We start from the raw sequence: 72,089 nt of genomic DNA, 5'->3' as shown, positions 1-72,089 counted from the left end.
CTCATATTCCTTTATTTCAAATGTGGCAAACAAAGAAAGTTAACTAATGATAGTACAAATGTGCAAAGAAGAGATCGTATTCAATGGATACAAATGCTTTAGATATTTGACACATGAACTCTTCACGTTCCTCAATCAAGAATCTTTTAGAGTCTGGCTCCTTGCGTAGAAGATTTCGAGCTTTCAGAGATGCTTCAAATACTGCAGTCTCACTGTTTGTCGTACAGTTTAGAACGCCTTGCCTTGTAAACCGAATATTTGTTCCATTAGAACGCCCTCTTGGGTTTTCATTCTAATCTTTTATGTTTAACCAAAGCGCCCTTTTCGGGTTTTCGCTCTGATCCCTTCCTCTTTTTTTTCTTTTTTTTTTTTATTTTTTATGATGCCCTTTTCGGGTTTTCATCTCAAGCATAATATTTCTTCACTTGATCCGAGTTCACTTTGGATTCGACAACTCTTTCCCATCCATCTCGGTAAGGATCAAAGCTCCTCCCGAGAATGCCTTCTTTACGACGTCACGGTCTTTCCCAGCTTTGGTGCCCATTTCCTCGCAGATCTTTTTGTATTGGGAGAATTTTTCTCAAAGACGAGTTCTCCTTCATGGAATTCTCTTGGTCATACCTTCTTGTCATGGGTCATGATCATTCTCTTTGGTACATTTTCCGTGACAAATTGCCCTTAGACGCTTTTTCTTCGATGAGGTTCAATCGATCATATCGAGCTCGAATCCATTCTGCTTCTTCTAACTTTGATTCCATCAATACTCGCAGAGAGGGGATTTCAACCTCGATAGGTAGCACAGCTTCCATTCCATAGACTAGAGAGAAAGGAGTTGCTCCCGTAGATGTTCGCACAGAGGTGCGATATGCAAACAAAGCAAATGGAAGTTTCTCGTGCCAATCTTTATATGTCTCAGTCATTTTCCCAATGATCCTCTTGATGTTCTTGTTAGCTGCCTCAACAGCCCCGTTCATTTTTGGGCGATAAGGCGAGGAATTATGATGCTTTATTTGGAACTGCTCGCACATTTCTTTGATCATCTTATTGTTCAGATTCGTGGCATTATCTGAAATGATTCTTTCAGGCAAACCATACCGGCAAATGATTTCCTTTTTCAAGAACTTGCAAACTGCAGTCCTCGTCACATTGGCAAATGAAGCAGCTTCTATCCATTTTGTGAAGTAATCGATAACCACAAAAATGAATCGATGTCCATTTGATGCTTTTGGAGAAATTGGCCCTATAACATCCATGCCCCACATAGAAAAAGGCCACGGAGAAGTCATGACGTGAAGGGGCGAAGGGGCTACATGAATTTTATCGCCATAGATTTGACATTTGTGGCATTTTCTGGCAAAACTAATACAGTCGCTTTCCATCGTCAACCAGTAGTAACCGAGTCTCATAATCTTTCTGGCCATACTGAAACCATTGGCATGTGTCCCACAGATTCCTTCATGGACATCTTCAAGTATCTTTCTGGCTTCGACATCATCCACGCATCTCAAAAGTACTTGATCCTTTCCCCTTTTATATATGATATCCCCATCAAGAACAAATCCTACTGCCATTCTTCTGATTGTTCTTTTGTCGTTCTCATTCGCTTGTTCGGGATAGCTTTGATTCTTGATATATTCTAAGATATCATAGAACCATGGTCGTCCATCTGCCTCTTTCTCAATGCTACAACAGTGTGCAGGGACCTCGTATATGCTCATTTTGAGGGGCATTATTTCTGCTTCTTTACTTGCTTTGAACATTGAAGCCAAAGTGGCTAAGGCATCCGCCATTGGTTCTCTTCTCGTGGAAGTAATGAAAAGTTATTTCTTTGAATTCCTTGATTAATCCAACCACTAAATTGTCAGACTTAATCAATTTTGAGTCCCTCACTTCCCATTCTCCATGGATTTGGTAAATCACTAGGGCTGAGTCTCCGTATACCTCCAAGATCTCGATGTTTCGCTCGATAGCTGCATGAAGCCCCATGATACAGGCCTCATATTCTGCGATATTATTGGTACGAAGAAGTTCACTTGCGGTGAACGGATAATGATTCCGTCTGGTGATATCAGATTACTCCAATTCCATGCCCTAACGCATTCGACGCACCATCAAAGCACATCTTCCATGACCTCTCTTTGATGACCGGATTCTATTTCGAGATGCACATTAAGTCTTCGTCTGGGAAATCGAATCTTAAAGGCTCATATTCTTCTGTTGTTCGAGTTGCTAGAAAATCAGCTATTGCGCTACCTTTTATCGACTTCTGACTTACATAAGCAATGTCATATTCTGAGAGGAGAATCTGCCATCGCGCCATTCTTCCTGATAGTGCCGGCGATTCCATCATGTATTTTATCGGGTCCAACTTTGAAATCAACCATATCGTATGGTACAACATGTATTGTCTAAGTCTCCGAGCTACCCAAACCGTATGTAATAATATTTCTCAATGGATTTAATACTTTGCCTCATAATCAGTGAACTTTTTGCTGAGGTAGTAGATCGCTTTTTCTTTTTTTCTGACTCGTCGTGTTGCCCCAGTATGCAACCCATTGAAATTTTGAACACAGTCAAATACAATATCAAAGGTCTTCCAGGAGTTGGCGGTACTAGCACTGGAGGACTAGACAAATATTGTTTTATCTTATCAAAGGCCACCGGCATTCCTCGCTCCATTCTCCCGTTATGTTTTCAAGAAGCCAAAGATTGGGTCGCATTGGTTGGTAAGTTGAGCGATAAATCGGGCGATGTAGTTTAATCTCCTAAAATCCTCTAACTTCCTTTTGCGTGCGCGGAGGTGGTAATTCTTGGATGGCTTTTATTTTATCCGGATCAACCTCAATACCTCTTTTTATCGACAATGAAGCCTAGCAACTTTCCCGAGGTAGCCCCGAATGTACATTTGGTGGATTAAGCTTTAGCTGAAACTTTCTCACCTCTCGAACAACTTCTTGAGGTTCACCACATGCTCTTCTTCCCTGGATTTAGCAATCATGTCGCCGACGTAGACCTCTATTTCTTTGTGCATCATGTCATGGAATAACGTTACCATAGCCCTCGATATGTTGCCCCAAAGATTCTTTAACCGAATGGCATCACCTTGTAGCGTAACGCCCCCCACATTGTTATGAAGGTAGTTTCTCCATATCCTCGGGGCCATCTTGATCCGATTATACCCCGAGAATCCGTCCATGAAAGAAAACAATGAATGTTTTGTCGTGTTGTCCACCAACGTGTCAATATGTGGCAAGGAAAATTATCTTTTGGGCTTGCTCGATTCAGGTCGCGGTAATCCATGCACATTCGTACTTTTCCATCTTTCTTTGGTACCGAGACTATGTTAGCCACCCATTCTGGATATTTGGAGGATTGTAGGAAGCTAGCGTCAAACTGCTTTTTGACTTCCTCTTTTATCTTCAACAGCATTTCGGGTCTCATCCGTCTTAATTTTTGCTGGATGGGCTTGCATTCTGGCTTTAATGGGAGCTTATGGAACACTAAATCTTCATCTAGCCTCGCATGTCCTGGTATGACCATGCGAAAACATCTTTGTATTCATGAGTAAAGTGATCAAACTATGCCCGGTACTCTCTCAAATAGAAGTCCCAATCTTCACTTCTTGTTTCCTCTCTTCGCCCAAATTTATTTGTTTCCACAGATTCTTCATGAGGCGTAATCTGCTTATCCACTTGCTCCACCATTCTTAACAATTCAGAGGCGAGACATAATCTTCAAAGATTTTCTTCACTTCAAATTCTCCTAAGCAAACAAATTTTCTCAAAATCGATTTCAAGATTCAGAATCGGGCTTATTCATGTCGTCAATATCCGAGCACCGAAAGTTGAAATGGAAAAGGAAGCTATAGGGGGACATCCAAGTATTGGAAACAACAAACAAAATGTTATGTCATGGTAATGAGGCAAATGTAAAGATAGGCTATGAAATGAGAAAATGATCATGAAATTAGTGATAACGCGGAAAATCGTGACAAAATGCATCTTCATCGATATTCATTTAAATGATAAAGAGCGAATGCAAGCTTTACAAAAGAATTCTATTATATCTAAGGACACAATAGAAGGTTAATGTTTAGCATTACTCAAGACTTATAAACTACAAGAAGCTCCTCAAGAGTCCAATTGTTCAACATAAAACCAGGAGGGCAAAGGCGTATCCTCGAGACATCTTTTCTTGCACCAGCTTCTTTATCGATGACGCTTATACTGACATTCTAAAACCCCTTTCAATTAACCCCAAAGATGTTTCAGAGATCATCTTGTCCGGTACAACATTCCCGCAGATGTAAATGTTTTTGACAAATGAGGGTACTCTATCGGTTCCCATTCGGTTCTCGCCTAAAGTTCTTGCAATTCTTCTCTTGATCCTTCATCCACTGTCTTCTTCTTTGACGCATGTCATGGAACCCCAAACGATCGGGCCTTGTGGTACATCGGCTTTAAAGCCCTAACTATTCCTTGTAGATGTCTCTAAACCTCTTCTCGCACGAGCTCCTCTTCCTACAAATCAACTTGACACCCATTCGGTATTTTTCGACGCTTTGGCATCGAATTTTGTTTCCTTCAGCGATGAAAGTGGCATTGACGAATTCGAGGATCGAAGGAACATTCCATCGCGTCCTTGCTTACTTCCAAGTATGGCGCATCGAAGAGATAGATGCGACAATGTCTTCTTCACCCTTGACCGTGACCAAACAGACCATCCATGATAAATTTCAACTTTTGATGGAGGATGATGGAACCGCCCAGCAGAATGGATCCAAGGTCTTCCCAAAAGGCGCTTATAAGAGGGTGTAATGTCCATGACTTGGAACTCGACCTCATAGATGTAAGGGCCCACTTCCAAAGGGATTTCGATCTTTCCCATGACTTCGCTACCGTCTCGTCGAATGCCCTTACCATGGAATGACAGGCCTTAAGTAGGACAAATCCATCGATTCGGAAAGCGTGGCCAATGGCATAACATTTAATGTCTGACCCATTATCGATGAGTACGCTCGTATTATGTAGCCCTTGCAATGAGTCGTGATATGCGTGCTTTCACCGAGCCTCTACCATTTGGCGGTATCTCGTCATCACTAAAAGAGATGAAATTGTCTGCATTCAGATTGTTTACCCATCTATCAAGCTTTTCGACGGATATGTTGTTGGCCACATAAGCTTGATTTAACACCTTCAATAAAGCATTCGATGTGGCTCAATTTAACAAGAGAGATAGAACCGAGATTCGTCTTGTCGCTTGCTCAATTGTTCCACCACACTATACTCATTGTGCTTAATAAATTTCAAGAATTCTTGAGCTTCTTCCTCATTCACGTGCTTTTAGTTTCTTGCACGGTGGAATTTCTTGCTCGACCTCGACTTCGTGCATCACCGCTTTCCTTTTGTTTCAAGTCGCTACTTTTCTTTATCGGTTCAACTTCTTTAGAATAGCACCGCCCACTCGCGGGTAAAATGACCTACTTCCCCAATGTCTTCAGGCTTCAAGCTTTTCACCTTCAGGTGTAACGATGTTGACATCGTACTTCCACGGTACTGTTTTATTGTCCTTATAAGGGAAAGGAGATGGTACTTCAATTATCATTTTTGGTTTCACCGGCTCCTTCTTCGCGTCATAATAGATTATTAACGGTCGGTCGGCGCTATATGGGAAACCTGATGATTGATTGTCAGAGGCACATATTTCTCCACTGTCGGCCTCTTTGGCTTTACAAAAAATCCCAATCTCCTTATTGTCCATCATACTTTGCAGTAAACTTCTGAATTCCTTACAGGACTGAATGTTATGCTCCCCAATACCATGGAGCTTGCAAAAACTGTGACCTTTTGCATCTTCTCCTTTGGATACTCCGTTAAAACGACAGAGCAACCCTTTCTCACTTAGTATCTCCCAGATTCTCTGCAGAGGTGTTCGTACTTCAGAAACCCATCTTCTATTTTGTTGTTTATCCTCCTCTCCCATCACCACATTTCCTTCGTGTGGTTTGGGAATGGATTCCGGTCGATCGCCAAGACCATCGAATCGTAAAATGCCCGCATCGATGAGCCCTTGAACTCTCCTTTTGAAAGCAAGACAATTCTCGAGAATGCCCTCGGTTCCTCGCATGGTATGCGCAACTAACATTTGGATCGTACCATTTCTGTATGGAGGTTTAAGGGGGCCATGTAATGGGAGATATCAATTGTTTCTCCAGAGTTTTGGGTACAATTCCCCATATGATATAGGAATAGGGGTGAATTGTCTTCTCTCTGGATTGAGCTTTGTTGGTCTTGGTTCATTTCGGGTTGGCTTTGAGTGGGTAGAGTGTTTTGTGGGAATGTGGTGACGGGCCTTTGGTTATTCATGGCGTGTCTGAGGTAGGAAGGAGGTGATGCTTGGTAGTAAGGGGTTTGAGGAGGATAATAGAAATTCGGGGTGGATAATTTCGAGGTCGGGGTTGGTTAGGATACAATTGGGATTGTAATGACTCCAGCCCCACCATGTGGGCTTCGCTCTTTCTTCCTTACGGTGCTTTGCTTTTCTTGAGCCTTCTGATCCTTCCATTCTGCTGCTCTTGACGGCATTCTCTATGAGTTCACCAGATATTACGATATCCGAAAAATCCTTCGTAGCACTTCCCACCAGCTTGTCATAGAACGGTGCTTTCAGAGTATTGATGAAAAGGATCATATCTCGCCTTAGTCGATGGAGGCTCCACTTGGGCCGAGATATCTCTCCATCTTTGCGCATATTGTCTAAAGGATTCTCTGGTTTCTTCTCCATCATTTGCAAGGTCATACGGTGCGGCACCATCTCCGATACATGCTTGTATCGATCGCAAAATGTCGACGCCAAGTCCTTCCAGATCGAATCTTTTCTCTACTAAGTTGATTGTACCAACGAGAGTCGACCTCGTTAGACTATCTTGAAAGCAATGTATGAGTAGTTTATCCTTGTTCACATAACCGGTCATTTTCCGACAAAACATGACCAGATGCGCCTTTGGACATCTTGCCCCATCATACTTCTCAAAATCGGGCACTTTAAACTTTGGGGCAAAATCGGATCGGTACCAAATCGAGCTCTTTGGCACCTAGTGCGGAGAAGACTCAAAGGCCTTCTATCGCTTTGAGTCTTTCCTCTAGACTCCTATATTTTGCGTCATGGTTATCCGATTTCAACTTGGCTACCTCTGCTGGGTCATCCAGATCTGAACTAGTGGATCGCAGGACTAGCCCCTGGTTTGACGCGAATATTCCTTGCCCCAAATTAGTGGGTGGAGCAGTGGCATAGGTCGATGTTCCAAGCCAGTGGGTTCCCCTTGAGTATACCCTCTCTGTGTTGTATATGCGAGCGGTGGAGTGAATCCTAGGGGATAGAGTGGATCCTGATCGTGGTGAATTCTTGTTCGAGATTCCTCAATGTCAGGGCTCCGCATGGGTCATTTTCCTTTAACTAGAGCTGACATCATCTCCATCATCTTGGCCATTTGATCTCTTTGCTCGAGTGATTCCTCTCGAGATCTCACCATTAGGTCTCTCGCTCTTGTTGCGATTTGGCCGCTTGCTTTGTAATTCTTTTGAGCCTTTTCCATCCTTTCAATTCTCTCATTGAATTCACTTCCATCACTCTAGCTTGTCGGCTGCGTTTATATTGATGACGTGGTTCCATCTTGTGGTATTGCAACTGCTAATTATATATTTTGTCTTCAATGACCGAGTATGGGATATGCGATGTATGGATGAATGCATGAATGAATACACGAATGTCAAAATGTTAATATGTTAATTATGCAAGGAATGCAAAAAATTGGTGTTAATTTCAAGGTAGCCCCATATTTAGGCATTTCATTGATCAACATAGCCTATTACACAAAGTTTCCATTTTCAACGGTTACACAAATTTCCTAGCCACATTGCCTTGTTTCTTTACTTGCTCTAAAAACTCTGATATGTTCGATCTTTGGCTCGGAGGAATTGGTAATCGAGAACTTCGCTTCATCGATAATTGAACAATTTGCATAGTCGCTTATGAATTTCATTGATCAAGAAGTCGAGTTGCATTTCTCTTTCTTTGAGAGATCCTTCATACGCGTGGATGTCCCTATCGTCTCGCTTTCACTCTTTTCTTCTAGAGCCTTCGTGAGGCTATCTAATTGTTGTTGATGAGATTGCAGATATTTTCTAGATCTCGTGTTTTCCTTTTTAATTCTTGATGTTCGATCGACTTTTTGCCAATTTTGCGCCGCTATTTCATACTCGGCATTCTTCCTTCTTAACTCTATCAAAGCGCTGCAGCCTTTTCCTCCTCTTTCTTTGCTTTTCCCTTCCAAAACTTCATTCCTCCCTTGATATTGCTAATTTCTTCCTTCCATTCTCATTGTCGACTTGCCCAACCCACTATTCTTTATAGTGTTTCTTAATTTCTTGTTTTCCAAATGAAGGTCCCTTAAGTCGCTTTCTCACAATCTCGCTTCTCTTTGTACCTTTTCGCTTCGGATCTTTCAACCTGAATTTCAATCTTCATTGATAGTTTTCTTCTTGAAGGGCACTAAGGTCTCGAGACATCTTGGCCTTTTCTCGTCAATTCTTGTCTTGCCATTTCTAGCTCGACGGCATTTCCTTGAGAAAGGATTCGGATAGGTGGTTTGTTGTCGAGATTTGCGACTATTTACCCGTTGCTTCCTCCATACGTTGTAATCTTGGGTAAGGGTATCAGCATACAAGGCTAATTCCATGAAATGAATTTCCTTCCGAGACTTTGCAAAGTCACGGACTCTCTTCATATATCCTTCACCATGAAAGCTTAACTCGAATCGTGCTAATCCTCCAGCTATGGGAGGAATTGTCGCAAGAAAATTGCCTTTGGACCAATAGCGAGCATATTCAACTCCTCCCCATAACCCAAGTAAAGGTACCCAATCTTGGCTTCCACATTTGTATAGCGTAACGTATGACGGATCCGGGTGCTCTCCATGTTATATCCTCGGCGCAAGATTCGAAAAGACTGATACCCAATGTTGCTCGGTGGCTTCCTTCGGCCATTCTTTCTTGAGGAAAGCTTCTAGCGGGGAGAATGTTTTAGAAAACATATGGAATGGAGTGCGCTCTACCTTCCGTAAGTGACTCAAAATCCAAACATTGAGCAATCACAGATCCGATAAATCGTCCTCCCTTTTCTTCGACAACTACTCGTGGACCGAAGGTCTAGGCTAGGATGGTTGGGACAGGTTGATTCCTTGTTTTAACCTTTCAAGAAATCAACTATCGCCACTTCGAGATGTCCGAGAACCTTTGGGAAAATAACCGCACCATAAATAGCCAAAGCGAATAGATTTACCCTTTTCAAAGATGTCGGGATGGTTCGAGTCAAATCTCGTAGGAGGACCATGGAATGCAAATGGTTTCGTTCTTCTTCTTCATCTGCTTTTCAGCCCATGCATCACCATGTCTCTCGGTCTTACTAACTTTTTCTTGAAGGTCATCGGCTTAGGCTCCTTCACATATATTTTGCCGAATTGTACATTGTCGATGCGGAGTAAAGCAACATACTCTTCTATGGTTGGAGTCATATCTTCTTGATTGAAGGTGAAACACCGATAAGTGGGTCCCGTAACCGAACCATGGCTTGAATCAACTGTTCGCTCACACGGATGGTGATCAGTGAGCTATATCTCCATACCTCTCAGTGAAAATGTCTCTAGTGTCTAAACCCCACTGATTCCAAATTTGAACCAAATCTTCGAGGTTATTTTGGCGAACATTCGCAGTTATTTGTTCGGGCAAATTGGCAACACACCTTTCCACAAGACTATCCCCTTGTCCTCTCGAAGTTTTTAGAGACCATCCCGAACCACGGATTCTTCTCGGTTATTTGTGTAATTGACTCCTCCATCAGAAACCCGTTTTTTGGCAACCAACCTTTAATCAACACCTTCCTAATATGATGCCTATGATGCATGATAAAAATAAAAACAAACAAACTTGGTTAGTAAACACAACAAACATAATTTGAAAAATAAACTAAACTACCCGATCCAATTATTTTGCATAAATAGTGTAAATGAAAGGCACTTTCCCCGTGTACTTATTTTGGTGACTATAAGCGGACAGAGGTTCGGCATGGCTCTAATTGGATAGCTCGTATGGTTCATTATATGTAGTCTCGGTTCTAGACAGGTACTCGAATTGCTCGTACTATCATCTGCTAAGATTAGCACGAAGCATCGGTCATAGCCCATCACAGCTCACGAGTTCAATTCGAGGATTACATTTACTTATGCCTATGCGGAGGACAAGTTAACTCACGAAAGCATAAGTCATATGTAACCCGAAAGTATTCACTAGCTCGTGTCGGAGGGACGAGTTAACTCACGATGGCGTAGCGTTTACTTTCACTTAAACGGACGGGGCCCGTAAAGAGCTCATGTTATGCGAAAATGCAAGTGCACGGTGTGTGGGGAAAAACTCATGAACCTTTACGCTTACTTAAACCAAACCAAAATTAAAACCATAAAAATCGAAAACTAAAAAACAACCAAATAAGCAAGTTAGAAGAAACATTTACGACATGATACAAATGCATGAATTTTGAAAACGAGATTTTCGGATCACGACCAAATATTTACTTTGAACAAAGAAATTTGAAAATTTTGACAAAACGTGTTTGATTTGACTCGACTCGCAAGGCTATGTCCCCAGTGGAGTCGCCAGCTGTAGCGACGTAAAAATTTAGCTTAGCTTTCGGTTAGTCGCTAATTGTGGCGATTTATAACTTGGAATTTGAAATTTGATTTTAGATTAAACCGGGAGTCGCCACCGATCTTTTTTCTAGGTGTGACCGGGCACCTAATAAACCATCCGTTTTTAGAAAAAGAAAACTTATTATTGTACAAAAATGAGGGCCGAATTTAGGTCTACGTCAAAAGTCCAGAGAAAAATTGGGGTTCGGAGTCAGTTACGCGCGAGGAAGGTATTAGCACCCTCGCGACGCCCAAAATTGGTATCTCATAAACATGTGTTGACTAGATTTTCAAAATACGAGTTCAATGTAACGCTTAGTCGAGATCCAAAAAGATGAAAAATCTTCAATTCTTTGATTTTCGAGAAGGACATACTGTTTTAACACGAGTCGATTGATGTTCATCCAACATAGCGATGAAATCAGCGACATTGTGTTAAACCGACATGTTGCCTTATGTATTAAAATTAATTTGAAAAAGATTCCAAAAGTAAGAATTTAAAAATAAACAAATGATGCGAATAATGATATTATGAATAAAAAATATCAACATGGGATACTAGAACATTCGAATAACAATAACAATGACATTTGCAAAAGAAATAAAGACAAATCATGAATAAATACAAAATATACTTAGCAATAATAATAGCAGATAACATGTACATAAAATGACATGCAAAAAATATAATGTACGATATATATACATGACGTATGAAAATATAATGCCTAAAATATACATATGTGTAGTAATATTAAATATGTATATGTATATACATAGTATGAGATGAACGATATTTATATATATTAGGAATATAAAAACATGTATTTATACACTAATAATCATAAATAAAGATGTATGTACACCAAATAGTACATAATATTGAAATAATTTAATAAGTGGCAATAGTGAAAATAATAGGTACACTAATGAATAATATGATATACTAAAATAATATTAATATAAAAGTATATATATATGTGTAATAAAATATGTGTACTAATATATAATAAAATATAATATATACATGGTATATAAAAGAGAATATGTACGTGGAAATGTATAAGAAATATATATATAACTAGTAATATTAAAGATATATACATAACATATATATAGAACGTATACAATACGTATATACCTTAGAAATGATAATAAAACTATTTTGTACATTACACAAATACATACACACATATAAATATATATAAATAATAGTATTAGAAATATACCATATAATATTAGATATATACATATATATATATATATAATAGTATGAAAGAAAATATAACTAATAATATTAAAAATATATAATAATATATATAAAATATAATATTAAGAACTTATATACATCACGTACGTAAAAAAAAAATACATATAATATTACAACATTTACATGATATATACATATTAGAAATAAATAACAACTAATAATAATAATGTTAGAAATATAATGAGTTATGAAAACGAATATAATATAATAGTAATATTAAAATAAAGTAATTAAAACAAGATTATATATAAATGTATGAATATATACATATATAATATACATATATTAATATTAATAATAATGCTAAAACTAGAAATAGTAATCTTTAGTAGTAATAGTACTTTGAAAATAATTAATATATTAATAAAAATAATAGTAATAATATTAATAATATGTAAAAAAATGAAAATAAACGAAAAAGGACTGAAATTGAACAAGAAACAAAGTTTTGGGGTTGTTTTAGAATAAAAAGAAATAAAAAGCTAATTTGAACACGCAGAAAATAGCGGGGACCGAAGAGTAATTTTCCCAAGTTTTAAAACACTCGCTTGGCTTGTGGACTAAATTGAATATCGCGACAAAGCTTAGGGCCAATTTATAAATAAAAATGACTTAATTGCAAAAGGGTGAAAAGCGGAAGGACCGCACAGATAAATAAACCATTGATAAAAACACGCGGATCCTTGGTGGGTTTGGATCGGTCAGTCGGGTAGGCTCAAACGGCGCCGTTTGGGGCTTATGCAATTTCAAAACGACGCTGCTTTGAGGGCTATAAATAAGCCCAAATTCGAAAAAAAATCATTTGTGGGGAGAAAGGAAAAAAGAGAGAGAAAAGGAGAGGGAAAATGAGAGGGGAGAGGGAGGAGAGGGCTCGGCCCGGATCGGTCATCGGCCGTCACGGACGGTCACCGGAGCCTCACGGCGCCGGCAAGTTACCATGAATGGTGGTTTAAAAAGGTAAAAAAATTCCTTTTTTATATTTTTGTATCTGTATTTTCGTTTAGTTAGTGTTTATTTAAGGTGCTTGTGCTCAAAAAGATCAAAAACAAGAACTAAAACGAAATGAAATCACTTAGGATCTTTACCACTTTCGATTCTCGATCTTTGGTGTGCGTTTTTCGTGTTGATACCTGCTTGGATTGGTTTTCTCGCTCTATCTACGGCTTTTGAAATATATGTCTGTATTGATAAAAAGGAACCCTTTTACGTTGTTTCATTCGCTTTTTATAGCCTATTTTGTTACACTTTTATTATTATTTTTGCTACCTATTGCTTGTCTGTTGTTTTTGCAGGGTATGGCTTGTCTTGTGGAGTGCGTGGTGGCCGACATGGTGGCATGGGCTAGTGTCAGAGGGGCGTGCGGCGCAAGTGGGATTAGGGTTTCTGAGTGCTGAGTGGGATTATTGGGCTGGGGTAGTTGGGCTTCGGGTTTAGTCGTTTAGGCTTAGTGGGCTTATTGGGTTAGGGGTTTTTTAAGGGGTTTAGTGTTTTGTAAATGGGGTTTTAAATTGTAAATGGGATTGGGCTGAAATTGGCCTAGTACAAATCTAAACAATTTAAACTTGATATAAGTAATTAAAATGTAAGAATGCAACAATATTTCATAATGCCAACTTACTTATTCTTTATTCACAATCAATAGAGTTCACAAATTTAGTACATGGCAATAGTATTTCATATGGCATTTGAGAAACCAATCCATTCAATGGCATATTTCATCTCTACTTCCAATTTATGATTTCATTTCTCATAATTCAATCGATATTCACAACAATATACCATTTCATATTTCATTTCACATCTCATTTTCATTTCTCAACCATGTCATTTCAATATCAAACACATCGATTTTATAATTTATTTTCCCTATTAACATGACTCGAACTCGGATGGATACACAAATTCAACCAACACACCAGTTTGGCACTCAGTGCCTTCTCGACTCGAGGTCGAAGAAATCGCTGAACTTTTTCTATCTTATGGCATGTCATCTATATCCGACTCAACCCAAAACAGTTAATAGGGTTTCATTTTACTTTTCAATACAACAAATGTCTCAATTTCATATATATTTACATTATCATATATAGTCAATTCAATATTCACATAATTAATACATTTCATAATATACAAAATCAGTCTATTTCAAATCAACTATGAATTCGATTCAATCTCAAAGTACAAAAGTACTCACTTCAAATGCTCACTATACATAAAAATGTACTGTGTAATAGTTTATAACTTAATTTCGGATTATAGAAACACAAACAGTATATTCCGAACTACTCGACGTCGACCTTGTCTTCTCCCTTCTTATTCGAGGATTCCAGAACGACGTTTGCTAAGGAATAAAATAATTACAATTAATTAATAACATACCACTCAATTCACAAAAATTTCATTTTTTCTACTATATTTTGCTTAATCCTCAATTTAGTCCCTAAACCGAGATGAAATTTAATATTCATATTTAACCTCAATTTTTTATATTAATTTCACTCTAAGTTAAATTTAGTTCCCTATTTTCAATTCTACCCCTTAATTTTGAATTTTTCTCAATTTTGTCCCTATTACTCAAAATTTACAATAATTCCACAATTTAGTCCTTTTCCACATCTAACTTAAAAATTTATCAATTTAACCCCTAATACTTAAACTATTCAACAATGACAACATCTAAAAGATTAAACAATACTAAAAATTATAATATGAGTTGAGTAACTCTAAGTGCCGAGATTCTAAAAACGTAAAATTTATAAGAAAAGAGATTAAATTGAATAACCAATTTAAGTTTGAAAGTTAAAGACCCCTTAATGCCGTAAGCTTCTCCTTCTTTTCTTTCTTTCTCTTTTTTTTGCATGCATTCATCTCTTTCCACTTTCTTATCATTTCTTTTATTATATTTTCTATTATTATTATTATATAATATACATACATTTCATGTTATTTATTTATTATAACATATATATATATATATATATATATATAACACATATCATTAATGCCGTCCACTACCACTAAGTAAATGTATATTTACTATTTTAGTCCCTTTAATTTATTTCATTCTATAATTTAACTTTTAAATCCTTATACCATAATAGTTCCTAATTCATGCAATTACTTATCCAAAAAATAATTCACTACTAAACTAATTTCGTAAATATTTAATAAAAATATTTACGAGTTCGATTTACGGGAATAGAGTTCTGAACCTCACTTTCTGTCACCCCTAATTATTGGGTCGTTACAGCACCTCAATTAAATTAATCTGAAAACTCAATTTTACAACCATACTTAACCTGTAAGAATTGTGATCATACCAATATAAAAGAATTAAAGAAACCAATATAAAACCAAGAAGAACAACACTTACACTGCACTCTTTTAAACACTTGATTTAATGAAAACTAGAGAACAAATGAGGCGGCTCAAATGATTAACTTTGGATTATAAAAACTGTGGAACAATTGGGTAAAATCAAAGATTAAGGAAGATGGTGACAAAAAGAGCCGATATGAAATTGAATTGTGAAAAGAGAGAAATTGATGAGGGAGAAAATTAGGGTAACGTGAGAGAAATTATGGAATTGTTTTGTTTTTATTGTTTTTTTTAATAAAAATAAATTAAAACCACAACTAAATAAAATAAAATTTAACAAAATTTTAACTCATCATATTTCCTTTAAAATTGGATCCAAAAATCAAAATAAAATTTCACTTTGCACACAAAGGATTCAAACATAATACCAAAGTAAATTGAACATCTAACCACCAAATCACTAGGCTCATTGTTGTTTATCAAACGCAAAAGAAAACATAAAAATCTATCAGCAACCAACGACTCACTTGTAAACTTTAATTCTTCTAGCCCAAACTTCAGAGTGTTACATATCCTAAGCTCATCGGAGATATTTTTTTATGCTTATTGTCTTGTTGGTTTCATGGGAAGATTGAATGTAATTGATATAGTATGTTAGCAAGTCTCAATTTCTTATAAATTAAGGAGAATTGTATAAATGGGCTAGGGCAAAAAAATAAGACTCGTTTAAAAAACGGATCAGGCTTCGAGTAAGGCATTTTTGGCTCGAGTCCAGCCTGGCCCGAATTCACAAAATGATAAATGAAAAAAAAACAGCTATTTTTTTTGCTGTTTTAATGTTATTTTCTTGTTGTTTTCTCCCTATTTTGCTACCATTTCACTATTATGTTACTGCTATTTTGTTATTATTGTTTGAATATTGTATAACGCTTATTTTATTGTTAATTTTGTTATTATTTTAGAAACATTTGTTTGTTAAGTTTCATCTATCTTAGTGTTATTTAAGTATGTAACACCCCGAAAATTTTTACAGTAAGATATTATCCTTTATATAGTAAAATAAGGAAATAAAGTGACAAGAAGAGGAAATTTGAGTTATGTCATTGGGAAGTATATTATAACATATTAATTCAAGAAAGGACTAAATTGTAAAAGTGAGAAAAGTTTTGCTTCCCAAGAGTAAATACTTAAAATTTAAGGGGTTGAAGTGTAAATATGAAAAAGTTGAAGGACCAATAGTGCAAATATTTTAAGGTGGAATGATCTAGAAACCAAGGAAAATTGATAAATTAGGACCAAATTGAATAGGTGAAGAATTATGAGGGACTAAATTGTAATTTTACCAAATTAAGTGATGACTCAAGAATGAAATTTTAAAAGATCACAAAGGGCAAAATGGTCAATTGAAAGAGAGAGAAATTTAGAAAGCAACGATGATGTTGGACATATTTTAGATTAAATAAATAAATAAATATTAGTTTATTAATATTTTAATTTAATTTTTAAATGATATTTTATTATTTTATTAATTATTTTATTTAGTATATATAAGGAAAGAAAGATGAAGAATCATCATCATTTTCCCATGCGCCCAAACGTATGAAGAGAAAAGAAAGAAAGAAACTTTCTTTTCTTTACAATTTGATCCTTTTATAAAAAATCTATCATTTTTACTTAGAAATCAAAAGAATTTGTAGCCATCAAGAGAGAAAGATGACAAGAAGACTATGGGGAGCTAGAATATCAAGTTAAATTCAAGAAATAGAAGTTGGAGGAGAGAGAAAATCAAGTTAAAGATTGGAAATAATAAGACAAGGTAAGAACATCAAGATTTCCATGTATTTTTAAGTTTGATATTATTGAAAAAGCATGGAAATGAAGCTAAAGTAGATTTTTCTTATATATGGTTCTATGTTCTTGATATATTAGTGAGAGAAATAAGAGAAAGTGGTGGGAAATATTGTAGATAAAGGAAATAAGGGTGTTATAAACTTAATAATTAACATTTTGCACTAAAACAGTTTTGGGTAGCAGCAGTAGTCTAATTTTCAAAAATCACCAAAATTATAGAAATTGAATTAGAGAATGAATAAAATATTAAATTAAATCTTATTAAGTCTAGTTTCTTATAGAAGAAACCGTGTAAGCAATGAAATTGTGAATCATGAGATATAACAAATTTTGTGAGACAAGGTCAGAATGATTTCGAGTTCCCCTGTTCTGACTTTGAAAAATCATAAAAAATTAGATAAAAATAATTAGGTCATTAAAGTTATATGTTTAAAATCTTGAATGAGTCTATTTTCAATAGAAACAAACGAGAACATCATCCCAATCCCGTACAATCAGATAATTAATTTTTAGTAAAGAAGGGTCGGAACTATCAGACAGCAGAATAAGGGTGATTTAAAGAATAAACTGTACTTATTGGCTAAACCAAAAATTCTGAAAATTTTATGATAAGAATATACTCAAGTCTAGTTTCATTTAAAATTAGCGGATCTTAATTTCGAGTTCTGTAGCTCAAGATATAAATAATTTAGTGACTATAACACAAATGGACAGTTTTGAATATACATTTATGTAAATAGTGAAATTATTGATAATGTTACTTGTAGCATGTTATATAAATTAAGGAAGTGGAATGGAGAGGAGGAGGAGGAAAATATGTATGAATATCCAGCTAGCATGGCTAATTTGTATGTTTTATGCTTAGGAACTAAATTGAATAAAAGTAAAACTTTATAGGTAATTTTGTAAAATGTTAGAAATAACCAATTTGCATGAAATGGATTATTTTATTATTTAAAATTAAAAATTGAATGAAATTATTAATTTAGCTCAAGATCGGGAAAAAACATGTTTTAAGGATTAAATTGAAAAGTGTTGAAATTATGGAAAATTCTGATATTTTATAGAATTCATAGGTTGTTATCAATTTGTATGAGAATAAAAACTGAAAATAAGGATTAAATTGCAAGAATTTTATTTTTTTAGCCTAAGGATGAAATCGTCATTAATTAAAAGTTTAGGGGTAAAATAGTAATTTTGTTTAGAGCATTAATTGAATGTATTAGAACATGAAATAAATGAAAACGACGATCAAATTTATTTATAAAGATTCGGATGACTCGAATACGAGACTTGAATGTGGAAAAGAAAAGGTATCGGATTAATAAAATTATAAACATGAACAAGCAACGAGGTAAGTTAGTGTAACTTGAATTGTATTTTTAAATGCATGAAATATCGATATAATGAATTACTTGATTTATGTTTATGAAGAAATGGCAAGAGATTGATATTTGTCATGACATATAAATATGTGATTATATTTGATACGTTGATACAAGGAAATTAAGTAAATTGAGACGAGTAATAAATTCAATTACAACATATCGAGAAAAATAAGTAAGTTAAGGGACAATATGTTTGATTTTAATTGGTTCCAAATATGAACTTCAGATGAAATGAAATATCTGATAAATAAATTAGTAACTTCGGTAATGCTTCGTAACTCTATTCCGGTGATGGATTCGGGTTAGGGGCATTACAAAGTAGACATATTTTTTAAAATTTAATTTCAATTTGTCGGGAAATATTTATTTGAATATTTTTAGTTTTTTTAATGTATTATATAATATTTAAAAATTATATAAAAAAAATTAATATGGGTAGGCCGGGCCCAACTCGAATTTTAACATTTTTATCCGGACCAAACTTGAACAAACTTTTAGACCCGACCAGACGCGACCTATAATTACAACCTTACTTTCTCCCTAAACTCTGGTATCAGAAAAAAAAAATTCGAAATTTAAGATATGTATTTAATATTATCGTATGTACGAACCCCTCAAAATTATAATGATTTGAAGATTTGTCACCCAAAATACTCCCTTCATGAAACCAAGTTGTTATATCATGTTGGTGTCGAGTTGAGGAGTGCGGTTAATAGGCCCCGCATGAGAGGCACATACTTGCTATTGGAGGGTCATAGTATGATCAGATCTTTTTCTTATGTTAGTCGTTCTGAGACACCATTTAAGTAGGTGGAAGTGTAATTATATTTATAATGAATTAAATAAGTACAGGGAGGACATGGATTTAAGGGGTCAAAGAACTGTCCGGGAAACAAGCATTGCATGCTTTCATTGCAAAACACAAGGGAAATGATGGTGTTTAGCCCTATCCTACGCTCCAATTATGCAGAAACTCATGCTCTCCACTTTATTAAAGTTATTTCCATAAAAGCTTGCTTTTTTAAGGTCAGACTGATGAGATGCTCTAAAATCCAAGTTACCTTACCATTTGACCCCACCACCTTCTCCACCTAAAATCCTCCATTACCCACTTTAAAAACCAACATCAAAATGCAGTATAAAACCAGCTTCAAACACCCCAATTTTTACCCTCACAAAATGGCTGCTTCAGCTCCTATTGCAATTGGCACTAGGGGTACTGTAGGATCACTCCTCAAGAAGGAAATCGAGTACTTCACCAAGTTTGAGCTAGAAGGACGAGGTGGGTCATGGAAACCCCATGCCCATATGGTGGATATGGATTGCAGAACTGGCCATTCAAGGCCTGGTTTCTGGTTCTTGATTACTGGTTGGAAAAGGAAGAAACGAAAAGGCAACACTGGGTTCTTGCCAAGCATGTGTTCTGCAATAGAAGTTGCCGAAAAGGAACAGTTTAACAGGATCCCTGGTTTCAATTACAGGATCCTTCAAAATGATGTCCACAACTTTCATGTTTAGTCCATCTTGTTGGACGGGTCAGCCTTTGGGTTTCTCGCTGTCCTAAGCTGGTTCAAGCCTAGAGCTTCAACAAATATTGTTAATAATCTGTTATTTAGTTGAGCTTCTGGATTTTTAGCTTTTGAAATTTTAAGAATTTAAACTTGGTTTTTTATTATGTTTCTTGTCTCTTGATGCTTTTTTATTACATCTTTCATGAAAATATTGTTACCTATCGTGCAAATCTATCCAGGTCTTAGTGAATGATGTCTACAATGTCCTGTGGTCTTTAAGAGCATCCCCTATCAAAATGGCATTTAATTTCATCGACAACAGTACACTCAAAGTCAACTGAAATGGCTACGAATACAATAAAACACCAATTGCTATTCAAACCATTACGGCCTGAAAGCAAATAGCTGACTGATTCATTGCACAAACATCATCATAATGACTTTGTAGATTGATAGTTTTGGTCCCGATTTTTAGCTGCTTCGGTTATGCGATTGTTCCAAACTTCGACGTTGCCGAACCGAGCTACGGCATCTACAATTCACGCTCACTCACATTTCTTCTCGCGCGGATTTATCGTGCAAGCGACCGCTTCTTTGTGAATCTTCATAATTGTTTTCAGTGTCTTTTGGCCTGGCAAGGAACTCGATGGCTGTCACGACATCAGCAATCAACGGCCGACTCTCGGCTTCCTCCTGAAGGCACATTGCTGCAACTGCAAGAGCTTGACAAAGACCTTTTATAGGGTAATTCCCTTTGAGCAGGGGATCCACCATTAATTCGAACTTCTGCCTGTCTTTGAACAATGGCTCGGCCTACCAGATTTACAATAATATTAGATTAAGTGCCAAGTTTGAATCAAAGAAATCAATGGAGCTTTGTTACATGAGCATACCCAAGCAACCAGGTTCTGTTCTTCGGTCGGTCTTTCGAGATCAATAGCTCTCCTCCCCGAGATTATCTCCAGAAACACCACACCGAAACTGTAAACATCAGATTTCACGGTCAGCTTCCCTGTCATCGCATATTCCGGAGCACAATAACCATAGGTCCCCATCACCCTTGTTGAAACATGTTCCTTCCCTTCTGTTGGTCCTAACTTTGCAAGTCCAAAATCAGACAGCTTCGGATTAAAGTTGGCATCTAGTAAGATGTTGGACGCTTTAAAATCGCGGAAAATTATCGGTGGATCGGCAAAGTCATGTAGGTACTCTAGTCCTTTGGCTGCTCCTACAGCTATCTTCATCCTTGTGTTCCAGTCCAATGGCTGCTGGCCAGGAGGTAAATCTGAATAAACAGATAACATAATCAGAATACACACAGTTTTACAGACAAGAACAATATTGGGTGCTTAATCATGTATAACATACCAAGAAGATGATCCAAAGAACCATTAGGCATATATTCATAAACTAAAATCCTTTGATCCCCATCAGCACAATATCCAATCAGATTGACAAGGCTGGGATGTTGAACCAGGCTTAACATTAGAACCTCTGAGAAGAATTCTCTGCTTCCTTGCAATCCATTCCTATCAAGTTGCTTCACCGCAACAACCTAAATGAAAATTATCAAAAAAAAAAAAAAAAAGAGCTTAAATTTAGTACATCATTTTTTAAAAAAAAATGCATGCTAAATGTAGTCACCAACAAAAGTTTCATTCATATATATACTTGATCAATGGATTCTATGTATCCTTGGTAAACCCGGCCGAATCCGCCTTCGCCTATCAGACAATCAGGATTGAAGTTATCTGTTGCAACAACTAGTTCTCGAAATGTGAAGATACGAGCCGAAACTTTAGCTTTCCTGATTTTCTGAATTTCTTCATCTAGCTTCTGCTTGCCTCCATCTGCACATTCATTAACATAGCAACATTCAGGTATGAACATCCGGTACGGTTATATTCAAGGGATACTATATAAATACATATATATGTATGTAACATGAACAAGATTCCTATTGCAGAACGTTATAAAAGAATGAAAACTATGAAAAACATAACATGGTAGGTACAAAAATATGTACCTGTTTTGAGAGACAAAGTATGCATGAAAGACCTCAATGATTTGCCATTGTTGTTGTTATTACCACCGACGCCGACGGTTTTCTTCTTACAGGCAACATTGCGGTGATGCGCATCCGACCTACAACAAGACAACCAGCTCATGTCTTTTTTTTTTCTTTTTATCTTCTTTGATTTACCCTTTGTTAGAATTCTTGCCAAAGACCAAAAACAACCTTGCAAGAATTCTATGAAAACCCTATGCTCCAAAAAAAAATTAAAGGAAAACAGGAAAAAGGGTAGTTTGATTTTTGATCCAAGCAAACAAATATAGAAGAAACTGAATTTTTGCTTTGTTCATATATAGCAAATGGCCAAGTATATATATATATATATATTTAAAAATTTAATTCTATTTATCACCCATTTATCAACTTGGTTAGTAAATATATCAGTTTCAGTTAGCTAAATTTAGTTGTTTTAATTTAAGTCGTGGATAAAGATCAGTCCCAACAAGAAAAATAAAGGGAAAAATTAGTTAAAATTGCTTTAATAGGTTGGTCGAAAGAAAGTGTAGGATTTTAATTCCATTTAACACTTTTTAAATTTTTCCAACAAATTTTCCATTCCATAATTTTGGTTATTTAATACAATAAAAAGAGAAAAAAAAAACTATGCTATAAATAGGAAGATGAATTTGAGAATTATCCATTTACTATAAAATATTTTAATTTTCTTGCACTGATATTCCAGTTTTTTTATCCTAATTTACACTAGTTTTGAGAAAAAAATAGTGTTCATTATTATTCCCAGTAGAATTCAGCTGTAAGATTTTAATTTTTTTTTAAATTTGAAATGCCTATAATTTCTTTAAAAATTGAGTTTCAGAGTATATATTTATAAATATTAAAATTTAAGATTTAACAAATTTTTATTTTTTTGTTCTTACAAAAATTAAAAGTAATTTTATGGTACTTCACTAGACACTTTGAACTATGGTATAATTATAAAGTGATTATTGAATTTTAAAAGTTTTAAAAGATTTCTTAAAATATCAATATCGTCTCAATCAAGTTTTTTCATCGATCTATCTATTTATAATATAAGGTATTAAATGTCAGTTCAAATATAATACGGAGTGTATTTAAAATATATTGATCAAATTATAAATATGTGTGTACCTATTGTATAGAAACTTAGATATGATGTATAGAGCGAAATTAGGAATTTCATCTTAGGGGACTAAGATAAATTTTAAAATTTTGGGAGGAAAGTTAAAATTGTGTAAAATGACTTATTAAAATATTAATTTTAGTTGGGTCAAAATTTTAATTTTTATTTAATTAAGGGTTAATCTTTAAATAGGCCTAAAATTTAAATATGTAATTGTATTATTTAACCAAGGGACCTAAGGTCTTGTGTGCCTACATTACTCACCCCGCTCATGTGTAAAAAACAATCCTTTTAAATTTTAATAATTTTTTTTTATATTTTGTATTCTAGTTATTTATGCAATATATAGATGGTAATTGAGCAAGATAAGGTGTATGTTACCAAATCCACCAACAGTCCACAATTTTGACATACTCTACTCCACCACTTGTCCAACTACGCTACGGATGTGTAAAAATGTAACCTTGAAAACCACTACTATCAAGTGTTTTTTTTTTGTGCATTTAAAATTCAATCTTTATAAAACATATAATAGGTATAATAGGAGAATATTCAAAATTTTCTATCTAGTCAGCAGTAAACAAAGCCACCGAGAAAGTTCGTTTTAGAGAAGATATCGTGGATGGAGACAAGGTGATAATTGTTGATTCCCCTACGGCTAGATTAGATACAAATAGAGGATCGTTCAAGGATACATTAATTGGTAAAAAAGGAGGGGAGAACAAAGATTCAAGCACCCTCAATAATGACGATGACTTCGAACTGCTTGATGGAGATATCATCACAGGCAAAGAGGATGGTATGCCATTGATTCAATTTTCTAATCATATTCATCATATCCTAAGGAAAAGCATGGTTTTATCAGTTATCGTCAAGTTATTGGGAAGGAAGATAAGGTCTAATATGCTTTCTAGCAAACTATTTTCCCTTCGGAAACCTTCTCAACCTCTGAAATTGATGGATGTAGAGAATAATTATTTCTTAGTGAAGTTTCGACCAATAGAAGACTATACTAAAGCTTTGACTAAGGGTTTGTAGGTGATCTTTGGACAATATTTGACGATACAACCATGGGCACAAAATTTTTCAATAATACAACCGTATCCACATAATGTTGTTGCTTGGATACGCTTTCTGAGTCTCCCAAGATATATCTATAAGAAGAAATTGGTTAAAGTCATTGGTGAGAAGATTGGTCCAGTCGTTCGACTAAATGATAATATAGATAATAGTTTTTTAGTTCAATTCAACAAGCTAACAGTGTTTTCAGACCTCAATAAACCTCTTATTTCCAAGATCAAAATTGATGATAGAGTTCAATGGATTGAATACGAGTCTTTTCCTAATGTTTGATTTTTCTATGGTTTGTATAGGCATAATAAGAAGCATGTACTGTCATGAAGGTTGCAATTGATCAACAAGAAAATTCTTAAAATGTCTCTGTACTAACTCCTTCTTGTCCCAATCTAGATTATTAGGCAACTCAAGAGAAGTATGGGCCGTGGATGCTTTTTGAGCGCCAAAAATGGAAAGATGAATGGAATTCTGAAACAGTGAAAGGAGTGTGGCAATTGATGAACCAACATGCGTCTAGGTTCAATGTATTGCATGATTTACAAGATGATGAAGATGAAATCTTGGAAAATCATATTCCAAATCCCACGAATCATGGTAGTGGTCAATAAAATGGGATTGTTAATTATGGCAGTTCTCTTGTTGAAAAGGAATCTCTTCCTAAACAGATTGAGGAAAAATTGAAAGTTATCCACGTTAAAACCCAAAGTCAGATTTCATTAAGTAATATGATAACTTCTACACCATCCAGTTCAGATTCAGTTAAGGCATGCCAATCAATTAACAATTCTATTGGGCCGAAATCCTTGACCAAAAATGAAAAAAAAAAAGGACATTATATGGCATCTGCATCATTAGGCTCATCCAACAAGGATTTTGCCACTGTCTTAAATTCGGGCCAAGAAAATAAAAGCCCCCAAAGCCTAGTCCTCACTTTAGAGTGTAATGAATTTAATAATGAGCCTAAGATTAATATGGTCATTTCCAAAGTGTCGACAGAGTCTATCTCAAAGTCCAAAAGTTAGTAGAAAGGAATATGGGAATTTCTCTTGAACCCAAGCATCATTTTGTTGTTTCTTTCTAGGAAAATAGTGATCTGAACATTCCAAAAGACATGAATTTGTCTAAAAGGAACTAGTTATTGGCATGGAATCTAATTTACTAAGACATGGGCAGATGAGAAGTGTTAATTGAAGACTGAAAAAGCCACCCAATATTTTGAAGAACAAGGGCAGTAAATTTAATGTTCATGAGCTCTCTAAAGTTCCTATTTCCAAGGGTATGAATTGTATTACTAATAGTTTAAAGTCAAATTTGATTGTTAAGGATCTTATGGATTCAATGAAAGTGGAGGGTATTGAAGCTACCTTTGCTGATTGTAAGCCTTTCTCGATACTCCCTTGTAACTATCTTTTATGATTTTTTCCAAATTTATTTGTTTAGAATTGCTCAGGTGTGTTAGCCCTAGATTTTTTTGTGTGGTTAGAGATTATTTTCAAGATTATTCTGGAAACCAGAGTTAATGAGTTAAAAATTGATGGAATTATTTCGAAATTGGGATTCAATTACTCTCACAAAACTGAATCTAAGGGTTTTTTGGAGTAATATGGCTTTGTTGGAAGAATTTCGTGAAGTTAGACATTCTTCTCAATTATCCCTAATTTATTCATTGCTGGATTGATGGGCAAAGTGTTCATAAAAGTGTTGTTGCTACTTTTATTTACAGTAGTCCCAACAGAAGTAAACAAAAGTTTTTGTGGCAAGGTTTAACTCATGTAGCTGCTCAAATTCATTTACCTTGGATTTTAGTGAGAGATTTTAATTTTTACATCTCACATGATGAGAAGAGAGGAGGACAACCAGTTATTTGAGAATATTCACTCTTTATGGATTTTTTGGCAAATAACAAATTAAGGGATCTTGGGTTTAAAGGGCCTATGTTTACATGGCAGAATAGGAGAATTTTTTAGAGAATTGATAGAGTTGTTGGAAATATGGAGAGGGAACGAAATTTTTTAAAAGCTTTGTTTTACCATCTCTCGAAACTAAAGTTCGATCATAGACCTTTTTTTTATTTGTCTAGGCAATATGAGTAAAAAGAAGGTACATCTACTATTCCCCTTCTTAACAGCGTAGACAAAACATCATGCTTTTAATTCTTTTATTGTAACACCCCAAACCCAGCCTAGACGTCAAAACCAAGTCTGAAGAATTACATTGATGATACTAGAAACCCACATTTATAGTCGCAGATAAAACAAAAGGAAATTATTCAATACGTCATAAAAATCATATAAATCAACCAATCATTAAACCATCATAAAACATCGTACTACTGAAGAGTACTGAAATTTATTAATAGTATAATTAAAGAGTGATAGAGTGATTAACTGAGCTTCCACAACGTCGATCGATCAAGTCTGTGACCCACCTGAAATTCAGTCAACACAAAGTGAGTTGTGAACCCAGTGCATAATAGTAATAGATTTAGCTAAAGCACAATTACAAGAATAGTTATCGGATCGCAGGTTCCAATCAGAATTAGAAGACCTTCAGTACCAATTTACTGTATCAGTTTTATAACAAAATAATTCTAGTTCAGATACAGAATAGATTAGTAACAGATGCAATTATTCCTAACCCCATCCTATGTACACCATCTCCAACCATCCCAACACACCGTTTAGGGTATTAAATACCTATTCGGCTCTACACACCACTTAGTGTCAGTACGACACTTTTCAAAATATTTGTAGTTTAGCTGCCAGATCAATGTGAATAATGTCGATTTCACATATGAGTAATGGCCAAGCCATCGAATTTGAACAAATCACTTCCTTCTTTACATAACTTCCTACCTAATGCAGTTGCAGATTATATATATCAAAATGTACACACAGTTATTCAAATTCAATAAACATTTGTATAATCAAAATCTCAATATCAAATTATTAGGTAATATTCATACGGTCTAATTCGGATCATACATATTTACTACGGGTAGCCTACATTTGCTTTAACAACACTTACATGCTTGTGTGCCAAGCCATGTGTCACACACAAGCAAGCACACACCTGTGTGGTCTCCCCGTGTGATCCTAAATCACAAACAGTAAGGCACACAGCCTGGACACGTACTTGTGTCTTTGGCCTGTGTGGTCTCTAAATCACAAACAGTTAGTCACATAGCCTGGACACACGTCAATGTCTCTGGCCCGTGTGGTCTTTAAATCACAAATAATGAGTCACACAGCCTGGACACACGCCCGTGTCCTTGGAACATGTAAACCCTACACAAGCATGCCCACACACGGTCAGGGCACACGCCCATGTCCTCTACCCATGTGGCTTGAATTGGGTAAACAATGTGTTATATGGCCTACCACATGGCCATGTGGTTTCGATGACTATGTTTTTTTATATCCGAAATTTATAAAATTTGAGGTTTTCGGTATGCACCTGAAACGATTTCGAAGTAATAACAATGTAGAGGATTTTCGAAGCCTAAAACGACTATCCAATAACTCAAGCAACCAAATTTATCAACAACAATGCACAATTATACTCAAAATACCTATGTTGAAAGTTTCAGCACGAACTTTCAATGAAACCAATATTTACGGAAGATCCAGATACGTTTCATTTCCACCAAGATGCATAGCATAAGGGCTACTATGCACCTCTTGTAGAATCGATGACATCAAATCCTTATCATTAGGCACACAAATCTGACCCTTGAAACATTAGACATTATTGTTGTTCAAACTAAAATCTGAAACTTCATTCGAATTAATCTGTTGCAATCACTGAGCCAATGACTCATCACTCAACTATTTACTTCTAATTTGCTTGACCCATGTCGGTTTAACATGCAGTTCAGCTAATAGTCCCCCGTCCTCAGATAAATTCAGAAAAGCAAACATAATTCTTAGGTTAGTTATTGCTGTACGGCTCAGAGTATCGGCTACTACATTAGCCTTACCAGGATGATACTCTATCATATAGTTATAATCCTTAAGCAGCTCAATGCACCAATGCTGCCTAAGATTTAACTCTTTTTGAGTTAACAAACACTTGAGGCTCTTGTGATCAATGTAAATGATACGCCTTTCACCATACAAATAATGCCGCCAAATTTTTAGAGTAAACACGACTGCAGCCAGCTCAAGATTATGCGTAGGGTAGTTGCCCTAGTGTGTCTTAAGCTTTCGCAATGTGTAAGCTACCACTTTACTGTCGTCCATTAAAACACATCCTAGACTAACATGCAATGCATCACTAAAAACAACAAACTCTAAACCCGACTCTGGTTGAACTAGAACAAGAGCTTGCAACAAGATAGACTTGAGCTTTTTAAAACTAGACTGCTGATCTTTGGACTACAAAAAAAAAGTATTCTTACGTAGTAGCTTCGTCAGAGGTGATGCAATCAAAGAGAATACCTCGACAAACCTTTGATAGTAACCCACTAAGCCCAGGAAACTCCGAAGCTCAGGCACATTTCTTAGTTGTTTCCACTTCACTATAGATTTTACTTTCTTGGAATCAACCCAGATCCTTTCAGCAGTTACAACATACCCCTGAAAAGAAACCTCCTACAACTAGAATTCACATTTACTAAACTTAACGTATAACTATTTTTCTCGCAGTATTTGGAGAATAATACGAAGATGTTTATCATGTTCAGACTCAGTCTTGGAATAAATCAATATGTCATCGATAAGAACTATCACAAACTGATTCAAATATGATTGGAACATCTGATTTATTAAATCCATAAATGTCGTCGGGGCATTTGTTAACCAAAAAGGCATCACTAGAAACTCGTACTATCCATAACGAGTCCTACAGGTGGTCTTGTACACATCAGTCTCTTTAACCTTGAGCTGATGGTAGCCAGAACAGAGATCAATCTTAGAGAAAATAGATGCCCCACAGAATTGGTCAAATAAGTCGTTAATCCTTGGTAGCGGATACTTATTATTGATTGTCAATTTTTTCAACTGACGGTAATCGATACTCATCCTCATCGATCCATCTTTTTTCTTAACAAACAATATCGATGCCTCTCACAGAGACACACTCGGTCGGATTAACCTTTTGTCGAGAAGTTCTTAGACCTGAGCTTTCAGTTTTGCCAGCTCCTTCGGTGCCATGCAGTAGAGTAAAATGGACACCGGAGCAGTGCTCGATAATAAAGTGATGCTGAACTCAACCTCTCTATCCGAAGGTATTCTAAGCAATTCTTTAAGAAAAACATCCAGAAAGACTCTTACAGTACGAATGCCTCCTACAGAAAGCTTTGGAGGAATAGAGTTGATGCGCCGTTGAGAGCACCAAAAATATCCTATTCCCTGTAAAATAGTAAAAATAACAGTAAAGGGGAAGTAGGGTCGAATCTTCAGGGACCGGATTGTACGAATGCTCGTTTCTTGAAATCCTGGACAATTTCTTGGCTAAGGAAACATACGTTCCTGAAAAATAAAAAATAGAATTAAGAATTTGGAAAAATAAAAATAGAATTAAAAGTGAATTGAAATTGTAAAATTAAATAAATTGCAGAAATTAAAATGAGGAATATAAAAAATAAATAGAGTTGGGAAAAGAGAAAGTTTCTTATGTGGCGAGATTCCAGCCTCTGGTTGTCTTGTTCCGCCTTGGGTTCAATCCTTGGCTTTTCAGTAACCCTTCTCGGGCAAGATAAGCCAGTTATAGTGGAAAAGGATGCCTATGACCACCACCTCCAAAGATTTAGACTTAAGATTTGGTGGAACCTGAATCTAGCCAATAATCGCTTTTGTGGAACTATCTTCTACTATATCACCACTTCTTAACGGTGAATTCCACACTGTTTTGTCTCTTGAATTCGCCAACCTCTGACGCAGAAAGCCAACAAACCGACTATGTAACCTTCCCAAAACGTACAAAGCAATCGTTCCTTAGACAAGTTGAAAAGATCACTTATTAAGGGACATGGACGGAAGCATCAACCCCGTAATGCGGAGAAGCGATGAATACCCTGTTGAGAAGGCTAAGCGCAGATTCTAAGCCTCATGAACCTTTTTGAGGAATTTTGACAACCTTCAACTAGATTGGTTTAGTGGCTCATGATTTTTGGGAAAGAAATAAATAAAATAGATATGGGATTTTTATTGAAGAAAAGATGGAGAGAACAAAAGACAGAATTTTTGGGAGAGAGAGTGATTACAGAAAAAGAAATGATCAATATATGCCACTCCATCCCCTATTTATAGTACTAGAAAACCTAGTCTATTCCTAATTAAATTCTAAAAGCTAAATACAAATAATTAAAGATAATTAAAGATAAATGAAAATAAATCCTAAAATTAAATCTAAATAAAAATCCTTAATAATTATCCTAATAATTGAAATTAAAATAGAGTCTTGTGCTATAAAATCTCTTTTTTTTGCATTTTTGTCGTTGAGTCTTCCATACTTGCATTTTTGGCACCACTTCTCTATTTCTTTGCATGTTGGCCCATAATATCTTCAAATTCGTACTTTTTGCCTTTAAATTTCCTCTTGCCTCCAATTTAGCCCCTAAAAGATAAAAGACCACAAAATAATCCAAATTAGTAGGATCATACTCAAAATAATCATGCAATTAGCAAATAAAATATATCGTTCTAGAGTATTATCAAGAGCTGGATACGTAAGCAACGTATGCCTCACACTCTTTTCAGACTAGCTTATTAGCTACAAGGGCAGACATTACATTGAAAAGATAATCTCGATACTCACTAACCATGACAACCTCGACATTCTCATCTATCCTCAGAATAACTCTTTTAGATGAATAATCTAGACTGACCCGATACTTTACGAGCGAATCTATTCCCAGAATCAGATCAAATTCATTAAAAGAAAACTCTATTAGGTCCACTAGGAATACCATACTCTGAATCTCTAAGGGTATTCGTCTAAATACCATGTCAACCCGTACCGACTAACCCAAAGGATTAATTATAGAAAACTCTCTAGCAATATTCTCAACAGTTAAACCCAAATTTGTAAAAATTGTACCAGCTATATATGACTAAGTAGACCCAATGTCAATAAGAGCAAAATACAAAACAGAATAAATAAATAATATACCTGTTATGTCATCAGCATCATCATTATCCTCTCGGTGACTCGTTGCATAAACCAGTGCAGGCTATCGCGCCTCAATCTGACTCACATATTTACCTGATCTACCAACACCACGACCCCTAGGTGGTTGCTGAACCACTCTCAGAGGCTGAACAGAACCCTAAGTTGTAGTCTATGCCCCAACTGGTACTTGATGTAGTTGACGGGGAAAATCCCTAACCTGATGCTCCATCGACCCATAACAGAAGCATGCTTCTAATCTTCTCTAGCACTCGCCCAGATGGCGTTTCCTACAATCACTATAAGGTTGAATCTTGCTCATTGCAGCTGATGTATTAGTCTCGGAGGCCTGTCAAACCTCGCTCATTTCTTAAAGCGGTGTGCAGAACTAAAGGGACCCGAATCTCTCTTAGCCTTACTCTGATCTCTCTCACAGTCGCGACTCTCATGCTCAAAGCGCTTTACCTCTTCCACGATCTTAGCCTTCTCAACTAAGGTTGCAGAAAACTACTCCATCTGAGGAACTATCAGAACTCGCAGATAATAACGTAATCATTCCTCAAATCTCACACACTTATCATCGTCAGACGCTACTAGAGCTCGTACATAACTGCTTAGCATTAAAAACTCGGCTTTATACTTGGCTACAGATCGATCGCCTTGAACTAGGCTCATAAACTCGAGTTGGCAAGCCTCCACATAACTCGCCCCCACATATTTTCTCTGGAAGGCGTTCTTGAAATACTCTCAGTCAACTTGTTCAAGCTGAGCACCTTGCTCAACTGTCAGCCACTACTAGTAGGCTTCGTCCTAGAGCAGGGACACAACACCTCAATTTCTAAGTGAGAGCGAAGTCAATACCGGTCATGATACGTTCGATAGCCTTCAACTAATATTCAAAAATAGTAGGGGCAACTCTAATGACATTCCTAAACAACTTAGCACCATTTGACCGGAGTCGCTCAGTAATTGACCCTCGGCCTCCAAATCCAGAATGGGTCTCAGTAACTCTTTCCAGCAGCCGAATCATAGCCTGAGATAGCATATCATCCCTGGTCATCAGAGTCTAGGACCCTGTCTCAGTAAGAGTACCAACTATCTTACTGGTCTCTAGCTTGAGCATGCTACCCATATAGGATGACTTTGTTCGAGCTCTTCAGCGTCCACGATGCCCACGTGACCCATATCCATGACTACTATGCAAACTCATAATATCAGTTTATCTACAATGTCAGTGCACAAATCAGTTCGAGCCTTAAGAGCTCCTAACAGCACATATCAGAGTATTTAACCAAATAGTAGCTTAACCACTATAGTATCTTTACTAGTCGCAACAACGGTGCAGAAATACTTACAGGTTCGGCATCGGAGGCTCAGTGATTTACAAAAATTGGTTTTCAGAATAATTCAGATATCTTATTTTCATTTAACTACCCTTTGTAACATACATTGTGAGCCCAAAATACAATTCAAGTGTTGACTAACCTGGATCTGATACCACTAAATGTTACATCCAAAACTCGGCTTAGACGTCAAGACCAAGTCAGAAAAGTTACATTAACGATACTAGAAACCCACATTTATAGTCGCAGATAAAACATAAAGAAATTATTCAACACGTCATAGAAATCATAAAAATTAACTAATTATTCAACTATAATAAAACATCGTACTACTAAAGAGTATTGAAATTTACTAATAGTATAATTAAATGGTGATAAAGTAATTGACCGAGTTTCCAGAATGCCAACCCAATCAAATCTGTGACTCATCTGAAATTCAGTCAACACAAAATAAATTGTGAACCTAGTGCATAATAGTAATAGATTTAGCGAAAGCACAATTACAATAATAGTTATCAAATCTTAGGTTTCAATCAGAATTAGAAGACATTCAGTACAGATTTATCTTATCAGTTTTATAACAGAATAATTCTAGTTCAAATACAGAATAAATTAGTAACAGATGTAGTTATTCCTACCCCTATCCGTTGCACACTATCTCCTACCATCCCAACACACCGTTTAAGGTATTGAATGCTCATCTAGCCCTACACACCACTTAGTTTCGGTATGACACTTTTCAAAATATTTTTAGCTTAGCTGCCAGATCAATAGGTGAATAACGTCAATTTCACCTATGAATAGTGGTCTATCCACTGAATCAGAATAGATCACTTCCTTCTTTACATGACTTCCCACTCAATACAGTTGCAGATTACAGATGTCAAAATATACACACAGTTATTCAAATTCAGTAAACATTTGTATAATCAAAATCTCAATCTCAAATTATTAGATAGTATTCATACGGTCTAATTCGGATCACACATATACATTACAGATGGCTTACATTTGCGTTAACAAAGCTTACGTCCCCAAAGATGAATTCCAAAACTGACCTACATGCCCGTGTGGTCTACCCGTGTGATCCTAAATCATAGATAGTGAGGCACATGGCCTGGATACACGCCCGTGTCTTTGGTCCGTGTGGTCTCTAAATTACAAACAATGAGTCCCATGACCTAGACACATGCCCATGTCCTTGGCCCATGTGAACCCTACACTAGCATGCCCACACATGATCAATGCACATGCCCGTGTCCCCTACTCGTGTTGCTCAAATTAGGTAAATAATGTGTTACACAGCCTACCATATGGCCGTGTGGCATCGAATGCCATGTTTTTTTACGTCAAAAACTCATAAAATTTGAGGTTTTCAATATGCACCTAAAACGATTTTAAAGCAGTAACAACGTAGAAGAGTTTTGAAGCCTAAAACGACCATCCAATAACTCAATCAACCAACTTTATTAACAACAATGCAGAATTATACTCAAAATACCTATGTCGAAAGTTTCGACATAAACTTTTAACAAAATCAATACTTACTGAAGATCAATGATAATTACTCAAATTGATGTGATGAGGTTTACTAATTTTAATATCTCTACCTAACAGGGAAACCAAACGATTGACTGTCAGATATTCACACACTAAACTCGAAACAACCAATTCAGAGTATGCTACGAATAACAAAAGGAAAAAACCCAGGAAATAAACGAATTGACAGTGAAACTTACTTAATAACCTTTCAATTGAGAAAACTTACAACGTAACTTCAACTAGTCTCGTATTTCATATGACAGTAAAAGGACCAAAAAAGAAAATAAATTAAATAAAAGAAAGAATAAGGAAGGAAAAATGGAAGAAGAATAACTAACGTTAATTATTAATTAAATTCCACTCATATTCCTAGCATTTAGCACAAATGTTCCCTATCGCATACTCCGAGACTCAAACACAGGACCAAACAAAATATAGAGGCTTAACTAGTGAACTAGCAGGCTCATTCTTGACACAGGTTTACACTGAATTAAACTTAAATATGTCATTCAAGGATAGAGGTTATCTTAAATTAAAATAACAAAATTCTTAAAGATACAACTTAAACTCCTAACCGCAATTACGTAAGCAGAGCACAAAACCACATATACAGAGGCTCAATTATGACTGAATCCAATAGTTTAACATCCAAATTTTTAGGGTGTTACATTTATCAATAGAAAATAGGATCCCACTCTTCCTATTACAGACTCAATTAATTCACTTGCTTTGAACTTAAAGAGATGGAATAAGGAGATTTATAATACTATTCATACAATGACGCATATAATCTCCCGAACATTTAAAGGCGTCCAAAATGCTCTTGAGAAAAAAATGGTCAAATTCTCTTTTTGATCTTGAACCAGACCTCCGGCCTAAATTTGAGCTCATTTTAGATAATGATGAGCTTTTTTGGAGGCAAAAATCTCAAGTGGATTTGTTATCCCTAGGAGATAGGAACACGAAATACTTTCATAGTAAAGCTTTGTTGAGACGTAAGATGAATCATATTTTGACTCTGAAAATCGATGATAGGTCTTGGTGCTATGGTGAGTATTGCTTACAAGATGTGCCTCTTACTTTTTTCAAAGACCTATATTCTTTTGATACATGCTACGAGGTACTTTTCCTTTAACAGGTAAATTTTTTAAATTGAATTCTTCTATTCTTGATTATCTTGTTATGGAAGTTTCTAACAGGGAAATCCAAAAAGTTCTTTTTGATATGAGACCATTTAAAGCTCCGGGACCAGATGGCTTATATGTTATTTTTTCCCAAAACCAATGGCATGTGGTTGAGCATTTGGTTTGCGAATAGGTGAGACATATTTTTTCAGGTTGACTCATAGATCGCAGTATTAGCAAGATGCTTTTGATTTTGATCCCAAAAAGCCAAAGTCCAGAAACTATTAATCAGTTTCGTCTAATCAACATTTGTAATGTTCTCTATAAGTTGGTGATGAAACTAATTGTCAATCGATTCAAACCTATCTTTCTTAAGTTGATTGCGGCTAATCAAGTCAATTTTACATCTAGACGAAATAAATGGATAATATCCTTATAGCTTAAGAAATTATTCATTCTATGCAAATCAAGAAAGGGAAGAAGTGTTGGATGGTTATCAAAGTTGATATAGAGAGAGCTTATGATAGACTACAATAGGAGCTTATAGAAGATACCCTCTCAGATGCAGGTATTCCTTCTCAGATATCTCAAATTATTATGGAATGTATTTGTAACACCCTTAACCCATCTCTGTCGCCGGATTAGTATTACAGAGTATTACAGTACAATTAAAATCATTTAACTTTAAACATAAACAGTTATTCAAGTTAAATACAAATATTCAAATACACATTTTATTTATAGCATAAAGGCATTTACGGGCTTTAAACCAAGCCTACGAGGCCCTAAAAATAGTTTGGGAACATTTAGGGACTAATTTGAAACAAAATAGAAAATTTTAGAAATAGGGATCACACGGCCATGTGGTCAGGCCGTGTGGCCAACCGTTTACAATTCAAAGTATAGGATACACATCTATGTCCCAACCCATGTGTCCGCCCGTGTGGTATTCGAAAGAGGGTTACACCACCATGTCGTAGATGGTGTGTATATTTGAAGTATGGCTACACAACCATGTTGCCAGGCCGTGTAACCCTCTAAGACTGTGTAAACAATCTTGCACTTAAAATTTAAATGACACAAAGCCGTGTGATGAGACCACGTGTAGCACACCGCATGTGGCACACGGCTGTGTGACAACCCGTGTCCCAGGACGTATAAACCTAAAATTGCTTCTAAAACAAGACAAATTTCTCACATTACTTGGATACCAAACCAAGTCTAAAACCGACCCTTATGTACTATCAAAAACACCTTCAAACAAGATTAAAACGTGTCAAAAACACATAACCTATGTGCCTAACTAATGTGCCCTCATTGACATCACAATTCAATCATCAAATAAATTTGCATTCAACCTTAACAAATTCATACATTCCATCTATTTAAACATTAAGAACTATATACATTATCATCACAACTTCATACCATATATCAACCTAAGTATTAATTCAACATGTCCTATAATACACTATCAAAAGAACCAACTTATAAAACATATATCTATTTTATATATACAAGCATTTGCAACCTAATACAAAACATGTCCAAACATTCACAATAAAGCATCCTATATACATCCCACAAATAACCACCAACCAAGACTTCAAAATCTACTGATGATAGTTGATGATATGTGTGAGCTCCGATGGTCCGATCAACACGTTCCAAAAGTTCAAAATCTACAAAAAGTAATAACAAAGTAAGTATATGAATTACTTAGTAAGTTTCCACAATTTAACATATTAACTTACCAAACTCATTTAAATGTTATTTTGCATATAGAAAATAAATCTCAACCTTATACAACACAATCCAACAAATTTCATGTCAGTAACATTTAAATGTATGGATAATCAAAATTCGTAACTCACTTATTTAATTTAAACAGTTTCGTATCAATTAATCTTTGTTCTTCCAATGGATCTTTGTGAAAGCATTCAAATACATGAGTCTAGAAATAGACAATGCTCATAATAGCTAACCAAATACAGATTAAATATGTTACGTTACCCGTCCGAGCTAAACCAATGACAACACAGATAAACTAACCTGGCCAGAGATAGGTATACATGTAAATCGACAATAGATTACCAGTCCAGGCTAAATATGATTCACATGTATATCTAAGCCTGCAACACATGCAGGAGCTTGTTCCAAAACAAAAAATCAATCAGAAATCTCACTTATGAAACTTTTACTCGATCCATCGATATCATTTCAGGAATTCAAAATATTTCATATAAACCAATTTTATTTCAACAGTTTCAAAATATGTAATTATATCAATAACAACATTTAATAATGAATTATAAACAAAATAATCTTAAGAATTTACTGACTTGCGATAACTTACAATGGTCGAAGACGATTACTCAACGACCTTCTCTTTTTCACGATTAACAACCGATCCACTCGTTTCTTGATCTAAACAAAATAACTTAATTTAATTAATTAATTCAAATTCCATACAATACTTAAACTCAAAAAGTTCATCCTACAATTATAATTTTACACATTTACCCTCAATAATTCAACTTTATTTTATTTCATCCATACTGCAAATTTTAATCAATTAACATGCTTAAGCCAAAATCCTAACTAACTGAATTTCTTATAACTCAATAACAGCCCATAAAATTCTCAATTTCACCCTAAATCCAAGAAATTTTACTAATTTAACAATTAAGTCCTTAATCATCAAAAGCATTTAAAATTGTTTCACAAAATAATATCATTTAACTACCAAGCTTGCAAAACCATCAGAAAACTTCAAAAATCTCATAAACTCAACAATTTCACATGTCAAAACATTTAACAATTTCACGAATTTACGCTCAGGTTAGTTGGACCAAGTTGCAACGATCTCAAAAACATAAAATTTACCAAAAATGGATATGAAAATCACTTACATGCAAGCCCTCCAAGTGACTGAATATTCAAATTAAAAACATGGTTGTTTCCTTCTTTAATTTTCGACAAGCTAACAAAGAATATGATAATTTCTTTCTTTTCTTCATTTTTTAATATTTTATTATTTATTTACTTATTTACAATTATTAATTAATATCTATTTTAACCATTTCAAGCCCACAACCGTCCATTAACTATTTCATGGTATAATTACCATTTAAGGCCATAAATTCAAATTACTTTAACCATTTAATACTTTTAACTAATAACCACTAATTTTCACAATATTTACGCTTTAGTCTTTTTAACTTAATTACTAACTAAATGCTAAAATTTCTTAATCAAACTCTAATACGACATTATAGATTTCCTATAAATATTAATTAACCAATAAAAAACAAACTTATTTTTTAAAATTGTGATCCCGAAACCACTGAAAAATGGGATGTTACAGCATTTCTTTAGGTTCTATGCAAATTCTGAGGAATGATGCTTTATCGGATGAGTTCCAACCCTCAAGGGATATCAGGCAGAGGTGTCATTAATCTCTATATTTATTTTTTCTATGTATGGAAAAATTAGGACAATATATTGAAAAATTGGTTGGAGAGGGGGTTTGGAAAGGAATCTTTTTATCAAAAGGATGCCCTAAAGTTTTGTATTTATTTTTTACGGATGATTTGTTTCAGTTTATTGAAACTGATATAGAAAAAGCAAAAGTTGTTAAAGATAGATTGAAAACTTTTGGGCTTTCTCAAGTCACAAAATTAATGCCCAAAAAACCAATATTTTCTATTCAAAGAATACTCTAGCTAATATTGCCTCACAAATCTTCATGGTTCTAGGATTTAATGAAGTTCCTGACCTTGGTGTTTATCTTGGCATGCCACTCTTTCACAATCGTGTCACTACTAGTACCTTTAAGTTTGTCCTTGATAAGGTCCGTAGAAGACTTGATAGTTGGGGTGCTAAACTTCTTTCAATGGCGAGTCATTTTACTTTGGTGCAATATGTTATTATGCCAATCCCTAATTACTTTATGCAAACAACTTTAGTTCCCAGCAGTATATGTATGGAGATTGAAAAGATTACAAGGGGTTTTATTTGGGAAAGTTCTTCCTTAAGATCTAAACCAACATTAGTGCGATGGGATGACTGCTGCCAACCTCAGGCTAATGGAGGACTGGGTCTTCGACGTTTAAGGCAGCAAAATGAGTCTTTCCTCTTAAAGTTAGGGTTTAATTTCATTACTAACAAGGATGCTTTATAGGTTCAAGTGATGAGAGTTAAATACAAAATTCACAAGGTATGCCCAATGGTAATTACGTGAAATAGAAGCTCCTTTGTATAGAAGTCCATTGCCAAAGTTTGGCCACTTTTACGAGATAGCTTCTATTGGTCCATAGGAGATGAGAATTCAGTCAAATTTTGGGTTGATGATTGGATCCCTAAGGTAGGTCCTTTGATACTACTTGACTTGAATAACATGGCTTGAGACAATAATCTCATCCTCAAAGATTTGGTTACAAATGATGGTGAATGGAATTTGGGGTATATTAGAAACCATTTGGACGAATCTTTATTTGATAAAATAGTTAGTGTTCCACCTCATAGTGCACTCGCTGGATCGAATTCATTAGTATCTAAATGGTTTACAAATAGAGAATTAACTATTAAAATATCCTATACTTTCTTATCTCATGAATCCTATGATATTCTGGACAATAAATGAGAACTTGCTTGGTCTTATAATAGTCTGTGACATGTTCGACAATTTTTATGGCTAGTTTTAAAATTGTGGCTCCTCTCAAACGTGGAAAAATGCAGACTCAGACGCAGACTGGAGGATGACTCTAGTTGCTAATTTTGTGGATCTGCAGAAGAAAATATTCTTCATATACTTCATGATTGTCCCAAAGCTTAGGAAGTATGGAAGCAATTCATTCCAAATTCAATTTACTCCAGGTTCTTATCTCTGTCACTTTTATCTTGGGTGACTGTCAATCTTTCTAATGAACTGAATTTACAACTCAAATATGTTAATTGGAACACCTTGTTAAGTATACTATGTTGGGTTGTATGGAAACAAAGGAATTCTTTTGTTTTGGGAAATGTTCCTCATAATTTTGGTATGCTTGTAGGATCCGCTTGGAGTTGCGTTGTGAATGTGAAAGCTAATAAAAAACCAACGGTCAAGGTTAAAAACTGAATCACACCAAGCACCTGGCAGCCACCAATAGTTGGTTGCGTCAAAATGAACATATATGGTACAAAGAAACCTCATACCAGACTTGCCTTATCAATTAGGATTGCTAGAGATAGCCATGGTAGATGGATATTTGTCTACAGTCACAATATTGGGAAATGTAATGTTGAACAAGTATAGGAAATCTACGATGGACTTAAACTAATTTGATCTAAAGGGTGGAAATAGGTTATCTTAGAATGTGATTGTTTAACTGTAGTTCAAGCAATAAATGGTGACTATAAAGGCATATTGAACGAGGCACTGATATGTAGAATAAAAGAGCTTTACGCTCGAGCATGGGTGGTTCGCATCGAGCATATTTATAAGGAATCTAATAGACTGACTAATGCCTTAGTTGGTATGATATTTGACTATCAATTGGCTCTCAATGAGTTTGCTTCTCCTCCCCAACAAATTGATACTTTCGTTCTGAATAATTTGCAATATGATATTGATGTAATTATTGTTCTATAATGTGCTACTCTTCTTTTTCTTACAAAAAAAAAAAACCACTACTACCTTTATAACTATTAGATACATCTATCCTCACTTTGACCCGTTTAAGGAAATACATAATACACAATTTTATTACATTATATAGATAAAATAATATTATCTTTTTAATAGTTATATAAGAAATTAAAAGAATTTAGGGTTTATTTTATGATGTAGTTTTATATTTTTATCCTTTTAACAACTATATATATAAAGATAAAAATGTAATTTCATATATGGGGCAAGACAAGCAATTATCAAAATCGCCCCAAACTCATCTTATAAAAAACAACTCATCCCCACCCCATCTCCACTATTCAAAAAAGAAAAGAAAAAAAATCACTCCACTTGAAGTTGGGTGATTTGAATTCCATTAAGCAATTCGAGTTTTGTCATCTTTACTTATATATATGCCTTACATCAAATCTGAACGGATATTTAAATTGATTGTTAGATTGATAGAAGGATTTTATTAGTATAATGTTAATATTTTGAGGACTCCATTAGAATATTTTGAAACCTTCAAACCTATTTAGAATATGAACAGTAATATAAGACTTTTGATGAGGAAAAAAAGAAATTAAAAGAATAAAGTAACATAAAATATTTAAATTACTCAAAAGAAAAAATAAAAACTATACAATTTAAACTATTTTTTATTTTATTTTATGATAGTAACATAATAACAATAATATAACAAATCGATAATGTTAATCACTATATAATAATTTTTAAAAATTTAATAACTAAAATGTAATTTGAAATAAACTTAAGTGATTAAACTTAGATTTATCAAAAATATTTGTTAAACCCTTGCAAAACCTATGAAGGAAAAATGAAGACAAAAAGACATTCATAATTTTCCAAAGACGCATTCTTTTCTCAGTCTTGTCCTAGAATTCAAAAAAAGCGATGCTTTATCAATGGGGATTTACAGATCTCTGCAAACCCTAATCACCAAAAACCCTAAGAAAGCTCGAACTTTTTTGACCTCAGCATCTACGAATTCAACTGCTACAACAGCCACTTATGTAATTCCACCTCTATCCTCCCCTCTCTTTCACACCCGAGTCTCCCCCTTTTCTCCGTCTCTTTCTAAATGGATCGCTCCTTTCAATGGCCCTCTCTTCCTCGCTTCTCCTCCCTGGAAGCTCTCCCAATCCGCCACTCCCTTCTGGGGCAACGTCACCGTTTTAAGAAAAGTCCAAGCGTTGAATCTTGACTTGATCAGAGGCGGCGGAGCTAAATTCCCAGTCAAGCTACGATTTGGGTCTGTCCTATCGAACCCGACAGCCTTGGATCGGATGGAAACCCAGAAGCAAAGTAATAAGGAGAGGGAAGCTGTGCTTGAGAGTTTCGTGAATTTGCCCAATTTCATTTCAATGAGTCGATTGGTTTCTGGTCCTTTGCTTGGATGGTAAGTTATTAATTCAAATTTGTTTTTGTTAATTGATTGTTGCAGTTATTAATTCAATGGGTTAATTGTAGGATGATTGTAAATGAAATGTATGGTCTTGCATTTGTGGGATTGGCTATCTCTGGTGCAACTGATTGGGTAAGGATTCTCTTGACATTTTTCAGATGTTAATTGAAACCAAGTAATTTTTTTTTTGAATAAATGATGAGAATATAAGTTTTTTATCATTTCTATTGATTTTTTCTAGTTGGATGGTTATATAGCTAGAAAGATGAGGATTAATTCTGTGGTGGGTTCTTATCTTGATCCTCTTGCTGATAAGGTAAATGATTAATGCCACTTTACTTCTTTGTATGCTTTTGTGACTTTGCTTATGAGCTTCATTTGACAAGTGGTTTACTTTTCATCTTTTTGGTATAGGTTCTTATTGGATGTGTTGCTTTGTCAATGGTACATAACCATCTTTTGCACAGTAAGTTTAATCTGTATTCGTTTAGATCTTCTTCGATTCTCTGGTTATTGGTATTAATGTTTTAATCAATATGCCCCGCTTACACATACAATTCATAAACAAGCTTTCCATCTTGGAAATACATGATTTTTACTCAGTCTAATGCTAAAATTATCATAACTGGACTAAATGTTTAAGGTTTGTACTTGTTATAGATTATATCAGCAACAGTTTTTTCTAGTAATTGCCACAGAATCCTTCATCTTGATTTCTGCTTCACCTACCTTTAATACAGGGAATTGTGGATGTTTAGAGCAGTAATTATCTGTGTATGTTATTTGATATTTAAATTTTACACACATGAGGTACTCTATTATCTGCAAATGTTTGGTGATGCTGATCTTATTAGTTTTCTGTGATGTAAAGCTGGACTTGTCGGGCTTGTTGTCTTTCGAGATGTTGCCCTTGTTAGTGGTGCTGTGTACCAAAGAGCCAGTAGCTTGGGTTGGCAGGTGGGCTTAACTTGAACTTTAGTCGCACATGTTTTTGTTCCAATTCTTTAATGGCTTGGCAAACTTTGTGAATCATTGATCTAAATCTTGGGTCTTTTTTTTTTTTTTTATTCAGTGGAAAAGTCGACTAGATTTCTTTAATCTTGATGGGACTAGTCCACAGAAGGTTGAGCCTCTCTTTATAAGCAAAGTAAGTATCATATTTTCATTTCCCAATTGAGGGGAGTATGGATTGGAGTTAGCAATGGATTCTGCAATTCTTTAGTATTTTAACACTGTAAAAGACGGTGAGAACAAGTGGCAAGACACGGGTGAAAGCCATCTACGGAATGCAGAAAACCCCAAATGCTGCAGCATGTGAAGACCATTAATGCTTCCATATCTGAAAAGATTTCAAAATTTTGCAGGTTAACACAGTTTTCCAGCTGATATTAGTTGCTTCAGCTCTCCTTCAACCTGAGTTTGGAACACTAGAAACTCAATTATGCATCACATACTTAAGGTAAACAAACTGCCCCTTAGCTAATTAGATCATACTTAAATATATGATGTCACAAAAGCTGATATACTTCATGACATATCGACAGTTGGTTAGTGGCTGCCACAACAGTAGGTTCTACCTTTGCATATGGAGCACAACACATGAGAAAGAGACCAGGGTCGATGACTAGAAAGCATTAGGTTGAATTCCTAGTGCAACACTAGGACAATCGATGAGTTCCTTCAGTGTGTGAGCTTATAGAGCTGTAGATGGGAAGAAAAGAATGATTGCATAGGATACAAACCAGATGTTGAGCCAAAGGAGCTTATCGGTTACCTGTAAATGGCCTGCACTATCTTGTAACAACAGCAACAGAAACAATTTAAGAATACAGGGTTTGGCAAAGCATCCTATTAGTATAACTTGTAAAGTTTTGTCATTGGTGTTTAAGCTCCGTTCAAGAAATTATGTTGATTTCTATAATGTCTTGGTCAACAATTTTAATGGGGGTGACTTGAATTATGCCAAATTTTGGTTCAAACATGAAAAAAAAAAGCTTCCATTCGAGGATATGAGGATCAGGGTAAACACTCTTTTAACTTTTGATGAAAAAAAAAATCTCGAAGCTGATCCAAGATAATTGTCAGAATGCACCACAATCTGCAAGAGGATATGACATTACTGCTACTCTTAAGGAAAAAGTTGGTGTACTAATTCCACTAATTCACAAAAATACATGCAATAAAGCATAACTTGCTTTATGACACTAATATAGGTAACACAGAGAATCAAGACTTATTTTTCTCCTCTGTTAACCTTGGTTCCATGATACAAGAAGCTGATATAGTTTATCCAATAAACTAAACAAGCTATTTAAAGTGATGATTCCACGGCGCTAAAGTTCCACTGAAACAGCATTTTAGTGTTTCAGAGAAGAGAGATTATTCAGTAATTCAACAAACAAAATGAAAATAATTCAGGGTGTCGCTAAGAAAACTACACTGTTCATTTTCATTTCAATGTAGGTATTGTCCCACTAGAGAGTTTTATCTCCCTTAAGCCCTTAAGGAATGCGTTGGTTGATGTAAATATGATCTGCAAAATGAGACATTTAAGCTTTGGTTGTTGGTTCAATCCCCTGCAGGCAAAACTTGCATAATTGATATTTCTAATACTACGACACTTTTTCCGTAAACTTGCAGGTGATATACGAGACACTACCCATCCAAGTGCACAATACCTTCCGTTTATTTGCTCTGAAGAAGTATGGACACCTTGCTTACACCTGGGAACTTCTCCTCGACAATTGTGGACGAGTTCATTTGCCTCCTCAACGTTTAAAGATATTTCTAATACTACGACACTTTTTCCGTAAACTTGCAGGTGATATACGAGACACTACCCATCCAAGTGCACAATACCTTCCGTTTATTTGCTCTGAAGAAGTATGGACACCTTGCTTACACCTGGGAACTTCTCCTCGACAATTGTGGACGAGTTCATTTGCCTCCTCAACGTTTAAAGATGCTAGCAAAGTCTTCTCACAAACCGATTTCAATTCCATACTCTCATTACAGAATTCCCCACAAGCAATACAGCGAAGCAAAGTAACAGTGAGAGTCCACCTCCAAATCTCCATTCCTCATACAATAACTCCCTAGCTTCCTCCAAATTCACTCCCTTACACAACCCATCAATCAAAATCGATAAAGAAAAACCCAAATTCGGCTTCATTCCCTTTTGACAGCAGAAAACAAAAAGCGGGATCAAAGTTTAACGGAGATTTGAACCCGACGTGAATCGAACACGCAACCTTCTGATCTGGAGTCAGACGCGCTACCATTGCGCCACGGATCCCGTTGTTTACTCTTTTAAAAAGAGATCATTTTGATTGGTTTTATAATAGTAAATCATTACTAGCTCTGAATCAAAAGGAAGAGACTCCATGAGGTATTTTCTTTAACAGCTTATATTGATGACATATGCACATCGACGGTTGGTTAGTGGCTGCCACCACAACAGAGGTTCTACCATTGCATATGGAGAAAGAGAGCAGAGTTGATGAGTTTCTAGGGTGTGTGAGCATATAGAGCTGTAGATGGGGAAGAAAGGAAAACCGGATGTGGAGCCAAAGGAGCTTAGTGGTTGCTTATAAAAGGCCTGCTCCATCTTGCACTAAAAGCGACAGAAACAATTAAGCAAGACAAGATAATTGTGAGAATGCACCATAATTCTACTCACAAGCAAAGGAGTATGACATTACTACCGCTTCACTTTAGGAACATGCATGCAACAAAGTAACTAATGCTGCATGAGACTAAAGTTTCATACGTACTACACACAATCAAAATTTTATATTGTTTATAATTAACCTTGGCTCCATGATAGTTTATCCAATAAACTAAACCTGGTGTTTAAAGGAAATGATTATTCCACAACATTTTATCGAATAAGTTTCAGAGAAGATATGTTTTTTACTAATTCAACGAACGAATTAATGAGAGAACTGCAATTTTCATCTTTCATTCCAATATAAAAGGCCTGATTAGGTTCCAAAATTGATGATGCAAATGAAAAACTGTAGGACACCTTGCTTACCTTCCCCTTTTTTAACATTTCTGGATAAACTTAAATCTGCTCGTAAAGTCCTTGGACAAAGCGATTTTATCCCAAATTCAGAAAAAAGAGAAAATATGCAGGATTTAGCTGGGTATTGAACCCGACGTGAATCGAACACGCAACCTTCTGATCTGGAGTCAGACGCGCTACCATTGCGCCACGGATCCTTTTGCTCTTCGAGGGGTTCATTTATTTTCAAATAGTCATTTTGTAGCATCTCTGAATCAAAAGGAAGAAGTTCCATGAGGTGTTTTCGTTAGTTTCCAGTAAAATTTTAACATTGCATAAGTTTAATGTGCATTCTAAGTCACTGCTAATTTATTGGTTTTTAACTTCACACCATATAGCCTAGTGTATGTGTCATGCCAGGAAATGGAAGGTGGTAGGATATATAAGCAGATGCAGTCAAACATAGTTTTTAGAAAAAGGGTATTGTCTCGGGACATTGTCTGTTGTTGTAGGACTTTACAAGGCATTTAGTATTTTGATTTCATTTTTGGTGGGTGGATCTGTTGGAAGAGTCAATTGCTCCACCTGCTTCCTTGTTAGGTGTTTTAAGTTCCAAACTCTTGTACGGCAGTGTTCAACTGCTCACCATCTGTTTGATATAGATATAGATATATATATGTGAGTCAATTGTTCCTGGTGTTTGATGGAAATGATTCCAGGACATTTGATTCAAAAAAGTATGGGAGGGGATGTTTTTCACTGTTTCAACAAGCAATTCTGATGCAGTCTTTGTTTCTCATTTCAGAACAAAAGAATAAGGATCTTTTAGTAATGGGAAATTGAACCCGACGTGAATCGAACACGCAACCTTCTGATCTGGAGTCAGACGCGCTACCATTGCGCCACGGATCCTGTTGTCCATTGCCTTAAAATAGTTATATTTGTTTGGTCACAGTAAAGTTTTTAAACTCTGAATCAAAAGAGGAGGCTCCTGTCCATGAAGTATTTTCCTTAATTTCCAGTAACATTCTAAAATGGCATAAGTTTAATGTTCATTCTAAGTCCCTGCTAATTTCTTGGTTTGTTTAACTTGGCACTATATAGCCTAGTGTATGCACTAGAAAAGTCTTTGTTTGTTGTTGTAGCACTTAATAAGCCTTTAGTATTTTGGATTTCCGTAGGGTGGATCTGTTAAGTCTCATTTGTTTCACAAGCTTCCTTATTAGGTGCTTTATGGTAAGTTTTTCATTTTTGGCCAAACCTTGCGCTTAGCTTCAAAACTATACGACTTATTGCACTTGAAGCTACTCTTGTATGCAAGTCAAACAGCAGTGTCTTTGTTCACAATCTGTTTGAGTATTGTACCTATATCTTAGGCAAATTAATAATCTGAACAGTGTAGTATGCATGAATTTAGAGATCCTTTCAGATTAGATAGAAACCTATAGCGACTTTTGTTTGCATTCAGAATAAAATCAAGTCAAATATTTTCCTATTTAAAAACCCCACATGTAAGAGCTCATTAAGGACGTTCTCTGCTTGTAAAACATTATTTTACACTAAATTGGTTTAAAGATAATCTCCAATGTACTAATTGGAGTGCTTATTGGGTTGATTAGTGCTACTGTTACCCTCCTTTCAATTGTTTTTCATGCTGTGGGTACAACAAAAGCGACGACCAAGTAGCTAAAACTTTTAAATTAACCCCAAATCACATTTTATCATTGGGACTCCTAATATTCCCTTAAAACATGCCTAAAATCATGTTAACCGTCTTCCAATAACATGGGACATCAATCAACTGGTTGCCACTATGTCAGCTTTGTGGTAGGCATTTTTTCCCCTATAATTTGCACAAGTTCAGGGTTCATTTTGTTTCATGTAACAGAGGTCACCAATAAACTAAACCAAAGCCGCTAAGACAATAAGATCAGAGTTCCGCCACGAAAGGGGGTAAAACATTAAATTTGTGAGTAAATGCTGCTTGGGTCATAGCAGATGCACAAAGGGCATCATATACCAACCAAAAGCACTCAGTGTAGGTATAAAATTACAAAACTCAAATCTCCAAATCAGCATAACTGTAGTAGGTCATATATACAATAGCTAACCTCTAATGCGAATCAAGATATATTGTTTTCATGATTAGCAATGTAAGCTTGAACGCTTTTACGAAGGGCAAACTACACTTTTTAGGCAATTGTCGTGTCCAAGCAGAGATCAACCCCACCAAGGTACACTTCGTTGGTCTAGTTTCCATACGGCAGATTAATCCCTGTGAAGTTCCTCTGCAGGTGGTGGAGCAAATCTCACATTTTCCGCCGTGCTACCACTACATCCTCATCTGCAAACAGCGCTTTGATGAGAGATGGAGTCTTTAGGGTCTGCGACCAGTCATTTGGGGATATACATCTTCAAGAAAATAGTATGCATGACCAGCTATCATTCCCTGGATTAACAAAAATATTTAGTTTAACAAAGAGATGGCATTCAAAAATTAAACATGGCCGCATTGAGAATCTGAAGCGTGGGACAAGAACCGGGGGCAGTCTATAGGACCATTGCATAATTATAAGGGAGTCTCTCGGTTATCACCCAGCGGATGAGACCAAGCAACTTACTCCCCCCAAATCCTAACACTTTCCTTTTCCACACTAGTCACAACAAGACCGATCCAGCAGTGACGATATATGGCTATTATGAAAAGCTTAATTATACTAGTATAGCTTGTGCCTAGTAGTCACTTCAGTGAACGTACAATGGATTTCAGATATATACAGAGAATTCATACAAACAATACTAATCCCAACATTAAAGCAGGCTCTGGAAATAGGAACACACCAACAGATCCACCCAAGCACTAGCACCAACAAGAACAGAGAATCCCAAAAGCACCTAAAAGATATACAAGGAAAAGAAGTAATTATACTCAACAACTAGATGAAGTATGATAAGACCCAAAATGCAAAAAGAAGGCTGAACTTTCTCCAAATGGAAAATTCCACCAATAACCACATTTCTTTTTTGAAAACCTTTAAATACTTGAAATAGAAGATGCATAATCAAGAGCAATAACAATCATAAAAAAGGATGGAGTGAATTGAAGCACTCACCCAGGGCAAGTAAGCTGCTGTGAAGGTAAAAAGACCCAGAAAACTCATATGTATAAAAGGATTCTGTTTGCTCCATACATAAACCTACAAGTAGTAGTAAATAAGATGGCTTCCAAATGGCTATTAACAGAGATCATAAACTACAAAATAAAACAAATTTTGCATGTAAACAAAGGCAGATCGGCTTACCATCATGAATGTCAATGAATTGCTTAGAAATATGATTCGGGCAAATGATGCTGACAGATAAGGTATCATTCCTCCTATAAGCACAATGCCAGTTAAGACAGAAGCTCCAAACAAAAGCATGTAAAAAATCTGCAGTCCTTCCCTGAATGTGTTCTCTTCAAGAAGCTTGCAGTATCGGGCGAGAAAGAACATGTGAAACATGAAATCCAAATCTGGCATATAAATGGATACCATGTTAAAGGTGCTCGACAATTTGTGTACTAGCTTCAATCCTAATCATACAGATATGCCTGGATAAGCAATGCCAACTTTAAATATCTTTAATGTCATTGATGGTTTAAACTCGGAAGAAAGTATATAAAAGGAAAGTTGATTTGAAGTTATTGTTGTCTTTAAAGCATACTCCTTTTTACTTTTATCTACACTTATTCAAGCTTTTAAAACAACAGGAAACTTTTACATATTTAAGCAAAAACATCCACGACAAATTACATAACATCGTTCCATGGAAAAAGAAATTACAAACCCGAGATAAAAAGGACATGAAATTTACCCATCTTGCGGAAGTACAGGAAGTTAGTAATTAGGCGCCAGAATTGATAATGCTTAACCACAAGTTTAGGGTTCAAGTACAGATGATAAGGTGATATTATCTGCAAAAGAAAACTAAATCAGATTAGCACAACAATGCAAACATGTTCTAGATTCTTCTCAAATCAAGACGGGAAACTCAATCATATATCGCAAACTTTGCCTGCCCAAATTTCCAACTTTAAAACATGAATAGAAACCCATGGATCAAATCCAATGGGAATCACTAAATTCACGACATTGGGATAAACGCAGATCAAATCATTCTATAATAATTATACCCATTAGCATAAAAACTTGAAAAAGCATGCCTAAATCATTGAAAATTGAAAGGGCAAAATCGAAATCCCATTGCCCAGATTGAAAAAGAAAATCCAAAAAGAGAAAATAAAACACATATAATAAAAAAAAGAGGCATACTTCGAGAGAACAGCCAATAGTGATAGCTACAGCAGCTGTGAGATAAGAACGGGTGATGACGGGCATCTGCTTATACCATTCTTCAATAGCTTGAGCCATTGAGGGTTTTTTTTTTTTTTTGAAATTTCTATAATAGCAATAAAATTCAACCCAAGAAAGACTAACTGGATCAAATTGTTTATTTGATTTTCACTATGGATTGGGGGGGCTTTGAAGATCGAAACAGAGATTTGGTTTTTCAACGAAACAAAAAGAAGAACCGAATGAAGTGATTAATGGCGTACAAAATATTATCCTACTTATATACCATTTTTTTAAATGACAAATCCAAGGCGAATCAGAACGCGCGTGGTTGATACGAACCAATCAAATTGCTTTCGTTTAGGATTAATTACATAATGAACCCTATGCTAAGCCTTACCATTCTAATCACTAAATAAGTGTTATCAAATTAAATTTATATTTATATCCTAAAATGATTAAATTAGACCTATTTTAAGAGTTTTAAAATTTTTACATACAAGTTAAATCAAGATGAAATTTTATGTTCTATTAAAATATCCAGGGATGGAATCAAAAATTATTTTGAGGGCTTAAAAGATTTTGTTAAGAAAACCTAAATTGAATTTTTAAATTTTTTTAAGAAAGACGAAAATATAATTTTACTATTAATCAATAGTTAATGTAACACCCCTAATTCAGATCCGTCGTCAAAACAGGTTACGAGCATTACTAGAATAAATGATCAAAAAGCAGCATTTCAAATTATTTACATCCATGTCAGATATTATTCATAAAGTCCATTATATGAGCCTCGAGGCCCAAAACATACATTAAAAAAAGTCAGGACTAAACCGGGTACTCAGAGAATTTTTCGCGAAATATCAAAATTTTCCTAAGTACAAGGTACACACGCGCGTGTGGTCAAGCCGTGTGGGCATTCGAAATGGGGCATACTGGTAGTGTCCCAAATTTCATGTTTGTACCCGTGTAACTCTCTAACTTGGGTCACACGACCAAGTCACACACCTGTGTGTTAGGGCATGTGTAAGTGTAGGGGTCACAAGGCCAAGCCACACGCCCATGTGTCAGGCCGTATGAAAAATCCTGAGCATTTTGTTTTAAATTTTAAAGATGCAGGGGACACACAGCCAAACCAGACGCCCATGTGCTAAACCATGAGTCATACACGGCTAAGACACACGCTCGCGTCTCTACTCATGTGGGCAAAAATAGCCATTTTCTTTTCTCACCCAATTAGTCTTCCACCTAAATAAACACTTTAACACATACACAAGCCAATCCAAGACATTTAAACCAAGCCAAAAATCAAGTCTTATGCATGACATATTACTTCATAAATCCATATATCCAAACTTACCTATTTTACCAAAAATACATTTAGACAACTTATGAAATTTACTATCAATTGTTCATACTTAACACTCATATCAAACATGACATTATCTCGTATATATATATATATATATATATATATATATATACATACATTAAAACACATTCATCACAAGTCATACCAATGGCTAATTACAACTAAAACATTTATATGCCAACATTGGCTATTTAAACTTATACATGCCATTATAACCAAAAATTAATTTACTATTTATACTGAAATAAGTCGATGGATAATGTGATGTGTCTCCGGCTAGCTTCCAACCTTAACGAGCTTCTGAGCTACTATAAAATAGAGGAAATAAAATCGAGTAAGTATTTAATGCTTAGTAAGTTCGTATAATAGGAAATAAACTTACCATTCATTTACATTTAAGGTAAGCATACAAAATGCATCCAAGCAATTTGGTTAATAGCCTAAATACACAACTTCATCAACATGTTAGTCATGTATTTCATTTGAATATCAAGAATCAGGAATGAGCTCATCAAATATCAAATTTCCATATGATTTTGGGTGATATAGGTAATATCTCATTCAAAATTCACCTTAACTTATATCAAAACTTTGTCCGTTAAACCATTTGAAATATCGATGGATACACAGTGATACACACGAAGTGTATAAATTTATAATTTGTCAATTCATATTCTGGAGTGCTCATTAAAGCACATAATCGGGAAGCCCTCTCTCGAGCCATATAACAGAAAGCTCATGTGAGCCACATAACAGGACGCTCATAAGAGCTGCGGCATGTCCACAACACATGCAGGATCACAATCGATCGGGATGCTCCAAAGAGCTATTAATGGAAAGCTCGCAAGAACCATATAACGGGAAGCTCAAGAGGGCTAATAATGGGACGCTCTTTCAAGATGTGGTGTGTCCGTAACATATGTAGGATCACAACCAATACGAAAAATCCTATATCCATCAAATTTCATTTATTCAATCGGGACTTTATGTTTGTCAGCCATTGTCGGACATAATATTAATTTTCATATTCATAGCAACAATACAATCACATACACAACATTCAATTCAAGCATATAAATATACACAATTTAGTTACACGAACTTACCTCGATAATGCTCGTGAACTTGTATGCTACTAATCCGTTACTTTTTCTTTACATTGATTTAGCTCTGTATTTGATCTATCCGGATCTATACGAGTAAATTTAGCTCAGTTTAATACAATTCATATTCAATTCAATTCAATTCACATCTTAGGCAAAATTACCATTTTTCCTCAATATTTTTATTTAATTCTGGTTTCGTCCCTAGGCTCAAAAAATGAAATTCATACAATTTAATCCTTATTCCAAGCCTAGCTGAATTTCATATGTCACAATAACAGTCCGTGTTTTTCATAAAATTTAGAATGTTTCCATGAATTTTGTATCTTTACAATTTAGTCCCTAAATCACAATTTCATCAAAATTCACTTTACAAAAATTATTTATCTATCAACAACCTTTAATTTTCTACCATAAAACTTCATAATTCATGCATACTCATCCATGGAAAAACCCTAGTACTTTGATAACTTTACAATTTAATCCCCGAGATAGTTAGATTAAGCTATTACGGTCTCAGAAATATAAAAATTACTAAAAACGGGACTTCAATACTCATCTAATTGAGCCAAATAAGCTTGCTACCTTCAACCTCTTCTAACTAGGGTTTCCATGTAAAAATATTTCAGAATATGATGAAAAAGATGATATTTCTTTATTTAATCATTTATCATCTTTTATTAATTTTACTTTCCAATTTAATCTTTTCTTTATTTAATTTTCCATGGATGACTAAGCATTCTTATCTACTAACTCCTCTTAATGGTCTATTTGCTATATAAGGACCTCCAATTTTAAATTCCATAGCTATTTGATACTTATAGCTACTAGAACTCAACTTTTGCATTTCATGCAATTTGGTCCTTTTTCAAATTAGACATGTAATCAGAAAATTTTTTAATGAAATTTTATACGACATTCCTATCATAATGCAGACCATATAATAATATTAAAATAATTTTCTTACGGAATCGGATTTGTGGTCCTAAAACCACCGTTCGATTTCACTAAAACAGATTGTTACAGCTTAAAACTTAAATCGAATAATTAACTATTATCAAAGACTAAAACTACAATCATCTTTGTCGTAACCATTTTTTAAAAAAAACGAACGGGTATCGACTTGAAAAAAAACGAAAACAGGAGTTGCCACCAATCTTTTTAGGTGTGATCGGATCACCTTAAGTTAATCATTTTAGTAAAAGTTAAGATTTACTAAAACGATAATTTTTGGTCTACGAAAATCAGAAAATGAGTTCGGGAGTCGGTTACGCACGAGGAAGAATTAGCACCCTCAATACGCCCAAAATTGGTACTTAGTTGATTAATTAGTGTCTTAGTGTCGAAAATTTGAAAACTTGAAAGAATTTAAAATACGATCCCTCTTTGTAAAGAAAATGCTCAAATGTTAAGGACCTTCTCGTCTCACAATATAAAATGTCACATCCAGTAAGTTAGGACACGTCATCTTGAATTTTCGAGAGCGAGCTTGCCTTTTATATAAAAATTCGTGTATTTCAAAAGGTTATTCAGTTAGTTCAGGTGAACGAGGAAAATCGAAACCCAGTAAGTTAGGGCACGTTTCCTCGAATTTCCAAACACCGAATATTTCCTTTTCTTGCAAAAATCTTATTTCGAGGTAACAAAATGCCATACCCAGTAAGTTAGGGCACAACACCTCGTATCTCCGAGAATAAGCATTTTTCAAAACTCATGTCGCGATTTAAAAGAGTATTCCGTTATTTAGGTTAAAGGAGAAAAATCGAAACCCAGTAAGTTAGAGCTCAATTATCTCGAATTACCTAATACCGGAAATCGCTTTTATGAAAGAATTATTTTAATATATTGAGTAAAAACGTGATTTATAATAAAACATAAATGCTATGGTAAAATAAAATGACAATGGTGATAATAATAATGATAAAAAAGTATATACATATTATGTATTTAGGTACATACATAATAATGTATAATAAGAAATATATATAAAAATATATACATACATAATAATAGTATGATATTAAAGGATACATGTGCGTAGTATATAAAAATGTATACGTAATAAAATTATATAGTATGTATATGTTAGTAATAATAATTATGATGACACAAATAGTGAATGATTTAAGGTTTGAAAGAATTTACAAAGGTATAAATAAATGATGACTAAACGATAATAATGAGAATAACGATATATATAAGTGATACAAGTATGCTAAAATACGTATGTATATATATTTTAAATTAGTTAGCATAAAAACAATCGCAGATAGGTAATTACATATAAAAGGGGTTATAATAATAAAAGTAATAGTGATAACAATGAAAGGTATAATAGTAATTATATTAAAAGTGCAAAATAATGATAATAATAAAACATTACATAAATATATGGGAAAATAAATATATGATAATATCGAATATATATACATAACATGTACGTGTAATACAAACAAAATATACACATAATATATTAAACATATACATGACACACGTAATATACATGATAGAACATAATATGATATTCACAATATATATAAAAAACTATAACAAAGTGATATACATGATATAATATTAATTTACATGGGCATAATATGAAGTATAATATACAAATATATATTAAAGGTATGTATATGTGGCACAAATGTATTAACAAGACGATAAGATCAAAAACTAATAATAATAATATATACGCGTATATATATATTGAAGATATAAATAAACATATATTGATATTAATAGTAGATATGATGGAGGTAGAAGTAGATATAAAAAGTATATATAATGTGGTATTAATATGTGTATAATATAGTATTTAAGATATCATATGTAATGTATAAAAGAATATATCTAATATTATAAAGGAGAAATATACATAACATATATACGTATACATATAAAAAAATCTAGTCATAATGTTAACATACATATATATTAAGAAAAATATTAATAATAAAACCATTAATAATATTTTAACATATATACATATAAGTATTAAAATACAACAGTAATAAAATATAATATTGTAAATAATATTAAAATTAAATTAGAATAATATGGAAAAGTGAAAGAGAAAGGATGAAATCGAATTAAAAACAGAATTTTGAGCCGAATTTAAAAAAAATCATCAAAGGGGAAGGAGACTGGTTCGAACACGCGAACAAACAGGAGGGACCGAAGGAGAAATAGTCCATTTTTATCAAACGACGCTATTCAGAGGTCTATCCTTCAAGCAGTCAAGGGATTAAATTGAAACAGAATTAAAATTACGGGACCAAATTAAAGAACATGAAAAGACCTGATTAAAACCAAAAAGATTGCGGAAGGACTGCATGCGCAATTGTCCCAAATGTCAAAAACACGCGGATCCTTCTGTGGAGCGGGTCGGGTTTCGGGTCGGCGCTTGAAACGGCGCCGTTTTTGTGTTTAAAATGGCCGGCAAAACGCAGTGCTTTTGCCACCTATATAACCCAATTTTATATATTTTTTTCATTTCTCCTCTCCTCTAAAAAACTCCTAAAATCCTCCCTCTCTCTCGGCCACAACCCAGAAACCGGTGAAGTGCAGTGCCGGTCATCATTGCAAGTTTGGTCAGTCGCTCCCACCACATACCTGTGGCCTTAAATCGCCTGGGTAGTTTTTTTCCCTTTTTTATATCTTTTATTTATTTATGTTTTTAATATATGTATGTAAGTGAGAAAAAATAGCTCAAAAACAAACGAGAGTAAAGTAAAAATCACCTTAGACTTTGGTATTTTCTTTCTCCGATTTCGATATCGGGCTATTTCTTGCTTTTGATGTTACTAGAGTCTCTATTTTTGTTTGTACCAATATTGTTTGCTTTTTTTATTTCTCAAAGAATCCAAAAAATCCCCATAAATGGTTCTCTGATTTGGCTTTAAATAGCCACTACATTTCTTTTTTAATATTTATCTATTCTTCCATTGTTGCTGCAGACAAACGGTGGTGGAGTAGAGGCGGTAGTGGATGGGACAGGGGCAAGTGGCTGAACGGCTAGGGTTTTAGGTCTCCTTTCTTCTTCTTTTTTTTGTATTGGGCTAGGGATTTAGTGGTTTTGGGTTTAGGTCAAATGGGTTAGAGGGTTTTGGGCCCAAAAATTGGGCTTGTACAGCTGTGTAACGGCCTAATTTTCAGTGGTGTCGAAAATGGTGATTTGAGATCACTAAATTCGACAAATAAGATTGAACAAGATAGTAATTTAATATTTATGAGTCAAGTAAGAATTTAGAAGAATTTGTGAAATGGTGAAATTAGTGAATTAAAAGAATTTATTAGGTCAAACGGGTCAAAAATGAGGTATCGAGACCTCAAAGTTGAAAATCGAGCTATAAATATTTTTATAAATATTTATGGAGTGTCATTGAGTTAATATTAAAGTTTCATTAGAAAATTTTAACGCTTGGATGGCTAATTAATTGAAAAGGATTAAATTGAAAATAGCACAAAATTTGTTAAATTGTGAGTAAATAGCTTAAGTATTTAAAAGATGGATTTAAAGAGCAATTAGACCCAAAGGTTAATGGCTGGACGGTTTGGGTATGAAATAAGCAAGAAAACAATGTGAACAAGGGCAAAATTGGAAATAGATAAAAGTTAATAGTTAAATAATGATGTAATTGAAAAATCTAGACATTTTCTTCATAATTTCTCAGCCAAAACGCCATAGAAGGTCTGGAGAAAGCTTGTTTTTCATATTTTTACATCATGTGAGTCTAATTCTTGCTTTTTCTTGATAATTTTATGTTTTTATGACTTTTACAATTAGGTCCACTTGTAGAATTCATTAGTTTTTGATTTTATGGGTGAAATTGGAAGTTACCGTGGATGGATAAGGAATTTTATGATGAATTATTATGAAATTTAAGTTCTAATTTCATATTAAGGTGGTTTTATTAAGTGATTTTGATAGGAAATGATATTTAGGACCTAATTGTGAAAAAGTTGTGAATTGAAGGTTGCTGTTGAAATTCAGAATATAAAAGGTTTTGAAATAGTTTATAATGATAAAATAAAGTGTTAATTGAGAAAAATTAGTTCAATTGATGGGTGAATTGAGTAGGGACTAAATTGTGAAAATCAAATTTTGGGGTAAAAGTGCAATTTCGAAATTTGAACAGCATAAATTGTGAAGTGAAATAGAAATCAAATAAATGCTAATGAGTAGAAATATTTTATATTATAGATCAAGAATCCAAAGAAGAACGAGGAAAAGAAAAAGTTGCGAATAGTCCCAAAATTTCAATATCTTCTACAAATTAGCCGGTAAGTTCATATGGTTGAAATTAGATGTTTATTTGTGAATGATTGAAGTATATAATGTGTTATTATATACTAATTTGTTGTGGGATTGTGTAGATTTTGTTAATGAAAGAATAAATGTGGAAATGCAAATTAGGAAAACGCAGGATTGAGTACGTTCAGATCGTGACGTGTGATGAATTGATTGGATAAGACCATGGTTGTTCCATGGCAAAGTGTGAAATGTAGGTATGGTATCATCCATACTGAGTTGTGAAATGTAGGTATGGTATTATCCATACTTGAAATGTGAAATGTAGGTATGGTATTATCAAATCCATACTTGAGTTAAGAAATGTAGGTATGGCATTTCCCATACCGAGTTAAAAAATGTAGGTATGGTATTTCAATGAGGAAAGCCATACTGAGTTGTGAATCGTGGCATTGAGCAACGACGTACTCAATTTCGTAAGCCGTTTCCTAATTTGATTATAAGAAATAAAAGAGAAGTGATCCAAATGAAAGAGATTGAGTAGTTGCTATTGTTGAGCTCAACTATGTGAATTATTATAACAATGGTTGTGAATCGCAGGAAACTTTAGTAAATGTTTTGGTATTGTTTGGAAATATTATGTTTGGTAAGTATTACTTTTAACCTATGAACTTACTAAGCTTCAATAAGCTTACTTGTGTGTGTTTAATATTTTTATGTAGATTGACTTGAAGTGAAGTGGGTAGATCGGATCAACACAACAAAGCACACTATCCGATCAATTCGGTAGCTTTTGTTTTATGTTTGAAGATTTATATGGCATGTATAGAGTTTGAATGAATTGAAGTAAAGATGTTATAAACTAGTTAACAATATTTGTACTAAAATAGTTTTCGTAAGTAGCAGTAGTTTGACTTTGAAAAATCACTAAAATAGTAGAAATGGAATTAAATAATGAATAAATTATGGAATCGAATCTCGATGAGTCTATTTTCATATGGAAGAAGCAAAATATGTATATGAGCTATATTTTATGAGATGTTTAAATTTTTGTGAAACAGGGCCAGAGCAATTTCTGGATCCCCTGTTCTGACTTTGGAAATTCACCATAAATTTTACAAAGATAATTAGAAGTCATACTTTATATGTACAGATTCCTTATTGAATCTAGTTTTATTAGAGACAAACGGCATAGTTATTTTAGCTCTGTACAGAGAGATATCTGATTCGTAATACACAAAGGTCAGAGTAGTCAAACCCTGAAATAGGGGAGATTTTAAATAATAAACTGTACTAATTGGCTTGACCAAAAATTCTAGAAAAAAATTGGTAAGTAGATATATGAGTATAAATTCAGAGAAAATTTACGGATTTGGATTTCGAGTTTTATAACTCGAGATATGAATTATTTAGCAACTATGACACAGTTGGACAGCTTGTCTGGAAAGTGTGATATAAATTGTTTGAATTTGTTTAAGTGCTCAAATAAGTTTAGTAATGCCTCGTGCTCGACTCCGGCGACGGTCTCGGGTAAAGGGGGCGTTACAAGCTGCCCCTCTTTGCTTGTTGTCGTGTAACGAGAACAGAGCAAAGACTTAAGAAATACCAATTTTGCCCGATCTCACCGTGTCTAGACTTGTTTAGCGCTCTTTTTCCCCAGGTAGCTTCATTCCAATCTTGTTGCTTCACTCTGCTTCACTGCTCGACTGCAGTTTAAAGAAGGTAAGGTCTGTTTTGATCTGCTTCACTGCAACTCTATGGAGCTAAGACATGTGACTTCAATCTACTCCACTGAAACTCCAAGGAGATCTGCTGTGGCTTCGATCAACTCCATTGCTGTTTCAGGAAGAAAATATTTAATTTCCAGCCTGTTACCCTACTGTTTAGGGGATTCAGGCTTGTCATCTTTGATCTGTTTCCCTACTGCTTAGGGTTTTAGATCTGTAATTCAACCTGTTACCCTACTGCTTAGGGGTTTAAGGTTCTTCGTCTTCGATCTGCTCCACTACTGCTTAGGGAGATAAGATCTGCAATTCAACTTGTTACCCTACTGCTTAGGGGTTTAAGGTTCTTCGTCTTCGATCCGCCCCACTCATTGCTAGGGAGATAAGATCTGCAATTCAACCTGTTACCCTACTGCTTAGGGGTTTAAGGTTCTTCGTCTTCGATCTGCTCCACTACTGCTTAGGGAGATAAGATCTGCAGTTCAACCCGTTACCCTACTGCTTAGGGGTTTATGGTCTCGTCATCTTCAATCTGTTTCCCTACTGCTTAGGGGGTTAAGATTTGTAAATTTTCAATCTGCTTCACTGCAACTTCAGGAAGACAAGATTCGCTAGATTCGATCTGTTCCACTGCAACTTCAGGGAGACCAGATCTGTAATTTTCAGCCTATTACCCTACTGCTTAGGGGGTTAAGGCCCATCTTTTTTTTCTTTTTTTTTTTTGATCTGTTTCCCTACTGCTTAGGGTGATGAGATCTACAAATTCACTGATTCTAGGGACATGAACTGTAGAATCAGTTCCATGTATTTATGCTTATGTCAAAGAATTGGGATGTTATGATCAAAATGAATCAAATGTTCCTAATTAGGTGCACTTATGAATGATCTATGAATGTATGAGTGCAACATGTTGTGAGCGTGAATCCCTGTTTAGGTTGCCATTGCTCTTTGTTCATCAAGGTTCCTTCACCGAAATGGTACCTGCTTCTTGTTCACTTTCAAATTTTGAACGGAAAACCCAAGTGGTAGTCCCAATTTAAACTTTTTCTTCTCGGATGCTTCCAATCTTTGAGTTTGGTTAGTTCTAAATAATAGACTGCTTCGTGTTCCCGTACTATTTAGAAACTTTGAGTAATGTGCGTAACTCTTTTTGCAAAATGGTCTTAGTCCATTAATCATCATTTCAATGCAAAATGCTTGAAAAGATTATAACAATGACAAAACCGAGATTTATCGAAACAACATTTGAAGGGAATATATTAATCACACCAACAAACATTGCTGGAATACAAAATGGATAAAGGGAATAGGTGCCCCAGATATCGCAGCGTGAGTTTCTCTCAGACCGACTTCTTGAGGACTCCTTTTTTGCCCAATATGTGTTTAGGGATCTAGAGTACTCTTGCAGATGCCCCAAGATGTAACATCTCTCCTCCTTGTTAATTTAGGTACCATAAGACCATCGCATGCCCCACCTTTGATCAAAATTTGAATTGCCCTTTACGGGTTTTCAATTCAAAATCCCTTTGGTCTCAAGATGCTCTTTGTGAATTTTCACCCTGGCCTCTCCTCTTTTTTTTTTTTTTTTTTAGGCGAAGTATTTCTTAACCGAATCTGAATTCACGGGATTGGATAAGGTCTTGCCATCCATTTCAGCTAATATCAATGCTCCGCCGAAAAGGCTTTCTTCACCACATAAGGCCCTTCCCAATTCGCATCCATTTTCCTCTCAAGTCTTTTGTATAGGCAAGATCTTTTTCAAGATTAGGTCTCCTCGTGGAACTCTCTCGGGACGAACCTTTTGTCGTAAGCTCGCATCATTCGCTTTTGGTACATCGACCATGGCGAATAGCCCGTAACCTCTTTTCTTCAATCAAATTCAACTGATCGATCGGATCGGATCCATTCTCGTCATTCAACTTTACCTCTGACAAAACTCTAAGGGAAGGGATCTCGACCTCGACAGGTAAAACTGCCTCCATTCCATAGACTAATGAGAAAGGCATTGCCCCAGTAGAAGTTCTGATAGACGTTCGATAAGCATAGAGGGCAAATGGTAGCTTCTCATGCCAATCTTTATAAGTTTCTGTCATCTTTCCTACAATCTTCTTGATGTTCTTATTGGTCGCTTGACCGCACTGCTCATCTTCTAGCGATACGGTGACGAGTTGTGGTGTCTGATCTTGAACTGACTGCAGACATCCGCTATCATGCTATTGTTCAAATTCAATGCGTTGTCAGATATGATCCTTTCCGGCATTCCATATCGACAGATGATTTCCTTTTTCAGGAACTTGCTAACCGCTGATTTAGTGACATTGGCATATGAAGCGGCCTCCACCCATTTGGTGAAATAATCGATGACCACAAAGATGAAACGATGCCCATTTGAAGCTTTTGGTGAAATTGGCCCAATCACATCCATGCCCCACATTGAGAAAGGCCATGGTGAAGTCATGACATGCAGAGGTGAAGGAGGTACATTAATCTTGTCTCCATAGATTTGGCACTTATGACATCTTTTGGCGTAGTTAATACAGTCTCCTTCCATGGTGGACCAATAATAACCGAACCTCATAATTTGCTCGCCATTGTAAAACCATTAGCGTGTGTCCCGCAGATGCCCTCGTGGACTTCTTCCAAGATTTTCTTAGCCTCAATGGCGCCTACACATCTTAATAGTACCGATCCTCCTTCTTTGTACAGATCTCCCATCTAAGACATAGTCACCGCCGCCTTCTCAACGTTCTCTTGTCATTCTCGGTAGCTTGGTTAGGGTACTCACGATTCTTCACATATCGTAGGATGTCGTGGTACCAAGGGTAATCATCATTTTCCTCTTCTTCTTCAAGGTTGTAACAATGAGCCGGGGCCTCGTAAATGCTCATTTGGATTGGTTTCACATCCTCTGGTTGGTTCACATTGATCATAGAGGCCAAAGTTGCTAGGGCGTCAGCCATCTGATTTTCTTCTCGTGGGAGGTCGTAGAAGACAATATCATCAAACTCTTTAATTAACTCAAGGATCAACCTCCGGTAATTGATCAGTTTGGGGTCTCTTGTCTCCCATTCACCTTTGAGTTGATAAATCACTAGGCGTAATCTCCATATACCTCTAACACCTTGATTTTACGCTCCATGGTCGCACGTATTCCCATGATGCATGCCTCAGATTCTCATCATATTGTTCGTGCAATAAATCCAATTTACTAGTGAATGGATAATGATCTCCACTCGGGGACACCAGAATCGCCTGATTCCGCTACCCATGGCATTTGATGCTCCGTCAAAGTTTAGCTTCCAAGGGTGACCTCTTAAGGGTCTTTTTCTTGGTTGCTATGCACATTAGATCTTCATTTGGGAAATCAAAGTTCAGAGGCTCGTAGTCCTCTAGGGCTCACTGGCTAAGAAATCTGCTATTGCACTCCCTTTACTACCTTCTCGGTTCACATAGACTATATCGAATTCGAAAGTAGAATTTGCCATCGGGCCATTCTCCGCTTCAAGGCGATTGACTCCATCAAGTACTTCAGAGGATCCATTTTAGAGATCACCAAGTTGTATGGTACAACATGTATTGTCTCGATCTTGGGTTGTCCAAATCAAGGCACAAAGACAACTTTTCAAGGAACGAGTATCTCGTCTCACACTCAAGAAACTTTTATTGAGGTAATATATCGCTTTTCTTTCCTTCCCGATTCATCGTGTTGGCCAAGCACGCATCCCATAGAATTTTCAAATACCGCCAAATCATGATCAATGGCTTATCCGGATTAGGTGGTGTCAATACTGGGGCATTAGACAAATATTGCTTAACCTTGTCGAAAGTCTTCTGGCATTCCTCGTCCCAACCACCAGGGTTGTGTTTCTTAAAGAGACGGAATATGGGGTCATATTTTTCAGTTAGTTGTGAAATAAACCGAGCGATGTAATTTAATCTTCCTAGGAATCCTCGGACTTCCTTTTGAGTACGTGGTGGAGGTAATTCTTGTATGGCTTTGACTTTATCTGGGTCAATCTCAATCCCTTTTTCACTAACTATGAATCCAAGTAGTTTTCCAGACCTGACTCCAAAGGTACACTTCGCTGGATTGAGTTTCAGCTGGAATTTTCTCAACCTCAAAAATAATTTCCTCAAGACTTGCACATGCTCCTCTTCAGTCCAAGATTTGGCGATCATGTCGTCAACATAGACTTCAATTTCTTTATGCATCATATCATGAAATAGGGTTACCATGGCTCTCTGATATGTTGCTCCCGTATTTTTCAATCCGAACGGCATTACTTTATAGCGTAAGGTTCCCACATGGTCACAAATGTGGTTTTATTCATGTCTTCAGGATGCATTTTGATCTGATTGTACCCCGAGAAACCATCCATGAAGGAGAAAAGTGAGTACCTGCCGTGTTGTCCACTAAAGTGTCGATATGAGGCAATGGGAAATTATCCTTCGGGCTGGCCTTGTTTAAGTCTCTGTAGTCTACACACATCCGTATTTTCCCATCTTTTTAGGGACGGGACGATGTTGGCGACCCATTCGAGTACTTAACTACTTGTAAGAAACCAAAGATCAAATTGCTTCTTGACCTCCTCTTTTATTTTTAACGAAACATTGGGCGCATCCTTCAAGCTTTTGCTGAACGGCTTGCATTCTTCTTTGATGGGGAGCTCTGTACCACAAGGTCAAGATTTAGCCTGCATATCCCGATATGACCATGCAAAGACATCCTTGAACTCTTGGAGTAACTCAATAAGGTCCCGCTTTGTCTCTATGGTGATGCAAGTTCCGATCTTTACTTCTCTTCTTTCTAGTTCATCTCCCAAGTTCACGACTTCTACGGTCTCTTTGTGGGTAGAATCTGCTTTCTCCTTGTGTTCTACCATCCTCAACAAATCGGGGATAAGTTACAATCATCGTTATCTCCAAAATCCTCGGATCCTCTAGACACATATCGCTACCAAAGGGAGACTCAATTAATAGCAATGTCACTCACATCATTGATATCCGGAGACTGCTTTGGGCGAAAAGGAAGATGCAAAGAACAAAAGAATCTAAGAACAATGGCATGTACGGTATGATTATGAATGAAAGAATATTTGTACCAATAAGACGAAAGGATGCATTTCATTGAAATAACGATTTCGAACATAGGCCTATTTCACAAAAGACACTTATTACTCCTAGGCCTAGGGTAATAAGCGTGTTTTGGGCATTACTCTGTTAGTTTTAAAGACTACGTGAATCTCTTCCGCATTCAATTATTCAAAACACTTTCGGCTCATAAGGGCGAATGCCCGTCCCATTCTCTTCTCCGCCTCCTTCGAACGTGGCATTAATGTCAAGCTTTCCCATATTTCTTCAAGGACTCTTGGCTCGCCAATCTTCCTTCGGCATAAATAGTTCCTCCCGACACAAATGTTCGGATATATGGGGAAAGGTCATTGGCTTCCATTTAACCTCTTCCCCGCTCAAACGCGCTTCTTCTCCTTTCTCGCTTTCTTCTCTTGCTCCTCTTTCTTTTGTCTTGCATCCGCTTGAATCCTAAGCCAAAGCGGTCCGCTTGTCCGTGAGCATAGGTACTTTGACCCTTCCTTGTAGGCTTCTTCCAAGTCCTTTCCCGGCAAGGCTCCTTCCCAACCATCGGTTGTAGTCCCATTCTTGTGGTTTTGGAAAGTCCGGTGTTGGGACTTTATTTCCTTCGACAACAAAGGTCGATTTACAAATTTCAACGATCGAAAAGAACATTCTATGGCTTCATCATCCGTCCCCACATATGGTGCGTTCTTTGTAACAGATGCAATGATGTCTTCCTCCGCATTTATGGTCACCAATCGACCTTCCGTTATAAGTTTAAGCTTCGATGTAATGATGACGACCGCCTCGCCGAGTGGATCCAAGGTCTTCCCAATAGGCAATTGTAAGAGGGTTTAATGTCCATTACTAAGAAGTCTATCTCAGACGTGCTAGGACCGATTTGAAGGGGTAATTCAATCCTCCCATTACGCTTCTTTCAAGACTCAAAACGCCTTTACTACATTTTGGCATGTCTTCATATGAGAACTATCCACGGCAACCTATTCAAGGTGGATAGGGTAAGACGTTTAGTCTCGATCCATTATCGATCAAGACCCGGTAATGTGTATCCCTTGCAACGCGTGGTAATGTGCAAGGCCTTTGTGGACCCCATGCCTCCTAGTGGTATTTCGTCGTCGTTAAAGAAAATAAAATTGTCGGCGCTGATATTGTTGACCAGGCGGTCCAGTTTGTTGACAGAGATGTCATGCGCGACGTATGTCTCGTTCAAGACTTTCATTAACGCTCTCCGTCGCGCTCGAGCTCAAGAGTAAGGCCAAGACCGAAATGCGAGCTGGTTGCTTATGTAGTCGTTCAACGACGCCAGACTCACTGTGTTTTAAAAATTTTAAGAATTCCCTGGCTTCATTCTCGGTTACTGACTCATTGACTGGCGATTCAAACTCGACCATCTTTTCTTTCTTTTGCTCTACTGTCGGGACCTTTTCTTTGGCAATTTTGGTTCCTGTGCCTTCGGGAACATAACGTCTCCCACTGCATGTAAAAAAACCTACATCTTGGTTTTCTTGTGAAGCATCGGCCGGGCTCTTCTTTCCTGGGATCGTCACATTGCAGCTATAATTCCATGGTACCTCTTGCTATCTTTATAAGGAAAGCAACGGCTTCGGATCACGACTTTGGGTGCGACTTGGGTCCCATCTTCATTAGTTCTTAAGCGTGATATGATAACCAATGGGTGGTTGATTTTGCAAGCGTTTCTCGTCGACCCTTCTTCGGAGGTACACACGTCTGCTTCTTCCTGGTTCTTGACATATTCGAAGAATTCCAGCTCCTTATTATCCATCAATCCTTGTACTAAAGCCCTGAATTGGCTGCATTTCTGGATCTCATGGTCCTCTTGATCGTGGAACTCACAATAATTCTTTGCTTCTCGAGGCTTAACCCCCGAATTCTGCGCCATCAAACCTCTTTCCACCATTTTCTTCCACACTTCTTTCAACGGGGTATTCACTTCTGCAACATTCATCTTAATTTCCTTCCCTGAACTCTCGATTATGGCATTTATACCCTTATCCCCATGATTCGGTAATGGGTTTTCTGCACTAGGTGTATCATCAAATTTCACGATGCCCATGTTGATGAGTCTTTCAACTAGCTTCTTGAAAGTGGTGCGCTTTTCATCGAGTGCCTGTGGCTCTGCATGGTATTCGTGATTAGGCGTTTGCGCGTACCACTTGGGGAATGGGGTTGCATTGGCTTTAGATAGAAGGCGACACTACATGGGCATCGAATAAGCTCGTACAATTCCTTGTAGGACATCGGGATAGGAGTAAACTGGACTCTTTTCGTGTTAGGCCTTGGGTTGAAGTCCCGCTCTTGCGGAGCCCTGATGGCTGGTAGTCACCACCTTTGGTTGGCTCATGGTGACTGGCTTATTATACATACTCATGTTGTTCACATCGTTCTCTTTCCTTCTGGGTTGATCTCTTAGCACTTTTCCTCGCTTCAATCCTTCCACATCTTATCGCGTTCTCTATCATTTCTCCGACATTACTATGTCCGAGAAGCTTTAGTAGCGCTCCCTAGCATGTGGTTAATGAATGGAGCCTTCAAAGTATTGATAAAGAGCATGGTCGTTTCTTTCTCCGTAAGAGGTGGTTGAACTTGCGTTGCTACCTCTCTCCATCTTTGGGCGTATTGCCTAAAACTCTCATTTTGTTTCTTCTCCATGTTCGTAATGTGACTCTATCAGGGCCATGTCATCACGTGATCAGATCGCTTCATGAAAGCCTGTGCTAAATCCCTCCATGAGCTGATCTGGTTACGACTCAGCTGGTTGTACCACCTAGAAGCGGCCTCAACCAGACTTTCCTGGAAACAGTGGATCAATAGTTGGTCATTATTGACATAGCCTGCCATTCGTCTGCAGAACATAGTGATGTGAGCCTCGAGACAGCTAGTCCCGTTGTATTTTTCAAATTCTGGGGTTTTGAACTTGGGAGGGAGTACCAGGTCTGGAACCAAACTTAATTCCTTAGCGTCGATTCCACCACGATAGTCGGTGTTTTCTATTTCTTTAAATTTTTCTTCCAACCATCTACATCTTTCCTCAAGCTCTCTCGGGAGTTCTACCCTTGTCTTTTCTGCTTCTATTACTTCATCGAGATTGAGGACCACAGGGTTGGTCAGATTATCCCGGATTAGAGCCCGAACCACCGATAATTCATCCGTGCCGAGACACCGGTTTGAAATGGTTGAGGCTCGATAGTGATCGATGGCCTTCTTGGGTACACATCAGTTGTGTCTCGAACGTCATTGGGACAAACCCCGAGGTAGACGGATCTTCGTTGTCATCTCCATTATTGATTATAGGGCTTTTCCTTTTTCTAATCCACCACCAATAGACGCATTAATTGATCCATCATACTCCTTTGGGACTCCAAAGATCCGTCCCTTACATCTTCTTGGATTTTGGCCACCGTTTCTTGCATACGTGTTTGTAGTTGATCCTGCATCTCTTTTTGCATTTGTTCCAATCTTTCTAACCTTTGATCCATTGCTTTTGTTTTCCTCTTGTACCGTGAACGATGTTCCGTGGTAACCGCCATGATTTTCGTGGATTTCTTGTGAGTTTTAGTGCGTATGATGCAATGTCGATGCATGAATGCAATGAATACGATGAATGCAAAAGGTGTTGATTCCAATTCGATTTTATTAGAGTAACTTTTCTAGAAAACAAGTTTCTTTACATAAAATAGATTACATATAAGGCTTGGCCCTGATACTTAAGGCCTTGACTTGTCTAAGAAGCCAAGCTAGCTTTTGGCCTCGGTCCGACTCGACTCAGATTTTAAACTCAAAGACATCGGCTTGTATCGCTAACGCTTGCAAGTGGTCACCACTTTTCGTACTTGAGTCAAAGCCTCGCCCATGATGTAGTCCCCGCCCCGACTTGGTCTTGGGATTGATGAAGTTGCTCTTCCATCGCCGTTATTTACTTCGAGGAGTTCTATCCAAGTTCACGATTTTGCAAAGACTGCTTTGAGTTCCTCTATATTCTTTTTAATTCTTCGATTCTGTTCTGACTAGTTTTCAACTTGATTGCAGAGTTACGCGAGCGATACTGGTACAATAACCTCTCTAACTCTAATATCCGGATCTTTAACCCTTCTTTCTCATTCTGACTTTCTACCAAACTTCTTTTCAGAGTACCTTCTCGAGCTTGAGCATCGCGAAATTTTTCCTCCCACTGGTTGGCTTTGCTTTGCTCTTCTTTAACTTCATGTCGCCATTGTTCGGATGTTTTTCCTAACCCAGCGGTTCTCATTGATCTGCGCAACTTCTTATAGTCTGTTTTCAAACCGCTCTAAGTCCTCTTGACCTTGTTCTTCCCTTTTCGAGTCTTTCACTTTTAGTTTCGGGCATCGACGCTAACCCTAATCGCATCTTTTCTTCTTCCAAATGCTCGATCCTTTTTCTAGTTCCGACTCTTTCTCTCGAAATCTTGCTCGATGATTTCCAAATCGAGATGGGATTACTTTCAAGTGCTCTTCTATCGATCGAGGATTCCTTGATTTGATTTAGGATGTTGTCGTTAATCCTCCGATTCCACCATCACCATACTCGGGAGTAGTCATGGGATTGGCAAGAAACTTCTTTATTTTACGAGTCCGGTTCCGTGCATTTGATATCTCGCGAACTTTCTTTTTGTAATTATTCCCGTGAACGTGAACTCGCACCGGCTAACCCGTATGTTGGTGGTGTAAACCGTCTCGATCTCAGATTGTCGCAATGCAAGAAGAGGAGCATATCCGACGGCTCCCCATACTCCTAACAAGGGAACCCAATCAAAATCTCCGCATCGATATAATATTTCATTAGGGACCATCCACGGGCTCTCCATTCAACATCTTCTTCTCGCAGATTTTGGAGAACCGTCATCCAATTTTCTTCTCATTACATCATCTCGCCTCGGTAGCCACTAACTCTTTCAATGGAGAGTAATTTTCGAGAAGATACGATATGAGACCTTTTCCACTTTCCAAAATGGTCAGGAACCAGGATAGCAAGAGTCATGCACATCCAATAAATCTCCTTCACCGCTTCTTCTACAAGCATTTAATGATCTGAAAGTTTCCGCCAAGATTATGGGTATGTGTGGTTCCTTTACCAAGCCTACCAAAAAGGTCAACAACAGCCTCGTCTACATGCCCCAAAGCCTTGGGGAAGATGACCAGTCCATAGATGCTCAAGGCGAAGACATCTACCCTTTTCCTCACGTCGGGGTGCGCTAAGATTAGATCCCTCAGATTCTTCCATGGGATGCATTTACAAGATGCATTTACAATCTCCTTTTTGTTTGATCCGGGTTGTCACCCACTGTTCGCTCATCCCCGTGATGTTCATCAGTTTTTTTGAAAATGCTTTGGGGCGTTGCTATGTGTCCGTATAAATTCGCCTATTTGAATCTTTGGGCAACGGAGCAAGGTCATGTATTCTTCTATAGTAGGTACCAAATCTACCTTTCCGAAAGTGAAGCAACTGTAAGCAGAATTCCAATATTGGGCAAGGGCTCGAAACAGGTGTTCGTCTACCTTGACATCAAGCAGATAAGGTAAATCACCGTAATGACAATAGAATAATCGTTTGACCTCGTCGTCCCACTTGTTCCATATTTCTTTCAATTCTTGGAGATTATTCTGGGTTACGCTGATCCGAGTGAAATTCCATAGCTCTGACACATACCCCTTGGTAAGACATCACCTTTCTCTTGTTGTGTTGTCTCACCCATATCCGACAAACGCGTTGTCTTCTACTTTATCAAAAACCCTTTTCCATGATAAGCTATCTATTTAGGAACCGAACACGAATCAACACCTTTTATGATGAAAATGCCACGCAAATACAATGAAAGTAAAACAAAACAAGTCAGTAGTTTATGCACAGTTCAAAGCAAACGAAGAATAATAAATATAGCACTTGCTCAGGTAACCACTAGGGTTTCGGAGTAGCTCTACCTAGGGTGGGTTCTTAAGGCTCACTACATAGGGTTTGATTCTAGAATAGGGGTACCTGAACCAGCCGATTCCTCGATCTTCACCCATTATTGGCTCATACAGACCAAGTTCAGTTCAGGGGAATACATTTCCCTATGGCTGCACGGAGATGAAAATCTCACGAAGACATAGGTACAGATGTATCCCGAAAGCAATCCACTATCCTGCACGGAGGTGAAAACCTCACGAAGGAATAGTTTCAAGGCCCCACTTAAGAGGGTGTGACCACAACGGTCATGCAATGCAATATGCAACACTATTTAAAGAATCGGACCAACGTAGCGGTATTATTTAGACCACAAAATAGCGATGAAATGCAATGAAAGGATCGATTTCAAAACCAAATTTTTAATTTTCAATAAAAGACAAGAGTTAATCAACTTGTGGCTTGACTCTCTTATAAAAGTCCCAAATGAGTCGCTAAGTCGTCAGAACCATTTTTTTAAAAAAAACGAACGGGTATCGACTTGAAAAAAAATGAAAACAGGAGTCGCCACCAATCTTTTTAGGTGTGATCGGATCACCTTAAATTAATCATTTTAGTAAAAGTTAAGATTTACTAAAACGATAATTTTTGGTCTACTAAAATCGTAAAATGAGTTCGGAGTCGATTACATTTAGGAAGGATTAGCACCTCAATACGCCCAAAATTGGTACCTAGTTGATTAATTAGTGTCTT

General features: G+C 36.1%; 4 protein-coding genes and 3 non-coding genes across 8 annotated transcripts; 2 read left to right on the top strand and 5 right to left on the bottom strand.

The window, feature by feature from the left end:
• Positions 1 to 19,678: 19,678 nt before the first annotated feature.
• LOC108484617 (uncharacterized) lies at positions 19,679 to 20,309 on the top strand. The gene has a single exon (XM_017788467.2). It carries the CDS (start codon positions 19,700 to 19,702, stop codon positions 20,084 to 20,086), a length of 387 nt encoding a protein of 128 aa, XP_017643956.1. The 5' UTR covers positions 19,679 to 19,699; the 3' UTR covers positions 20,087 to 20,309.
• A 59-nt stretch (positions 20,310 to 20,368) lies between these two features.
• Positions 20,369 to 22,471, bottom strand: LOC108484616 (probable serine/threonine-protein kinase PBL23). The gene is made up of 5 exons (XM_017788466.2): positions 22,106 to 22,471; positions 21,751 to 21,929; positions 21,448 to 21,634; positions 20,973 to 21,364; positions 20,369 to 20,892 (listed from the first exon to the last, which is right to left on the bottom strand). Exons 1-5 carry the CDS (start codon positions 22,245 to 22,247, stop codon positions 20,629 to 20,631), a joined length of 1,164 nt encoding a protein of 387 aa, XP_017643955.1. The 5' UTR covers positions 22,248 to 22,471; the 3' UTR covers positions 20,369 to 20,628.
• A 19,442-nt stretch (positions 22,472 to 41,913) lies between these two features.
• On the top strand, positions 41,914 to 44,451 carry LOC108484179 (cardiolipin synthase (CMP-forming), mitochondrial). The gene is made up of 8 exons (XM_017787874.2): positions 41,914 to 42,524; positions 42,596 to 42,662; positions 42,772 to 42,846; positions 42,945 to 42,996; positions 43,402 to 43,487; positions 43,603 to 43,677; positions 43,895 to 43,989; positions 44,075 to 44,451. The coding sequence occupies exons 1-8, from the start codon at positions 42,031 to 42,033 to the stop codon at positions 44,166 to 44,168; spliced, it is 1,038 nt and encodes a 345-aa protein (XP_017643363.1). The 5' UTR covers positions 41,914 to 42,030; the 3' UTR covers positions 44,169 to 44,451.
• A 1,302-nt stretch (positions 44,452 to 45,753) lies between these two features.
• Positions 45,754 to 45,825, bottom strand: TRNAW-CCA (transfer RNA tryptophan (anticodon CCA)). The gene has a single exon. It is a non-coding gene; the product is annotated as a tRNA-Trp (tRNA).
• An 857-nt stretch (positions 45,826 to 46,682) lies between these two features.
• On the bottom strand, positions 46,683 to 46,754 carry TRNAW-CCA (transfer RNA tryptophan (anticodon CCA)). The gene has a single exon. It is a non-coding gene; the product is annotated as a tRNA-Trp (tRNA).
• Positions 46,755 to 47,376: 622 nt separating this feature from the next.
• Positions 47,377 to 47,448, bottom strand: TRNAW-CCA (transfer RNA tryptophan (anticodon CCA)). The gene has a single exon. It is a non-coding gene; the product is annotated as a tRNA-Trp (tRNA).
• Positions 47,449 to 48,472: 1,024 nt separating this feature from the next.
• Positions 48,473 to 51,132, bottom strand: LOC108484097 (derlin-2.2). 2 transcript variants are annotated; one of them, XM_017787750.2, is made up of 6 exons: positions 50,850 to 51,132; positions 50,392 to 50,491; positions 49,839 to 50,050; positions 49,650 to 49,733; positions 49,378 to 49,431; positions 48,863 to 48,985 (listed from the first exon to the last, which is right to left on the bottom strand). In XM_017787750.2, the coding sequence occupies exons 1-6, from the start codon at positions 50,946 to 50,948 to the stop codon at positions 48,914 to 48,916; spliced, it is 621 nt and encodes a 206-aa protein (XP_017643239.2). In that variant the 5' UTR covers positions 50,949 to 51,132; the 3' UTR covers positions 48,863 to 48,913. The 2 variants fall into 2 exon arrangements, with proteins under 2 accessions (XP_017643241.2, XP_017643239.2); XM_017787752.2 differs by lacking the exon at positions 49,378 to 49,431 and having other exon boundaries at positions 48,473 to 48,985.
• Positions 51,133 to 72,089: the final 20,957 nt, after the last annotated feature.

Source organism: Gossypium arboreum, chromosome 6 (genome assembly GCF_025698485.1).
Source record: "Gossypium arboreum isolate Shixiya-1 chromosome 6, ASM2569848v2, whole genome shotgun sequence".
Taxonomy (NCBI): Eukaryota; Viridiplantae; Streptophyta; class Magnoliopsida; order Malvales; family Malvaceae; genus Gossypium; species Gossypium arboreum.
Note: the sequence above shows the minus strand (reverse complement) of the source record. Positions and strands in the feature narration are given on the sequence as shown.

What these genes read in the sequence shown, in the direction of transcription:
- LOC108484617 (XM_017788467.2), top strand. Translation starts at nt 19,700, where the DNA reads ATGCAGTATAAAACCAGCTTCAAACACCCCAATTTTTACCCTCACAAA.
- LOC108484616 (XM_017788466.2), bottom strand. Translation starts at nt 22,247, where the DNA reads ATGAGCTGGTTGTCTTGTTGTAGGTCGGATGCGCATCACCGCAATGTT. An exon ending in TACTTTGTCTCTCAAAACAG is followed by an intron (nt 21,930 to 22,105) that starts GTACATATTTTT and finishes ATGAATGTGCAG; the next exon opens with ATGGAGGCAAGCAGAAGCTA. An exon ending in ACATAGAATCCATTGATCAA is followed by an intron (nt 21,635 to 21,750) that starts GTATATATATGA and finishes ATTTTCATTTAG; the next exon opens with GTTGTTGCGGTGAAGCAACT.
- LOC108484097 (XM_017787750.2), bottom strand. Translation starts at nt 50,948, where the DNA reads ATGGCTCAAGCTATTGAAGAATGGTATAAGCAGATGCCCGTCATCACC. An exon ending in CCTGTACTTCCGCAAGATGG is followed by an intron (nt 50,051 to 50,391) that starts GTAAATTTCATG and finishes TTTATATGCCAG; the next exon opens with ATTTGGATTTCATGTTTCAC. An exon ending in ATTCATTGACATTCATGATG is followed by an intron (nt 49,734 to 49,838) that starts GTAAGCCGATCT and finishes TACTACTTGTAG; the next exon opens with GTTTATGTATGGAGCAAACA.
- LOC108484179 (XM_017787874.2), top strand. Translation starts at nt 42,031, where the DNA reads ATGGGGATTTACAGATCTCTGCAAACCCTAATCACCAAAAACCCTAAG. An exon ending in TCTGGTCCTTTGCTTGGATG is followed by an intron (nt 42,525 to 42,595) that starts GTAAGTTATTAA and finishes GGTTAATTGTAG; the next exon opens with GATGATTGTAAATGAAATGT. An exon ending in ACATAACCATCTTTTGCACA is followed by an intron (nt 42,997 to 43,401) that starts GTAAGTTTAATC and finishes TGTGATGTAAAG; the next exon opens with CTGGACTTGTCGGGCTTGTT.